Source organism: Setaria viridis, chromosome 4 (assembly GCF_005286985.2).
Source record: "Setaria viridis chromosome 4, Setaria_viridis_v4.0, whole genome shotgun sequence".
NCBI lineage: Eukaryota > Viridiplantae > Streptophyta > Magnoliopsida > Poales > Poaceae > Setaria > Setaria viridis.
This window is the reverse complement of record NC_048266.2, coordinates 20,501,956-20,574,044: the sequence shown is the minus strand read 5'-3', so window position 1 is coordinate 20,574,044 and position 72,089 is coordinate 20,501,956. Positions and strand designations below refer to the sequence as shown.

Here is a 72,089-nt window from a genome sequence, read left to right as displayed (position 1 = left end):
CCTACACACCTTTACTTTCTCGTACTTAACATATATGCTATGCACATGTTAGGATTAAATTGATGGGTCCCAATTAAGGTTCGCCTAGATTGATTCACCTTTGCCTTGACCAACCGGTTTACTTTATGTTGGGTAGCTCATGCTTAGTGCTTACTTGGTACATGGTGGTTTAACTTTACCCAATGCTTAATCTTGCTTTACTTATGTTATACCTTTCATTTAAGACAAGATCATTATTTGTTAATCGGAACATGGAGAACCACCCAGGAAAATAGTGCTACCACAAGACTAAATGGCTCTGGTCTTGGCTGATTAATTAGAAACCTTAGTCTGGGGTAACCTTACTCGGGATGAGGCAAGAGGGGGGACTGAGTCGTTGCATTTACCTGGGATGGGTGGTGCACGCCAGACACCGAAACCTTAGCGGGTTACCACTGACTAAGGAATCTTTGTAAAGGCCTCGTAGCGTCCCTATGCAATCACACCTCGGAAGTGTGGTATGGTGCCTTGCAAACACCGCGTGGTTGGGTCCAAAGTTCTTATGAACTTTTACGCGACTTGTGGGTAAAGATGTGCCACCTCTGCAGAGTGTTAAACTGATCGATCAGCCGTGCTCACGGTTAAGAGCGGCCTGGACCCTCACATGATAATATTATCGAAAGATGGATTAAACTTGTTATCATTTCATGCATTTGTTGCTTTATTTATGTTCATGTTTAATTTCGGGTGGTATGAACTTATACGTAGTTAATTGCTAATAAAATTTGACCAACTTAATTAAAAGCGAATGCTAGTTATGCCTTAGCCAATCCTTGAGTTCGCCTTACACTACACTATTCCCCATGACTTGTTGAGTACCAACCATAAGTGTACTCACCCTTGCAAAACCGCTGTTCAGACCAAGCTAGTTGGGAAGAGGAGTACTTCCCCGACTTCGAGGAGTTCTAGGCGTACGTTTCTTCAGTCAGCTGCCTGTGGAGTCGTCGTCATCTTTGGAGTTCCGCTGCGTAATAATTAGACTTTGTGGTTTATGTGAGACTTTCGGTCATGTAATAATGGTTAATACTCTCTTTATTCGATTGAACACTGTCTTTGATATTCACTATTGTCGTACATGTGTGTAACTTGATCCTGGCGCACATGTATTTAATGCACTCGATTTGGTCCTTTAAATCGGGTGTGACAGTTACTTGGGCGACCTTGGCAATATGATACTGATAGCTTGCATCATGGTCGTTCAAATCACTATTCTTTCATGTTTAAGGGTCAGAAAATAATTATACATCCAATGACACCTGAACAAATTCTTAAAGATGATCTTGCTAGAGCTGCTAAAACTGCTAAACAACTTGAACCATCAACCTCTGTTAATTCTGAAATCAAGTTGAATGCTCCTGTTTTGCTTGCTACACGTGCTGATTTTGATGAGTTACGCAATGCTCCTTTGCCATGCTATGCCCTTATATGCTCTAGTGTGCTCGTTTCACTTGATGATGCACCATCTTTGGATATTCCCCCTGCGGTTGCTAACATTTTGCAGGAGTACGCTGATGTCTTTCCAAAAGATTTGCCACCGGGACTCCCACCACTTCGTGGCATTGAGCACCAGATCAACCTCATTCCCGGCGCACAGCTTCCGAACCGCGCACCGTACCGTACAAATCCGGATGAGACGAAGGAAATCCAGCGCTAGGTACAGGCGTTGCTTGACAAGGGTTATATTCGTGAGTCTCTTAGCTCTTGCTCCGTTCCCGTGTTACTTGTTCCAAAGAAAGATGGCTCATGGCGTATGTGTGTAGACTGTCGTGCTATTAATAACATTAACATTCGCTACCGATACCATATACCATGCCTTGATGATATGCTCGATGATCTTAGTGGTGCCATTATTTTCACTAAGATTGATTTGCGTGGTGCCTACCAGATTTGCATGAAATTAGGTGATGAATGGAAAACGGCTTTTAAAATGAAATTTGGGTTATATGAATGGTTGGTTATGCCGTTTGGTTTGACAAATGCTCCCAGCACATTTATGCGTTTGATGAATTAAGTTCTGAGGCCCTTCATAGGATTGTTTGTAGTTGTCTATTTTGATGATATCCTCATTTACAGCAAGTTTATGGAAGAGCATTTAGATCATTTGCGTGCTGTTTTTGATGCGTTGCGTGCGGCCCATTTATTTGCTAACCTCAAAAAATGCATGTTTTGCACACAACGTGTCTTGTTTCTTGGCTATGTTGTTACTCCACAGGGCATTGAGGTGGATAGCAGCAAGATCGATGCCATTCGGGCGTGGCCTCCACCGACGACGGTCACACAAATTCGAAGCTTTCTTGGCCTTGCCGGTTTCTACCGCAGGTTTGTTCGTGATTTTAGCTCCATTGCAGCGCCTCTACATGAGCTTACAAAGAAGGATGTTCCCTTTGCTTGGAGTGATTTGCAAGAGGTTGCGTTCAGCACCTTGAAAGATAAGTTAACCAATGCTCCTCTCTTGCAGTTGCCTGATTTTACTAAGGTGTTTGAGCTTGAATGCGATGCTAGCGGTATTGGGCTAGGTGCTGTTTTGTTACAAGAAGGAAAACCGGTTGCTTACTTTAGCGAGAAATTAAGTGGTGCTAGCTTGAATTATTCTACTTATGATAAGGAGCTTTATGCTTTAGTGCGCACTTTGCATACTTGGCAGCACTACCTTTGGCATCGCGAGTTTATAATTCATTCTGATCATGAGGCTTTAAAACATATTCGTACCCAAATAAACCTGAACCGTCGTCATGCTAAATGGGTAGAATTCATTGAGTCTTTCCCTTACATTATTAAACACAAGAGCGGGAAGGAAAATGTCATTGCTGATGCTTTGTCTCGTCGCTATACCATGCTGTCACAGTTAGATTTTAAAATCTTTGGCTTACAAACTGTGAAGGATCAATATGTGGACGATGCTGATTTTAAAGCTACTTTCGCCCATTGTATTCATGGCAAACCATGGGGCAAATTTCACATACAGGACGGGTTCCTATTTCACGCTAACAAGTTGTGTGTTCTAGCTAGCTCGGTTCGTCGTTTGTTGTTACAGGAAGCGCATGGAGGCAGTCTCATGGGGCACTTTGGCATCTACAAGACGCATGAAGTGCTGGCTGCCCACTTCTTTTGGCCCCGGATGCGCGCTGATGTTGAGCGCCTTGTTGCACGCTGCACTACTTGCCAAAAAGCTAAGTCACGATTGAACAACCATGGTTTGTACATGCCTTTGCCTGTTCCTACTTCCCCTTGGCTTGATATTTCTATGGACTTTGTTTTGGGATTGCCTAGAACTAAGAAGGGAAGGGACAGTATTTTTGTGGTTGTTGATCGTTTCTCCAAAATGGCTCATTTTATACCTTGTCATAAGACTGATGATGCTAGCAATGTTGCTGAATTGTTCTTTTGCGAGATTATTCGTTTGCATGGTATTCCAAATACAATAGTCTCTGATCGTGATGCTAAGTTTCTCAGTCATTTTTGGAGATCACTGTGGAATAAAATGGGAACTAAATTGCTGTTTAGCACCACTTGTCACCCTCAGACTGATGGACAAACTGAGGTGGTTAATCGAACCTTGTCCACCATGCTTAGGGCTGTTTTAGATAAACACTTGAAACGTTGGGAAGATTGCTTGCCTCATGTTGAGTTTGCTTGTAATCATGCAACACATTCTTCTACAAAGATGTGTCCCTTTCAGGTTGTTTATGGTTATATTCCTCGGGCGCCTATTGATTTGTTTGCGCTTGATGCCGAGGGCGTTCCACACATAGATGCCGCTGCACATGTTGATCAAATGATTAGCTTGCATGAGCAAACTCAACAAAACATTGCTGCTGCTAATGCTAAATATCAGGTTGCGGGTAGTAAAGGGAGAAAACATGTTACTTTTGAACCGGGTGATCTGGTTTGGTTGCATTTGAGAAAGGATCGTTTTCCTACATTATGTCGTTCTAAATTGATGCCACGTGCTGCTGGTCCTTTTAAAGTGCTAACCAAGATTAATGATAATGCTTATATCCTTGACCTGCCTGCGGAGTTTGGTGTTTCCACGAGTTTTAATGTTGCAGATTTGAAACCGTATGCAGGCGAAGATGAGGAGTTGCCGTCGAGGACGACTTCAGTTCAAGAAGGGGAGGATGATGAGGACACCACGAGTACATCTACACCAGCAGCACCTCAGGCGCCTCCAGTTGCTCCTCCACCTCAGGCGCCTACAGTTGATCATCCAGTTGGGCCAATCACTCCGACCCGTGCGAGAGAATTAAACTTCATCATGTTGTTAAGGAACGAAGGCCCAGCGGAATAAGAAGATGGCCCAATAGGCCAGCCCAGGTGGGGCGCCTAGGGTTGGGAGCCGCGGCCCTCCCCCTGGTCGCACGCGCCCCCCCTCCTGCCGTGGCGCCTCCTCCGGACTCCAGGGGCTACGCCCCCTATATTTAGTCGGAGTCCCTTTTGTTTACGACTTGAGTTTTGTTTTACATCTAGCTTTAGCTACTCTCGAACACGCGCAAATACGCGTTGTCCTTGTGTGATTCAGAACTCCACCTTCGAGTGATATTTAGATTGCTCGCTTCTTTTTCTTGTTCGTTCTTCAATTGCGGACAGGAATTGATCTTCGTGATTAGGCTGATCTTGCGCTGGCAAGGTTGGTAACCACAGGAAGTTGGTTCAGCGATTGCATTGGCGCTTCGGGTTCGCTCGTCGTAGTCAGATCATGAGGGTCTACTTCCACCAAGTCGAATTTATCTCCACTCACCGAAAGATCAGGCACTCCGACTCTATCAATTGGCCAGGGAGCTGATGACGTCATTGTATACCGTATTAGTTATCACCGGGGATTGATCGATGAAAGCTTGGTAGACCGACTGTTGAACCATCTCGGACATCTTGCCTAAGTCTTCGGCGATTGTAATCTGGCGGGGAGTTGGAAAAGGAGCTTTCCTGACAGTTTCCCCGCTCCTGATACGACTGAAGGATTGTAAGCATGTCTTTCGGTACTGTGCTATTTGCTTCTCCAATTCTTCCTTCTAGTCGTCCTTGAGGTCTGCTTCCATCACCTCGATGACGTTATCTTCAGAGATTTCGGCAGCTTTAGACATGGTAGTGGTTATGCTAGTCCTACCGGGCGTGCCAAAAGTGTGTTGGCGCTAGAAATCAGCCGATTGAATTTCTAGCGTCGGACACACGACCTGGGAGAATCTGCTTAACTCCTGTTCGGGTGATCGCCCTGGTGTGGTTCGTGCGGTGTGCCAGCCAATCTGACCTGTTGATTGGGAAGGAAAGAAACGTGTCAGATCCCAGAGGTTGCGATCGGCTAAGGTTCCGATCTCGAGGAAGCTGATCAGGGAATCAGCCGATTTACTGTAATAAAGAAATCAGCTATAATACAGTTGATTACCAAGTAACGTTGGTGAAGAAAACTGCTAGAGTAAACTAAACAACGCTACAGTAGCAACACTAGGAACAGATCTAATCGGCTATGCAAAAAGCAGTAGATTAAGCAATAAAATACAAGTAAGCCGAAAGCTCTAATTCCAAGCTGGATAACTAGTCATAAAACTAGAAAAACAGGCAAAACCTAGAATTCTAGTAAATATCGATAACTGATGAATAAATCTAAACGAAACGACAGCGATGCACCCGAAGTTAAAGCTTAGATATTACTTGATAAACGGAACTTACAGAATCGGCTGGAGATCAAGTCGATGCAGCCCTGCCAACCTGTACGAACTCGTGAAAGTAAGAAAAGTATTGGTGAAGTCGCGTGCTTGAAAGTAAAGTGCGAGGAAATAGTAGATTGTTGTATTTATTTGATGATGATTACATATCTTTAAAGATGGCTATTTATAGCCTGTTACAACCAATCTCTTAACCGACTAGGACTCTATCTCTAAGTTTAAACGAAAACAAATATTTACAAGCATAACTCGTATCGGAGTTGGTCGTTGCGCTCCTATGGGCCGATCTCCTTTTTACGTTCATAATCCTCTTTAAGCCCATATTGACCCAACTGCTCCAGCCTCTCAATCGGCCGATCTCCACCAATTCCAGCCACTGAAATACTGCAGCACCAATCGGCCGATCTCCAACTGTAGCACCAATCGGCCGATTCCCAATCGTGACCTTCTTGCCTTGCCGCATCAGCCAATTCTCTCCCTTCTTGACGCCGATTCCATATGTGTCAAAATCTGGCGTCAACACCACTATTAAAGTTTCACTCTCAGAATCACTGTAGGTTTTGAGATAAAAATGGTTAAGTACATGCTACCTTTGGGTAATAAAATAATTTTAATTATTTTTGTACTAATCCAATGGATCCCAAATTTTTACAGTAACTCAGTGATGACATGATTGAGATATTGCTAAATTCTCAGTGTCATATGTTGTTGTTTGAATATGGAAACAAATTTTGAAAGATGAACCAGGTTAAATGAATAAAGAAAACGTTAAGTCCTAGTAAGCTTAAATGGTAAGTTATGGAAGAGGTACAGAAAAATATTCAGAAACAAATAACTTTGAAAATGAACCCTGAACAATCCTAAAGGTGACCCCCCAACCATCCTTGTGAGATCTAAGTTGTAAGAACCTTAAATGTGTACACAATCACCATCAAAGTCAACCCCGAGTTTTATACACAACACACCTTACTTCATGAAGATAATGAAAGTCTAGAACCTTGTTTAGGTGAATGTGATCGAAATGCAGCTTACACTTCAACAATAATTCATGTCTTGCATCCTTCATGTGGAGGCATGGAAATTTTGAACTATCTGCATATGCATGTCGTGTAGAAGTTAATATCGCCAACGGAACCTACAAGCTCCACCCTACGTCAGAAGAGGAACCCGCCGTAGAGCTACATCCTTGTGAGATCTAAGTTGTAAGAACCTTAAATGTGTACACAATCACCATCAAAGTCAACCCCGAGTTTTATACACAACACACCTTACTTCATGAAGATAATGAAAGTCTAGAACCTTGTTTAGGTGAATGTGATCGAAATGCAGCTTACACTTCAACAATAACTCATGTCTTGCATCCTTCATGTGGAGGCATGGAAATTTTGAACTATCTGCATATGCATGTTGTGTAGAAGTTAATATCACCAACGGAACCTACAAGCTCCACCCTACGTCGGAAGAGGAACCCACCGCAGAGCTACATCACGCAGAAGCTGAGCTCGAGCCAGATCAAGATCCCGAAGACCATCTAACTTTCTCTGAACCTGAAGGCAAGCCCCGGTGCATGCTTCCCTATTTTGAATTTTGCAATATGTTGGTGCTTATGATTATGCATTTATGTTTATAGGAGTTGATTGAAACCCTAGATGCATGAAACTTAGTACCTTGATCTGAACACTAGTTGCTAAAGTCGAGTAGTTGCTGTGCTAAATAGGACTCGATAAAAGTCGAGTGATTGTCTGTCGCTCGCGAGTTATAGGAGTTATTTTTTTACTCATACTACAACTATAAGGATGACGGACGGGACCGAGAATGGTTCCAATGTGGTGGTTTGTCCCGTCTGTCTAGTAATGAACTTGCTAAGGTCAAAACATGTCAGCGTTCATGATCAAGTGTTTGAAAGTACTAATCTCATACCTAGTATGGGATTGGGAAGCCTAGTACCTGATTGAACTAGGCATGCCTTATATTACTGCTGTCCTTGGAACGTCGTTCCCAAGGTGCATCATGTGGGTGCAAGTGCGGTCACAGTACGGTAGAGACTGGGACTATGGAGTATTGCATGCCAAAGGAAGTTTGGACCTGACACGTGCCTAGGGATCGATGGGGACGACTGACAAGTGAAGCGACCCTTCGTGGTGCGCGGATGTCGTGGGATTAGGTTCGCCATGCATGGTTAATAAATTTGAATCGATTCGTCTGCCTCTCACAGTTTGGGACTACTTGATCGCTATGCTGCACTGAGTAAAGATGGAACATGATGATGTTGTTAATCTTGATGCTTGTCCTTTAATTGTTTGGAAATTATGCTTGCTTAGTATAAGTTGCTAATTTAGAGTGGTTAATGAACTTAGAACCTGAACTTAGAACCAACTTTAGTCACTTTTGGCAAAAACAAACCCACAGCCAAAAAACCTTGCATGTCTAGGAGTTGGTGAAGTAGTTATCACCTGTCGGGTCAGTCTTGCTGAGTATTAGTTGCTCAGTCTTGCTTGTGGCATAACTTTTTAGGTAATGTCGATAGTTTGGCTGCTAGCGTCACTTGGTCTACCTAGCTCCCTCCGGGTTGGACAGACGAGTGGGATCCCTCCTCGGACGGCGGGGACATGGGTCATTGATGTCATGATCGGCTTCGTCATGATATCGTGTATCGACGTTTAGCTTCTGCATGTTTTACTTCTTGTTGTTTACTTACCCACTCACTTTCGTGTGAGCAATGCTTCTCGATCCTGAGTAAGTGGTTTATCGGATGAAATCCGACGGACGACCAAGTTGGCTTGATGAAATGGCATGATCGCGTGTCAAGCGACTTATGTGCATTTTAGTCAGGTTAATTTGGGCGGTTCCGCCACACGCGCGGTGGGCGGGGGAATGGGATGGAGAGCACAGCGGGGGTGGTGGCGGGAACGTGAGCAAAAACATCATGCAGGGCTTGATGGGCTTGTCGTTGTCTCATCGCCAGACTCGGGGGAGAGGGGGAGCGGGAAGGGAAACTCAACTCATGGTGGGCTGGGGAGCACCAACATGCCGTGGTGATTGGAAGCCGGAAGGGGACGTCAATGCACGATATTGGGGGCGGTGGGCACAACGGGCAGGTAGAATCATTGCGGGTGAGGAAAGAATTAGCGATTTGGTAGAAACACTTCCTAACGTTGATTTTTATGGGTCTGTACCCTATCCTCCTCCTCAAATACATGACAAGTGGATCCAGCGTGAGGGGTAAGGTGGCCCCAATTTGGGTGAAAAAGATTTTCAATTATTTTCAATCTTTATATTATAGATAGATTTATAGTATAGATAGAAGTATAGATAGATAGATATAATTTACATGGATTATAATCTCAAACAAATAGAGCCTAAGTCTAAAATCAGATATTGGAAATAATTTTTGAGATGCTCTTAGGGTGTGTTTGGTAGAGCTCCTAGAGCTGATTCTATGTTGAATCCATTAGGAGCTCTGCCAAACAGTTTTTTCAGAGAGAAGTGAGGGTGCGTTTGGCAGAGCTCCCAGAGCTGATTCTCGGTTGAATCCAACAGGAGTTTTGCCAAACAACTTTTTAGAGAGAAGTGATTCTCTGCTAATTCTGTGAAGTGATTCTCTGAAATAAATTAAGAGGCTGGGAGCTGAAAAAAGTAACTTCTCCTGATTCTGTGAAGTGATTCTCCATCATAATTTTAAGAGTTTATGCTAAAGAATAAAAGAGAATCACTTACAGCCACAAAATCACTTCTCTTAGAGAATCAGCTCCCATATAGAATCAGAATCAGATGGAGCTCTACCAACAGACCCTGATTCTCTGTTGATTCTGTGAAGTGATTCTCTGAAATGAACTAAGAGGTTGGGAGCTGAAAAAAAGTAGCTTCTCCTAATTACATGAAGTGATTCTCCATCCTGATTTTAGGAGTTTATGTTAGAGAATGAAAGAGAATCACTTTTGGTCATAAAATCACTTATCTCAGAGAATCAGCTTCCACATAGAATTAGAATCAGATGGGGCTCTACCAAATAGGCCTTTAAAAGGCAAGCAAAATTTTGCTTCTGGGCGCAGCGTGTTTGCAATATGCAGTCACGTGTGACGGTGTGACATCGCTATGTGTGAGTGGTTTCTACCCAGAAGAAGTCCACGTTACACCCCCCCAAACTATACCCGGTGTCTAAAACTCAACCCGATCTTTGAAACCGTCTAAATGACACCCTCAATCTCTACAAACTGGACATCACTACCCCCCACCCTATACCAGTCTGGTTTTTATCCTTGTTGGCATCCACGGCACAGCAACTCCAGGCCTCCATGGCAGGAGTGACGACGGCAGCTGGAAATAACTACTCCTCAAAGTGTGGAGTATTGGCAGCGCATCCCATGCGCTCGAGGGGCTGTGGCGCTCAATTCCTGTGCAGGCTGCATGCCCTCTGTGCGACTCTAGCCTGCTAGTGCGCTGCGCAAGCTTGAGGCGGCCATGGTGCCGCCCCTGTACAACTCGCTCACTCCTATGGCATCCTGGATCTAATGGCTCGTGCAGCACGGAGGGCCGACAAGATGCGTGGCAGCTGGATAAGGTAGTAGGCAATTGCTATTAGCATGTCTACTTCTGTAGTCTGCCGCACGGCTGGCCATGGCACCCGCCTCATGGCCATTGTGGCGGAACCGCCCAACTTAAACTGGCTTAAGTGTGCCTAATTGCTGTCAAAACAACAATTATGCATAACACACTTAAAACAGTGTAAGTCCGGTAGTCCGTCAAGGGTTCTGTTCACAGAACTCCTTGAAAACCTCCACGGTCTGTTCTATAGCCATACATCAGGATCGCTTCCACGATGGGATAGCATCAACAAACATTACGTTTTTACATATATAACAGAGGCACGATTTATTACAAACCATAGATTGAAGAAACTTAACATTGCAAGTTAAACCATTGCTAAGAGTTTAAAATATAAAACAGTCCGGGGTAAGTAATTAAACATCTAAGTTTATTCTAGGGTATCATGAGACTCATAAAATACCCTAGTTCTTCGGTGCTTCCTCCTCGCTGGGTCCCTGCTGGGTTTCTGAAAACAATAACAAAGGATCCCCTGAGTACGAAGTACTCAGCAAGTCTGACCCGTCTAACCAATATAATTAAAGTTGACACCCTGTATGATAGCTTTATGGTGTACTGGCTGACTCACATTATGCAAAAAGAGCTTACTATAAGTGAAACCTTAGTTTTATCTTTTTATTTCAGATTGAGTTTGTTACCTAATTAGTCTATATGATGAAAAAAATATTTTAGCAACCAGATGGAACTAAGTCATACAACATATTTATTTGAAAGCAACGGTTCCCTTCTCTTTGTTACACTACGATGCTTAAGCAATGATCAAGTGCATTCATATCTGAGAATTGCGGCGATCCGGACCGATTTACATCCTGCAGGAGGCCATGTACAACTGTCCGGATTGCACATAACGACCTTTCGATTAGATGTACCCGACGATCGGAAATATGACTACTCGAACCTAGGGCCGCACCCCCACATGGAATCCCACGTCTGGCGATCTCCACTGTGAGTTTCAGGCTACACCCTGCCCTTCCACTGCACGCCAAGCACGGGTACGAAATATTTCCGATCAGAGAGCCAGCTAACCTACCGGGCTTGCTGGTTCCTATATAGCAGTAAGCAACCAGGTAGTATCACTTGATCACGGGTTAAAATAACGATCGGTCCTTAATCAAATTAATCGAGTAGATGGAACTACGGAACTCAAGACTCCTTTCTTGATTCCCTCTAACCTTCCGTCCACTTTCTTTCAAAATAGGTCATTTCTCTAGTATACCAATGTATGACAATGTTACCTTAGGTTGTTGCGTACCATAGGTACTCAGGAATGGTAAAAGTAGCGCGACTATGCTTGGTTAAGCATGGGTTACTTACTAATTATTGAACAAGTGGCAAAGATGTCCTTAATGACAAGGTTGGATTGTGCATAAAAGTAAGGTTTCAATCAACTCCTAGACCTAATGCATTCATAAGGAAATAACCAATAGTTGGACACATGAAATAATAACTCCAAAATAGATAGGCATAGATGCACTGGGGCTTGCCTGAATCTGTAAAAATGTTAGCGTTGCCCAACGGTCCAGCTTCACAAGGGATCAACTCAACAATTTCCTCAAACTCCGGAGGTTCTTCAGAAATTTCCAGAAATTCCGCTTCGGGAGCTTCAGTGCCCACGATATAGCGTATGCATGAGTCAGAGATGCAGCTTTTTAAGTATAGGACTTTACAACTTCTTTCATGATAAAGTTGCAAGCCAACCAAACTCTACCCATAACGTTTAACTTACGATTTTAAACTCCCTTATTTAAACCCATTTTAGCCTTTTCCTTTTATTTTTGAAAAGCATTTGAAATAATTTCTAATGTAAAAGAAAATGCAGAACTACAGATTAACATTTATTTGGAATTAATTAAAACATTAATCAGAATTTTATTTATTTATAAAGTTTAAGCATTTATTTAAATATTTTAATGAAAAGTATTAAGTAAATACTTAAATCTTTATCTTTTTAAAAGCAAGCCTTTTCTTTTTATTTTTTGAAAGTATTAAACATATTTTCTAACCTTATCTCCTAATTACTATAAATTATGGTTAATTTGTAATTAGAAAAGTATTAATTCATATTTTATGTATTTTGGAATTATTAAGTATTTATTTAATATCCTTAATTAAAGGCACTTAAATAAATACCAAAAATGTTTATATAAGCAATAAGTTTTAACAATTTTAATGTGTAAAGGAGATTAAAACAAACCTAAACAAATTTATTTCACTATTTTTGGGTACCTATACAATTTATAGTGAATTAAATAGTTTGGCTGTTATTTAAATCAATTTTTAAAACTGGAAAACAAACCTTATCCGAAAAACCCTTGAAAACTTTTTCTACCGGGCCTCTCCTACCCAACCTCACTAACTCGTGGGCCCCTTGGACCGGCCCCTCTCTTTCTTTTTTTCCTACCCGGCGCCCCCCCTACGGCTGACGGGCGGGCCCCCTTGGTCAGGGGCTTCTTCTTCCCCTGGCCAAGGTTGGGCGCACGCCGGCGGGGACAAACGGGGCGGGCCCAGCCAACGGCGACTCTCCGACGGCTGAGCCGGTCGGGGCGGCGGCACCCAGGCCAGGCGCACCCGCGCCCACCGGCAGCTCGCCGGGAGGCGGCCCGAGCCGGCCCCTCCAGGGGCGGCCGCGGCTCGACCATCGGCCGGCCCTAGCGACGCACGGAGGCGGCACAAGGACGGCCGGCGGCGCACCCTACGGCGTCTACACGACCCACAAAGCCTCTAAACCCGACCAGAAGAGTGGAAGAAGGGGCGGCGTGGAGGCTCACCGGAGGAGTAGGTGGTGGCGGCCGGCGGACAGAAAAGTGCGGCGGCTCGGGGCTTGCCGGTGGAACGCTAGAAAACGGAGGTGTATGGGGTGTTGGTTAGGTGCTAGCGAAGCTTCAGGGGGAAGGAATTGCGGCGAGGAGCGGCGGGGCAGTGGAATTGGCCGGCGGCGGCGCTACTGTCCGGCTCTGCTTGCTCGAGTGAAAACGGCGGCAGGTGAACGGATGAGGCGGGAGCGGTATATATACAAATTTTTACCGCGTGCATGACGGCCAGCTCGACGGCTCATGGGTGTGCGTGGCGCGGATGAAATTGTCGTGCTGGCCGGCGGACAGAAGTGCCAGCGGCGACACGTCTCTTGCCGTTCTTCTCTTCTTTATCTTCCCCCACCCGTCATGTTCAGACCTTATTTTCTCCAACTTTTCGATCTCAACTCGCAAAGCTCCTTTAAGTGAACTTGTAGAGTAGTCCAAGTACTCCGTTTGATAGATTGGCCTCCAACCGAAATAAGCACCCTAAGATCGAGATTTTGAAGCTCAAAGTTTCTGTCAGCATGTACTGTTACTGAACTTTATTGATTCAGTTTCGACAGTCCTAAAACATGGTCATTTACCCTTCTTTGGAACCAATTTCAGTAGCCCAAATGTATTCCATATAGTCCAACCACTACCCATTCGTGCTCTACAACCAGCAAGGATTCCATTTTGCACAAGAAACCACATAACCTTTGCACTGGATTTTTCTGAAATTCACTCCAAACATTGCTAGTCAACACTGTTTTCAGACTTAGGATTTGCAGCTCAATAGCTAGGCCGAAATGGTCAGAGTGCTGACTTTGAGCCTTGATTTGAATTTGATTCTTTCACTATTCCTGAGCAACAACACCCTATTAAATATGTCCAAGGATCAGACTTCACTGCTGTTTAGTTGCCTTTGTACACTTACTTGAAAAATTAGGCAGAATTCTATTTCCAAAATGGATACTCATCATGTTTTTTTGAATTTCCTGTTTTCGGATAGTGAATAGTACTTACTTGGTTTTGATTTTTTAATTGCATTTCTTAAGGAGTTTGGGACTTAATTTAATGCCCAAATTCATTCCCTTAAGTTCTCAACTTTCCCAGGCCTTCACTTCATATTTTTGGTAAATTTTTCCGAATTTAAATCTCCAAATTGCAAAATTTGGTCAAATTCGGTTCGAATTCGATTTTTGCTCAAATTACCTTCCTTTAATCCAAATTTCACCCTTACTGCTTGATGTCATACTTAAGTTGTCATTAACACTGGGTGTTACAGTCTCTCCCCCTTAAAAGAATCTCGTCCCGAGATTCCCAAGTGCTAAAGTCTCGGCTGGAGAGTGGAAAGGAAACTGCGTCGTACCACATCTTTCATAATTCTTCATAAAAAGAGTTGGGGTGGTTGTTGGTCGCTGACTGTTCACTTCATTTCAAACCTTCCTAAACAACTCGGGATATTTAGATTCCAAAATCTCTGCTTGTTCCCACGTGGCCTCGTCTTGGGTGTGATTTTCCCATTGCACCTTATAAAATTTGATACTCTTGGTACGAGTATCTCTAGTCTTCTGATCCAAAATTTTCATGGGCCTTTCTTCATAAGTTAGATCTGGTTCTAGTTCTACTTCCAGATCTTCCTATATTTCTTCTTCGAGGACCCTCAAGCATTTCTTGAGTTTGATACATGAAATACATCATGTATGGAAGCAAGTTGGTCCGGTAATGAAAGTTTATACGCAACTGGCCCTTTTCGTTCCAGAATTTCATAAGGACCAATATATCTTGGAGTTAACTTTCCTTTGACTCCAAATCGGTGTATTCCCTTCATCGGAGATACTTTGAGATATACAAAGTCTCCAACACCAAACTCCAAAGATGTTCTTCTTTTATCCGAATAACTTTTCTATCGGAACTGAGCTATTTCAAGATTCTTACGAATTTTCTGAACCTTTTCTTCAGCTTCGATGACTAGGTCTGGTCCCAAATGTGCTCTTTCTCCTGGTTCCGACCAATTTAAAGGTGTTCTACACCTATGACCATATAATGCTTCATAAGGTGCCATTTGTATACTAGCTTGGTAGCTATTGTTGTAGGAGAATTCTGCCAGAGGTAAACATTCATCCCATTTCTTCGCGAAGGTAAGAGCACATGCTTGAAGCATATCTTCTAAGATTTGGTTCACCCTTTCTGTCTGGCCATCAGTCTGTGGATGGTAAGCGGAGCTCTTAATAAGGGTAGTTCCCATTGTCTCATGCAATTGTTCCCAGAGTCTAGAGACAAACTGGGAACCTCGATCAGAGACAATTGTCTTGGGTACTCCATGTAAACATACTACCCGCGACATATAGAGTTCCACGTAAGCCGGCATACGATAAGTGGTCTTAACAGGAATAAAATGAGCCGACTTAGTGAGTCGATCCACGATAACCCATATGGAATCATACCCCTTTGAGGTAGTAGGCAATCCTACTATAAAATCCATGGAAATATCTTCCCACTTCCATTTAGGAATGGTTAAGGGTTGCAATAAGCCAGCTGATTTCTGATGTGTGGCCTTCACCCTTTGGCATGTATCACATTCAGATACATACTTGGCTATTTCCCTCTTCATTCTTGTCCACCAAAATTGTTGCTTCAAGTCTTGATACATCTTAGTACTCTCAGGGTGGATAGAAAATCTTGACAAATGAGCTTCGTCTAGGATCTTCTTTCTCAGGTCCATCTTCTTGGGTACTACTATTTGGTTTTTGAAATAGAGCACCCCTTTTTCATTCTGGGTGAAACAAGTAACATCACCTTGGCTTACTCGTTCCCGAAGTATTTTCATTCCTTTGTCTTTTCTCTGGGCTTGTTCTATTTCTTCCTTTAAGGTATCATACAAGATAAGATTATGCAGGGTGCCTTGCATTATCATTCCTAAATTCAGATCTTCTAACTCTTCACACAACGTCTTAACATTTGGTTGAATCATAATGATAGTGAATCTCCAGATTAGCTTTTCTGCTTAGGGCATCAGCTTTTCTCCAGATTAACGTCTTAAGAACACAATGCAGTGACATTGAGTTTTTCTGCTTAGGGCATCAGCTACCACATTAGCTTTACCCGGATGATAGTGAATCTCCAGCTTATAGTCTTTGATCAGTTCCAGCCATCTCCTTTGCCTCATATTCAGATCTGACTGGGTAAATATGTACTTCAAACTCTTATGATCAGTAAAAATATGACAATCACTACCCAACAGATAATGTCTCCATATCTTCAATGCATGAACCACAGCAGCCAGTTCTAAATCATGGGTAGGATAATGCTCTTCATGACGCTTCAATTGTCGTGAAGCATAAGCAATGACTTTTCCTTCTTGCATAAGAACACATCATGTCCCAATTCCTGAGGCATCACAATAAACATCAAAAGGTTTCTCTAAATTGGGTTGGGCTAACACCGGCGCTGTGGTTAACAGCCTTTTCAACAATTGGAAAGATTCTTCACATTCAGAGGTCCACTTAAATTTCACTTCTTTCTTTAGTAATTCGGTAATTGGTTTAGAGATCTTAGAGAGGTTTGGAATAAATCTTCGGTAATATCCGGCCATTCCAAGAAAACTTCTTACTTCATGAACAGTTGTTGGCGATTTCCAATCCATTATGTCCTTGACCTTTCCAGGATCCACTTCAATCCCTTTTTCGGAAAAAACATGCCCAAGGAATGAAACCTTCTTTAGCCAAAACTCACACTTACTAAACTTGGCATATAATCAGTGCTCCCGGAGTCTATCCAAGACAACACGCAGATGCCACACATGTTCTTCTTCACTTTTTGAAAACACTAGGATATCATCAATAAAGACTACCACAAATTTATCCAGTTCTGGCATGAATATTGAGTTCATGAGATACATGAAGTGGGCTGGGGCGTTTGTTAAACCGAAGGACATGACCAAATATTCATATAACCCATACCTGGTTGAGAATGCTATTTTAGGAATGTCCTCAGGTTTAATCTTGATCTGATGATATCCAGACCGAAGGTCAATCTTAGAAAAGATTTTGGCTCCAGCTAATTGGTCAAATAACAAGTCAATCCGTGGAAACGGATACTTGTTCTTAACAGTTACAGCATTCAAAGGACGGTAGTCCACACATAGTCTTAGAGTATTATCTTTCTTCTTGACAAAAAGTGCAGGGCAGCCCCAGGGTGAAGTACTAGGCCGAATAAAACCCTTGTCCAACAATTCTTGCAATTGAGCTTTCAATTCTGCTAGTTCTTTAGGTGGCATCCGGTATGGCCTCCTAGATATAGGAGCAGTGCTAGGTTCTAATTCAATGGTGAATTCTACCGCTCTATCAGGCGACAAACCTGGAAGATCCTCAGGAAACACATCTGCATACTCATTAACTACAGGGATGGAGTCTAGAGTCACGGCTCTGGTCTTATTAACCATTTGGTCCAAACATGGACGAGGGGATAATTGGAGGTTGAAAGGATGTCCTTGTGAGTCTTTTAAGCTAATGGTTCGACTGAACACATCAATCTGAACCTTATGTTGTTTCATCCAATTAACTCCCAAAATAATATATATTCCTGTCCTTCCAAAATTAAAGGAGTTGCACCCACTTTCCATCCCTCTAAATTTAAGACCACATCACGAGCAACTTGATTGGTATTTTGCGTGGCTCCAGTGGCTTGTATAGTATAATTAGTGTTGACTGTGTATGCTTCCATTTGGTGCCGCTTCACAAAGTTCTTACTTATAAAAGTATGCGAAGCGCCAGAATCAAATAAAACCATGGCAGGATGATCGTTGATAGAGAACATACCTGCTAGGATAGGCTCACCCTCCGCAATTTCCTCAACATTCATGTAATGGACCCTTCCAGTCTGGGTGTTCACAAACTTCTTCCGATTAAATTTCTGACCCACACCTTGGGCCGAAGTCTGAGCCTTTACATTTGTGTTTCCTCCGGCCTTGGGAAAATGGCAATCATGGGCAAAGTGCCCTGGCCTACCACAATTAAAGCAAACCGGTTGATTTCCCATAGGAGTGGGGTTACAGAACCCGGAAGCTGGTGCACTCACTGGGCGAGGTGTATTCATGGGGCTCCTGGCAATCCAAGGTTGGGGTGGCCTCTGCTGGAATGAAGGCCAGTATGTTGGTCGAGGAGGACCTCGATAGATTACCTTCATCCTTTGGGAAGCACCTTCAGAAGTCCCGGGAGGAATATTCTTCATCCTTTGGGAAGCACCTTCAGATGTCCCGGGAGGAATATTCTTCCTCTTTAGAAATTCTTCTTTCTTCATAGTCTCGTCCAGGATTCTCATTTTCTCTTCGGCGGTAATCGCCACACTTACCACAGCACTATAATCAGCGAAGGTGCAGGTAGATAACTTCTCCTGCATCCTCGCATTAAGCCCTCGAAGATAGCAATCTCTCTTCTTAGATTCCGTATTCACATGCTCTGGGGCATATTGGGCCAAATGGTCAAACTCATGAGTGTACTCCAGTACGCTTCGACCTCCCTGTTGAAGCCTTAGAAATTGCTCTAGCTTCATCCGTAAAACTCCCTCAAGTATGAACTGGATACGGAAAGCATTCTTGAAATCTCCCCAAGTAATCTCCCTTCCTATGGGTTGCCTTGCCAAATAACTGGTCCACCAAGTTCCGGCAGGACCTTGCAGTTGGACTCCAGCAAACTCCGCCTTCTGTACTTCCGTGCAATGCGGGATCACATGAAACTTTTGCTCCAGTGTCTGGAGCCATTCATTCGCTTGCAGTGGGTGTTCAGCTTTTTGAAAGATAGGGGGACGAGTTTCCAAGAACTGGGTGTAAGTCACACCCTGCTCTGGATCCCTTCGACTACCTATATTCCCTGTGTTCTGAGCAATCCTCTGAAGTAGCCGGGCTTGCTCAGCCCTAGAATTCACCAGGCTAGCAATAGCATCGGCCAGCGTTGGAGCTCGTGGTGCAATTTCATCATTGACCCCCATCCCGGAAGCATTGGGTCCCTTAGGATCCGACATTCTGCCAAGAAGTTGTACAAAAATCCATTAAACTTTTGCTCCCATCCACTTATATGTCATATCTTCAAAATTCTATGTGCATACATTAGAACAACATTTGAAACTAAATTCCTCGAACTTCAGCATAAACCACCAAAATTTCAGGTATATTTGGAATGATGTCCTCCCATAGTATTATAGTGAAGTTGGTTGCATCAAAGGATTCTAGGTCTATTCATCTTTCTTGGTACTTTCTTCTTTGGTCCCATATTTGCACCGGTCCTGACCACGTTTAACTTTCTAACGCACGGAACAGGTTCTAGGTCTAACGACACTCACCAAACCCAAAAGTTTTTAAAACATGCGATGCAATTATGATGCAACGATTCCTACGTGCTTTCAGACTCATATACACACTCGTAGGAAAATTGGTGGCACCGTAATCTCTCCTTAATAATATGCTACCGAATACTAGCGACACGCAGCAAACCGTTAGCATCTACAAAACAATCAACCCATTAATACTATTGCCACCTAAGACTCACATTTTCTTTATTTAAAATAGAGTCTCAATTTTTAAATAGTAATATCTGTTGATTATCCCAACCTATAGCTCTGATACCAGCTGTGGCGGAACCGCCCAACTTAAACTGACTTAAGTGTGCCTAATTGCTGTCAAAACAACAATTATGCATAACACACTTAAAACAGTGTAAGTCCGGTAGTCCGTCAAGGGTTCTGTTCACAGAACTCCTTGAAAACCTCCACGGTGTGTTCCACAGCCATACATCAGGATCACTTCCACGATGGGATAGCATCAACAAACATTACGTTTTTACATATATAACAGAGGCACGATTTATTACAAACCATAGATTGAAGAAACTTAACAGTGCAAGTTAAACCATTGCTAAGAGTTTAAAATATAAAACAGTCCGGGGTAAGTAATTAAACATCTAAGTTTATTCTAGGGTATCATGAGACTCATAAAATACCTTAGTTCTTCGGTGCTTCCTCCTCGCTGGGTCCCTGCTGCGTTTCTGAAAACAACAACAAAGGATCCCCTGAGTACGAAGTACTCAGCAAGTCTGACCCGTCTAACCAATATAATTAAAGTTGACACCCTGTATGATAGCTTTATGGTGTACTGGCTGACTCACATTTTGCAAAAAGAGCTTACTATAAGTGAAACCTTAGTTTTATCTTTTTATTTCAGATTGAGTTTGTTACCTGATCAGTCTATATGATGAAAAAAATATTTTAGCAACCAGATGGAACTAAGTCATACAACATATTTATTCGAAAGCAACGGTTCCCTTCTCTTTGTTACACTACGATGCTTAAGCAATGATCAAGTGCATTCATATCCGAGAATTGCGGCGATCCGGACCGAATTACATCCTGCAAGAGATACCCGACCACCAGCCATGTACAACTGTCCGGGTTGCACATAACGACCTTTCGATTAGATGTACCCCACGATCGGAAATATGACTACTCGAACCCAAGGCTGCACCCCCATATGGAATCCCACGTCTGGCGATCTCCACTGTGAGTTTCAGGCTACGCCCTGCCCTTCCACTGCACGCCAAGCACGGGTACGAAATATTTCCGATCAGAGAGCCAGCTAACCTACCGGGCTTGCTGGTTCCCATATAGCAGTAAGCAACCAGGTAGTATCACTTGATCACGGGTTAAAATAACGATCGGTCCTTAATCAAATTAATCGAGTAGACGGAACTAGGGAACTCAAGACTCCTTTCTTGATTCCCTCTAACCTTCCGTCCACTTTCTTTCAAAATAGGTCATTTCACTAGTATACCTATGTATGACAATGTTACCTTAGGTTGTTGCGTACCATAGGTACTCAGGAATGGTAAAAGTAGCACGACTATGCTTGGTTAAGCAGGGGTTACTTACTAATTATTGAACAAGTGGCAAAGATGTCCTTAATGACAAGGTTGGATTGTGCATAAAAGTAAGGTTTCAATCAACTCCTAGACGTAATGCATTCATAAGGAAATAACCAATAGTTGGACACATGAAATAATAACTCCAAAATAGATAGGCATAGATGCACCGGGGCTTGCCTGAATCTGTAAAAATGTTAGCGTTGCCCAACAGTCCGGCTTCACAAGGGATCAACTCAACAATTTCCTCAAACTCCGGAGGTTCTTCAGAAATTTCCAGAAATTCCGCTTCGGGAGCTTCAGTGCCCACGATATAGCGTATGCATGAGTCAGAGATGCAGCTTTTTAAGTATAGGACTTTACAACTTCTTTCATGATAAAGTTGCAAGCCAACCAAACTCTACCCATAACGTTTAACTTACGATTTTAAACTCCCTTATTTAAACCCATTTTAGACTTTTCCTTTTATTTTTGAAAAGCATTTGAAATAATTTCTAATGTAAAAGAAAATGCAGAACTATAGATTAACATTTATTTGGAATTAATTAAAACATTAATCAAAATTTTATTTTTTTTATAAAGTTTAAGCATTTATTTAAATATTTTAATGAAAAGTATTAAGTAAATACTTAAATCTTTATCTTTTTAAAAGCAAGCCTTTTCTTTTTATTTTTTGAAAGTATTAAACATATTTTCTAACCTTATCTCCTAATTACTATAAATTATGGTTAATTTGTAATTAGAAAAGTATTAATTCATATTTTATGTATTTTGGAATTATTAAGTATTTATTTAATATCCTTAATTAAAGGCACTTAAATAAATACCAAAAATGTTTATATAAGCAATAAGTTTTAACAATTTTAATGTGTAAAGGAGATTAAAACAAACCTAAAGAAATTTATTTCACTATTTTTGGGTACCTATACAATTTATAGTGAATTAAATAGTTTGGCTGTTATTTAAATCAATTTTAAAACTGGAAAACAAACCTTATCCGAAAAACCCTTGAAAACTTTTTCTACCGGGCCTCTCCTACCCAACCTCACTAACTCGTGGGCCCCTTGGATCGGCCCCTCTCTTTCTTTTTTTCCTACCCGGCGCCCCCCCCCTACGGCTGACGGGCGGGCCCCCTTGGTCAGGGGCTTCTTCTTCCCCTGGCCAAGGTTGGGCGCACGTCGGCGGGGACAAACGGGGCGGGCCCGGCCAACGTCGGCTCTCCAGCGGCTGAGCCGACCGGGGCGGCGGCACCCAGGCCAGGCGCACCCGCGCCCACCGGCAGCTCGTCGGGAGGCGGCCCGAGCCGGCCCCTCCAGGGGCGGCCGTGGCTCGGCCATCGGCCGGCCCTAGCGACGCACAGAGGCGGCACAAGGACGGCCGGCAGCGCACCCTACGGCATCTACACGACCCACGAAGCCTCTAAACCCGACCAGAAGAGTGGAAGAAGGGGCGGCGTGGAGGCTTACCGGAGGAGTAGGTGGTGGCGGCCGGCGGACAGAAAAGTGCGGCGGCTCGGGGCTTATCGGTGGAACGCTAGAAAACGGAGGTGTATGGGGTGTTGGTTAGGTGCTAGCGAAGCTTCAGGGGGAAGGAATTACGGCGAGGAGCGGCGGGGCAGTGGAATTGGCCGGCGGCGGCACTACTGTCTGGCTCTGCTTGCTCAAGTGAAAACGGCGGCAGGTGAACGGATGAGGCGGGAGCGGTATATATACAAATTTTTACCGCGTGCATGACGGCCAGCTCGACGGCTCATGGGTGTGCGTGGCGCGGATGAAATTGTCGTGCTGGCCGGCGGACAGAAGTGCCAGCGGCGGCACATCTCTTGCCGTTCTTCTCTTCTTTATCTTCCCCCACCCGTCATGTTCAGACCTCATTTTCTCCAACTTTTCGATCTCAACTCGCAAAGCTCCTTTAAGTGAACTTGTAGAGTAGTCCAAGTACTCCGTTTAATAGATTGGCCTCCAACCGAAATAAGCACCCTAAGATCGAGATTTTGAAGCTCAAAGTTTCTGTCAGCATGTACTGTTACTGAACTTTATTGATTCAGTTTCGACAGTCCTAAAACATGGTCATTTACCCTTCTTTGGAACCAATTTCAGTAGCCCAAATGTATTCCATATAGTCCAACCACTACCCATTCGTGCTCTACAACCAGCAAGGATTCCATTTTGCACAAGAAACCACATAACCTTTGCACTGGATTTTTCTGAAATTCACTCCAAACATTGCTAGTCAACACTGTTTTCAGACTTAGGATTTGCAGCTCAATAGCTAGGCCGAAATGGTCAGAGTGCTGACTTTGAGCCTTGATTTGAATTTGATTCTTTCACTATTCTTTAGCAACAACACACTATTAAACATGTCCAAGGATCATACTTCACTGCTGTTTAGTTGCCTTTGTCCACTTACTTGAAAAATTAGGCAGAATTCTATTTCCAAAATGGATACTCATCATGTTTTTTTGAATTTCCTGTCTTCGAATAGTGAATAGTACTTACTTGGTTTTGATTTTTTAATTGCATTTCTTAAGGAGTTTGGGACTTAGTTTAATGCCCAAATTCATTCCCTTAAGTTCTAAACTTTCCCAGGCCTCCACTTCATATTTTTGGTAAATTTTTCCGAATTTAAATCTCCAAATTGCAAAATTTGGTCAAATTCGGCTCGAATTCGATTTTTGCTCAAATTACCTTCCTTTAATCCAAATTTCACCCTTACTGCTTGATGTCATACTTAAGTTGTCATTAACACTGGGTGTTACAGCCATGGCCGACACTCCCTGTACGGAACAGGGGAGAAAGGAAGCCTCTCACTAATTGTCGGTGTTTTAGTTAGTTGGGCTCGTCGAGATCAAGAACTCGACGGTAAACGCAAACACATGATTTAGACAGGTTCGGGCCGCTAGATTGCGTAATATCCTATGTCCTATGTGTTGGTTGGATTGAATAATTTTGGAGGGGTCCATACCTCACCTTATATTGCTAGGGGCAGAGTTACTGGTCGGTTAGTTCCAAGAATACTAGTCAGATATGACTAGAGGAGTTCTACTCTTATTGCAACGAGTACTTTTCTAATCCTCGACTAGTTCCTATCTTTCCATGTAGACTACGCCGTCCTACCCCATGGTCTTCATGTCAGATGAGTCTCGGTGTCCAGTCCCATATTTAGGATTGTCTAAACCTTCTGGTTGGTCCATAGATATATGTACGGCAAGCCTCCGAGTACTTTTTAGTCAAATGTAGCAGTTCCAAATATTTTTGCAGACTTCACCGACTAGTTTTGGTGCTCTTCGAGTACTTCATCTTGTTGAATCTTCAAAGGTACTCAAGAACTGTCTGTTGGAGGTATGCCCTAGAGGCAATCATAGAGATGATGATATTCCATTTGTATCCATGATTTGTATATTGTGTTCATTGAATATCCATTAAAGACTACTTGAATTGATTTGCAATTATGTGAATTGTATGTGAAACTCTTTACTTGTATGGTTATTCTAAAAGTTGTCCCTAGTCGGAGTTCATGTGAGGACACACATGAATATTAGACTAGCACATGTATTAGTTGATGACTATGTTTCACAAGTCATGGACATGGAGATGTTGAACTAATAATGTGGACACATGTGGAGACATGTGCTAGGACTGACCCAACACGAGAAGTAGTTCTCTCTTTAAACAACATATACGCTTTGTCCTTAAACCTGAGATTGTCGCATGTATTCTAGATGTGGATCGACCTACTTAGGGGCTATCAAACGCTACGCCGTAACAGGGTAGTTATAAAGGTAGCTTTCGGGTTTGTCAAGAAGCATGCTATGAGACATGGTCAATCAAGATGGGATTTGCCCCTCTCTGATTGAGAGTGATATCTCTGGGCCCCTCGAGTGATCGGATCCGAAAATGCATGGTCATGCTACGTACGGTTAAGAGTTAACCTACAAAGCGATTCCGGATCACAGGATCGAGAAAGAGCGGTCGGCTTGAAGCTAGACCAAATATCGTGAGGCAAAGGGAATAGCATGTATATTATGTTGTGATGGTTCGTCTGATATGATCTTCGTGTGCGTATAGGAGTTGGCACGTCTTGCTAGAGGCCGCTACCGACTATTGGGCCGAGTAGGAGTACTCGGGCCATGTCTATACGTATCCGAACCCATAGGGTCACACACTTAAGAGGCTGGAAGCCCAATTCGGATCTGATCCGAGTTGGATTAGGTTTAGAAGTACTAATGGGCCTCGGACCCAGAGGCCCGTTAGGAACCTCTATAAATAGAGGGGTGGGGGCGCCCTAGGGTTGATAGCTTTTGGCGAAACACACCTGCCGCGCCTCCCACGCCCTCACCTGTTGCAACTCGCGGATCTAGCAGTCCGGTTTGTGACGCTTCCTCCCTGCACGTGTGGATATCTTGGAGGTGTTGCGCCTGCAGCACTTGGACGAGCCACGACGAGCCGACGACGAGCCGCAGCACCGGAGGTGATCTTGCTACACGTGGACGAGCTGCTGAGGAGCTGCTGGACGTGACGTGATCGACTACGTACGACTACGTTGATCGACTATGTACGACTACGTGATCGTCCTCACTGCATCGACGCATATCTACATCTTCCGCACCAGTAGTGCGTCGAGTGGTAATCCCGTGATCCTTATACGGCAGTTATTCCTGGTTTTACGCGGTAGAAATTTTGATTTGCGCTAGTGTAGCCTACCTCGTATCCCTACACTGTCATGCGGCTAGAATGTGCTTAACCCTCATTTAACTCAGTCTCACATCCTTCAATCTAAAATTTTATATGGTAGTGCGACGAAAGTCGCACTCCATATGGAGTAGCCCCCGAGCCTTAGGTTGAATCGAAGAATCAGGCTGAGGGTCAATCTGTAATTTGCATCACTTTTACCTTAAAACTTGGAGAAAATTTTTTTTATCAAAGGACACAGGGCACACAACCCCCGAGCCTTTAGGCGACTAGTTTGGTGGGTATAAGGATCAACCTTTGGTCAACGTAACCATCTCTAGAAGGAGATCTTATCTCCTCCTGAAATAAAGGTAACCGCCAATCAGGTGTCCGAAATTTTGGGGATCCTTTAAATCAAAAATCCCTTTATTTGCACCGTTGTTACCGCGCCACTGTGATAAATAACTGAGGAAGTTATCCCTTCTGTTTTACCTTTGCTAGTTGCCTTTTTAACTTCCACACTTTAGCCCTAGCGCCGCTTGTCGGTGATTTATACCGGCCGTCTACCAAGGGGTACCCGAGATAACAGAATGTGTAGCGGGGGATCGCTGGACCTGGAACTTGAAGGTAAAAGCGAGGACATGAGACACGGATTTAGACAGGTTCGCGCCGCCGGAGTAGCGTAATACCTTACGTCCTGTTTAGGGGTGTTTATATATTGCGCCCTGTGCTTGGGTGTTGAGGTGTGACCTGCCGAGCTAGGTACCCCTGCCCTTCTTTATATACTCCAGGGGGCAGAGTACTAGTCGGATTACAAGGAGGACTCCTAGTAGGATTACACGGGATGAGTCCTAGTAGGATTACAGGGGAATCCTAGTAGGAGTCTAACTTCTTCCTTCCTAAATCCTACCTCGGGTACCTTTCTAAATCGTGTCCCTATGTCACCATCGACGCCTTGAATTCGATGACACCCACCAACCAAAACCCTACCTCGGGTACTTTCTTTATAGGTTGCTGGGTTAAAACACCGACACAGGGAGCTTAATAGCTTGTTGGAGTTGTGCAGACTTGTTATTACAAGCCACGATTTGGGCGATTTTGCCCAGGGAGCTGAATAGCTCATTTAGGATTACTGCGAACTTGCTTCTACAAGTTGTGATAAAGTACAAATAAATAGTCGAATTACAACAAAAATATGACTGCTTTGTTAAGTTGTAATTCTACAACTAGGGCCAATGATTTGCATGAATATGCAAATCTAAATTAGGGATAAAATTAACAGAGTTGCTCGATGATCCACGAGTTGTCTATGTCTTCACCTAAGGGGTGTTGTAATCGATATGATCCAGGTTCGGTGACCTTGGAGATCGTAAAAGGCCCCTCCCATGGTGAGTTGAGCTTGTGTAGCCCTTTTGTGTCCTGGATACGGTGAAGGACCATGTCACCTATGTTGAATGATCATTCTTTGACATTTCGGTCATGGTAGCGGCGAAGGCCTTCGAAGTATCTTGCGGACTGGACGAGTGCTGCGCAGCAAGCTTCTTCGAGGCTATCAATGTCTAGACGCCTTGTTTCTTCTGTTGTGCCTTCCTCGTACTGCTCGACTGTTGGAGATTTCCACATGACGTCGGTAGGTAGGACAGCTTCGGATCTGTAGACCAGGAACTTGGGTGATTGCCCTTTAGCCTTGCATGACTGGGTACGGAACTCCCAGAGGACATTGGGTAGTTCTTTGAGCCACTTGCCTCCTTTCGTGTTTCCGATATCGTGCAAACTTTTCTTGAGACCATTAAGCACCATACCGTTGACGTGCTCAACTTGGCTATTGGCCCACAGATGAGGGATAGAGACGTACCGGACGTTGATCCTGCTGTTCTCGCAGTATTCCCAGAACCCATGGTTGTTGAAGTTTGGACCCAAATTTGTGATTATGCGATTGGGGAAGCCGTAACGATGAACAAATTCATCGAGAAAGTTGAGTACTCTGTCTACTTTGGGGCAGGTAACTGGCTTCACCTTGATCCACTTAGTAAACTTGTCAATGGCTACCAGAACTCTGTTGAATCCTCCAAGCGTGGTTGGTAGTGGGCCAATCATGTCTAGCCCCCAGCATGCGAAGGGTCAAAAGGGCGGTATGGTGATCAGCTTGTAGGCAGGGACGTGCTGCTGTTTGGTGAAAAATTGGTACCCTTGGCATCGGCAAACTAGTTCCTCGGCATCAGCAAGAGCTATAGGCCAATAGAACCCTGATCTAAAAGCTTTGCTCACGATTGTTCGCGAGGACGTGTGATTGCCACAAATGCCTTTGTGGATCTCCTCCAGTATGGTCTTGTCATCTTGCTATGAGACGCACTTCATGAGTACTCCTGACTATGCACCTCTTCTGTAAAGCTTGTCTCTGACTAGAACATAGTTCTTGCTATGTCGTAAGGCTTGCTCTGCCTCTGTTTTGTCTGAGGGTAACTTGTGCTCTTTGATGTAGTCGATGAAGGAAACTCTCCAGTCTACGTCGATCATCATGACCTCCCGATTTGGTGTGGTACGACCTCGATGAGTGGTTGCTGATGGTGTTGGCTCCGTTATGGATGGCTTGTGCAGCTCATGGATGAAAACCCCTGCTAGAACTTGAGCATGAGTAGATCCAAGTTTAAATAGGACGTTGGCAACATTGTTGTTACGAACTACATAGTGGAACTCCAAACCAAAGAATTTGTTCTCTAGCTTGCGTACATCTAGACAATACGCATCCATGTTTTCCTTATGGCGGTCCCACTCGTCGTTGACTTGATTAATCACCACTGGTGAGTCACCGTAGACTATCAATCACTTTATTTCTAGCAAGACTGCCAGGCAAAGCCCTTGCACAAGCTCCTCGTATTCAACTTCATTGTTGGACACTTCCTAGAAGATTTGCAGAACATACTTGAGTTGTTCGCCCTTGGGAGGTATCAAGAGTACGCCTGCACCGACACCCTCGAGCTTGAGTGATCCATCGAAATACATGACCCAGTGCTTTGGACGCTCTGCAACCATTGGTAGTTGATTCTCCCGCCACTGGGCCATGAAATCGACTAGGGCTTGGGACTTGGTTGCATTCCTTGATTTGAATTCATGGGATAATGCTCCAAGTTCTACAGCCCACTTAGATATTCTTCCTGTTGCATCCTGATTCTAGAGAATTTCTCCCAAGGGAAGGTCGGTGACAACAGAGATCTTGCGCTCTTGTAAGTAATGTCGTAACTTGCGCAAGGTGAGCAGTATCGCGTACAGCAGCTTCTGGACCGGTGGATATCTAGTCTTCGAATCTGACAGCACCTTGCTTACAAAGTAGACGGGCCTTTGTACTTTGAATACATGGCTTAGTTCCGGTCTTTCAACCACAATTGCCATGCTGACAATGTGAGTAGTTGCGGCGATGTAGAGCAGCAAGTCTTCATTGCGGTTTGGCTCCGTGAGGATCGATGGCTTTGATAGGAAGTCCTTTAATTGTTGTAGGGCTTGATCTGCCTCGTCGGTCCACTGAAAATTGTCTTGCCTCTTGAGTAGTTTGAACAAGGGTAGACCCTGTTCTCCAAACCTTGAGATGAATCTGTTGAGGGCTATCATGCATCCAGTTAGCTTCTGGACGTCCGTGATGCCAGATGGGGCATGCATGTCATTTTTGGTGGAGATCTTCTTGGGGTTAGCTTCAATGCCTCGGCGACTAATGATGAACCCGAATAGTTTCGCGGAGGGCACGCCGAAGACGCACTTTGTCGGGTTGAGTTTTCACTGGAACTCTCGCAAACTTGCGAAAGTTTCTTCTAGATCCGTAATCAGGTCGGCGGGATTTCTGGTCTTTACGACCACGTCGTCCACGTACGCCTCCACGTTGTTGTGTAGCTGCTTCTTGAAGCACTCCTGGATTGCCTGCTGATAAGTAGCGCCTGCGTTCTTCAACCCGAAAGACATTGTTGGTATCAGAAAGCTCCGTATGGGGTGATGAACACGGTCTTGATTTGGTCTTCCTCCTTGAGAGCTATTTGGTGATACCCCGAGTAGCAATTGAGGAAATAGAGAAGGGCGCATCCAGCTGTGTAGTCGATGACTTGATCGATCCTAGGGAGCCCGAAGGGATCCTTTGGACAGTACTTGTTGAGTTCTGTGTAGTTGACACAAATCCTCCACTCGTTGTTGTTTTACTTTCGCATCAGGACGAGATTGACAAGCCACTCTAGATGATAGACTTCTATTATGAAGCCCGCCTTGAGTAGTTTGGCCAACTCTTTCTTGATGGCTTTCCTTCTTGTTGTCTTTTTGGTGTAGCTTTTGGATTCACATTGAGTGAGTGCTCGATCAACTCCTTGGGCACCCCCAGCATGTCCGCTGGTTTCTATGCGAAGATGTCTCGGTTGGCTCAGAGGAAGCTAACGAGCGTGCTTTGCTATTTAGGATCCAGCCTTGTGCTAATCAGGGCTGTTTTCGAGCTATCACCAGTCTCAATGTCAATGGCTTTGATGTGTACTTCACTTGTTGGCTTGACCTTGGTTGCCCTCGACTTCTTTTCTGGTATCTCAAGCTCTATCGCGGACAACTTTTGGATGTGGCAAAGACTTGCATCATCGAGTTTGGTACTTGGGTAGTTGCTACTAGCTCCACGGCTTCTGTGTCGCAATCATACGACATCTTCAAGTCTCCGCGCAGGGAGAGTATTCCCTTGGATCCCGGCATCTTGAGTACTAAGTACACGTAGTGCGGGATGGTCATGAATTTGGCCAATGTTGGTCTTCTGATGATGGCGTGATACGATGTTTCAAGTCCGCTACCTTGAATCGGATGTATTATGTCCGATAGTAATCTTTGGTCCCATAGGTAACTGGCAAAACCACTTGTCCGAGGGGTACAGCCGCGTTGCTCGGGATGATCCCATAGAACGGAGAGTTCGTTAGGATGAGCATATCGGTGACGTCGAGGGCCATCTTCTTCAGTGTCTTGGCGAACAGGACGTTGAGACCGCTACCGCCGTCGATGAGTACTTTAGTAAGTCTTGAGCCAGCGACAACCGGGTCCAGGATGGGGGATATCGTCCTGAGTCTGAGAAACTAGTCCATTGGTCCTTCCTGAAGAAGATAATTGGCACCTTGTACCATTTGAGAAACGTTGGTGTCACAGATTCAATGGATATTATCTCTCGAAGAGTGAGTTTCATGGACCGATTAGTAGTAGTACCGAGGGTTCCGCCAAAGATGACATTGACGGTGTTGGATGGGTTCTGGAACTTGCCATTGTCATCATCGTCTTCGTCTTCCTTAGCCTTGCCCTTGTCTTTGGTTCCAGATGGCTCTAGCAGGTCCTTCACGACTCTTCATAGACTAAAGCAATCTATCGTAGAGTGCTTGTGGTATGGGTGCCATGGGCACTGTTTCTTCAGGAGCTCATTGAGCGAGGGCTTGCCTTGATTCTTGTCGTTGCCTTTCTTGGATGACTACGAAATTGCCGCGACAGTAATGTCTAGCTTGCGCTTGCGGTTGTGATCCCAAGTAGTTATTTCGGTTGTCATTGTTGGGGCGATTGTTGCGGTTCTTGTCGTTGCGTTAGCCATTGTTCTGATTGTTGTTGCTCTGGCCCTTGTTGCGATTGGACTCAAAACTTTCGATCTCCCCGTCTTCTTCATCTGCCCATATCTGTACCATGATCTTGAGAAATTTGACATCAACGGGGTGTCTTCTACCGAAGTCCTGGAACATTCGGCGATCGTTGAGGCCATTCTAGAAGCAGTCAATAACGTCGCGCTCTGTGATATCCACAATTGTGGCCTTCTTATCAAAGAAGCGACGTAAGTAGCTCCACAGGGTCTCGCCTTCTTGTTGTTTAACTTGAGACAAGTCGATCCTATGGCCAGAACGTTGCATTGCCCCTGCGTAGTTGCTGGTGAATGCTACCTTGAGGTCCTTCCATGAGTCGATGGAGTTCTTATCCAACTATTCGAGCCTTGTGAGTGGCGTCGCCTCCATGCAGATAGGGAAGTAGATGACTTTGGTGTTGTCGTTTCCCCCAGCTGCTTGTACTGATAGTGAGTTGCATCGGAGCCATTGGACTGGGTCCTGCTTACCATCGTACTTGGTGATACCCGAGGGTTTGAACTTTTTGGGTAGAGTTGTCCTCCTCACATGTCTTGAGAAGGCGGGGAACCTATCGGTATTGTTGACGCCAGATTTCGTCACTAGTAGAATCGACGCCAAGAAGAGGGGGAATCGGAGAAGCACAGTTGGGAATCGGCCAAATGGTGCTACAGTGTAAGATCGGCCGGTGACTTCTGTCTCGCTTTGGGTCGAATATACTAGAGTCCCAATCGGTAATCTTTTGCCGATAAGGAATCGGCCGATTAGGAGGATGGGCTAATTGGGCCTGTATGGGCTTGGAAAGGGATAGAAGGATAGGGTGAAAGTCAACCCACGAAGCGTGGAGTAACCAACCTAGCACGATTTGTGCTTGTAGATATTCGTTTTCTGTTTGAATTAGGGATAGAATTCTAGTCGGTTAAGAAGTTATCTGTACGGGGCTATAAATAGCTACCTTTGTAAATCTGTAATCATCAACCAATCAATACAACAAGCTACTTTTTCTTCGTACTTACTTTCAAGCGGGCGACTTCGCCATTACTTTTCTCTTCTCACGAGTTCGTGCGGGTTGGCAGGGCTGCATCATCTTGATCTCCGGCCGATTCTGTAAGTTCCGTTTATCGAGTAATATCTAAGCTTTAACTTCGGGCGTATCGCTGTTGTTTCGTTTAGATTTATTCACTAGTTATCGGTATTTGCTAGATCCATAGGTTTTACCTGTTTTTCTAGCCTTTATCACCAGTTATCCAGCTAGGAATCGGTAGTTTCGGCTTTTTCTATATTCTGCTATTACATTCATCTATTGCCGATTAGATCTATTCCTAGTGTTGTTATCATAGCTTTGTATCGATTACTTTAATAAATCCCTGTCTACAAGGCTATAGAAATCAGGCTGTCTTATAGCCGATTTCATTATTACAGTAAATCGGCCAATTCGCTGATAAGCTTTCCCGAGATCGGAAATTTAGCCGATCGCAATTTCCGGACTTGACACGTGTTCTTCCTTGCCAATCAACAGGTCAGATTGGCTGGCACGCCGCGCGAACCGCACCAGGGCATTCACCCGAACAGGAGCTAAGCAGATTCTCCCGGGTCGTGTGTCGGACGCTGGGATTCGGTTGACCGATTTCTAGCGCCAACAGGTATCATCTCCTGGGTGTTCGACTTCTTAATTGCGCTCGTGGTGCCATCCGTTGATGATGGTACGGGCGTCGTGGATGGCGTTGATCTTGTTGCGTAGGTCTTCTACTAGGTGTTTAGGCTCTGAGTTAGCCCCACCGTGGCCACGTTCTCCCGAGGATCCTGCCCGACTACCTTCAGCTCCAGCTTGGATTGGTCTGGCGCCTCCGAGTTGACTTGATCTGGACGGAGGGCCTCTATGGCTGCTGCCATGTTGACTTCATTAGCATAAGAAGTGTTGGACTAACTGTGTCAGATTCTGCTGATCGAGTTGTTCGTACGCGAGTTCCGCCAGTTCAGCTAATTGTCTAGTTTACTTGTTCAGAGATATTGTGCGGATGATGAGATCAATAGATGCGATGGTAGCCAAGGGAGTATGATGGTGACACGTTTGAACTGCTTCAAAGGCATTATCCAGGTTCTGGATTGGTAGGTCCGCTGCAAGGTGGTGGCGGCGCTTTGCTCTTGTGGTGTTTCTTGCTTGTCGTCAAGTTCTTTGAGCTTTGGTCTCTTCTCTGACAATGTTGGCGGTGAGTTCATTCTACCAGACATCATCCAAGTGATGCTCAGATCACAGGTTTCTATCCTGTTGCTCTTCTTCTTCGTCCTCATGTCTAGTAATGAAGGTGAAGAGTTCTCGCTCTGGAGAGTGATTTCCCAAGCTTGAAGTGATGATCTCCGTGGTGCTGCCTTCCTCGTAAATGGGTGACAAAAGAGTTCCCTCCTGATACAGGAGAGTGTCGAGGTAGGCGATGAGGCGCAAATCATCATCTTTGGCAAGAGCGGGTGGCTTCATGTTGGGCCAGTAGACAAATCATCCTTGGGGAGTTGATGTGATTACCAAGCCCTGTTGCGGACTTGATAATGGAGTCTCCTCGTCCGAATCCGAGTAGTAGGCGAGATTCTTAATCGTATCCATATCGGATTGTGATCTAGACAGGGCAGCTTGATAAATACTGGTCGTGTTGTGGAGTCCGAACGGGAATTAACTCAGGTAGTAATCCGACTAGCATGATGGTTTATGTGCTGGCTCGTGAAAGTCAATCGAACTAGCGGAAGAAGTCGAGTTGAACTCGGACTCGTCCTCCCAGCCTCTAACTAGGTCAGAAATTGAAATTCGCCGAAACTCTCGACGAGATTCTTCAAAACTTGGTGATGGAGCTTCATGGTTTGCTGTTTCTTCTCCGGGGTCGACGCGATGTAGCGGTAGAAATTTCCAGTGCCATCTGCGATGCAAACCCAGGAGTCGAAGACGAACGTCGCGCCTGCTTGGAACGCGACGATTGACTTGATGATGACTTGTGCCATCGAGTTCGCTAGTGGATTCTTGGCGAGTTCCCCTACCTGGCGCTCTAGCTGTCGGTGTTTAAACATAACAACCTACCGAGGGAGGCGCTAGAGGTAGTGTTTTGGTTAGTGGGGCTTGTTGAGATCAGGAACTCAAAGGTAAACGCAGACACACGATTTAGACAGGTTCGGACCGCTAGAATGGGTAATACCCTACGTCCTGTGCGTTGGTTGGATTGAATTGTTTTGGAGGGGGTCACTGCCTCACTTTATATTGCCGGGGGCAGGGTTACAGGTCGGTTGGTTCCAAGAATACTAGTCGGATATGACTAGAGGAGTTTTACTCTTATTACAACGAGTACTTTTCTAATCCTCAACTAGTTCTTATCTTTCCATGTAGATTACGCCGTCCTGCACCATGGTCTCCATATCAGATGAGTTTCGGTGTCCAGCCCCATATTTAGAATTGTCTAAACCTTTTGGTGGGCCCATAGATGTATGTACAACACCAATGCCATAGGCCAAAGAGGAGGTTGACTAGGATGAGCTCCTACTCCTCGCAGTCACCATCTTCTTGCCAGATCTCAATCAGTCCATTGGTGCTAACCTTGCATCGATGAGAGAGAGAATAGAGAACCACCGGTGGAGATAGAGATGGGTTTGGCTAGCTGGGGGAGAGAGAACCACGATGGAGAGAAATGTGTTTGGCTTGCTGGGGGCAACGAAACGCTAGTTTTAAATTTTTAATTGCCCGCCTCGCTGACATGGAGGGATGGTTTTAGATGTCTGGAAATCGGAATTATCCGAATTCGTATCCGCTAAAAACATTAATATGTTCGTATTCGTTTTCAATGTGGATGTCAAATGGATGTATCCATATTCGATTTTCAGTGTTTTTCTCTATCCGGTTCTAGATTCGTATTCGACAAAAATGTAAAATATCCAACATTATCTGTATCAGCAAAAAACTTACTTATATTACTAAATACTAATTACAAATGTTGTTAATTTTAATATTTCTAATAAAATAATTACTTACACCATTTAAGGTATTAAAAAATTATCTATACGACAAATGACTAATTATGTTAACCTAATATTACTAGTGATATATAATGATAAAGTTTAATTAATTTTAATATGACTAATGATATTAATTTTAAATACATTATATTATTTATTAAATGAATAAATCATATTTAAATGTATTAATGAACTTATTTTTATTATTAAATGATATATTTTTGAAATACTTATTTTTATATTTATTTTGATATATTTAATTATTTATTAATAAAATGTTATTTTTAATAAGATATCTATTATGTCCTACATTCATAATTTACTAACATGATTTTTCAAAATTAAAACCATCAATAAAGCAAATTTGATACTCATTATGATATTATGATGATATGTTATAAATCAAGCAAGTACTGAATACGAATCTGAATTTGAACTATTCATTTTGTATTCATATTTGAATTCGAATTAAAATGTGATAAATAGTGCTATCCGAATTCGATTTTATATTCGAATCCAACCCTACAAACATGGAACGTTAAAACCAGATTGGTACGGAGTTTGGGGGTTATGATGTTTGGTTTGAAGAAATCGAGGGTGTCATTTAGACAGTTTTACAGAGCGGGGTTATTTTTTGACTCCGGGTATAGTTTGAGGTGTAAGTGGACTTCTTCCTTTCTACCCAGACTAGGGTTCTATGTAACAGAACAAGAACAAAGGCCACCAAAAGTCCAAAACCCCACGTCGTACCGCGCCGCCGCCCACTGCCGCGGCCGCCGAGGAATTCCTAGGCGGCGATAGCCATGGCCCGGCGTTATGCCTCCTATCTCCTCTCCTCCTTCCGCCCTTTCTCCCTCCTCCTCCAGCCGCCCCTCGCTGATGCCCCTTCGCCGGCGGCCGCGGCCGCGCTGTCGTCGGCTCGGCGGGCGCTGTCGTCGGCGTCGGCCCTGCGGGCGCGGGACGAGAAGGACGCGGCGCGGTGGCGGGAGTCGATGGACCGGATGCGGAACATCGGCATCTCCGCGCACATCGACTCCGGGAAGACGACGCTGACAGAGCGGGTCCTCTACTACACCGGCCGGATCCACGAGATCCACGAGGTGCGCGGGCGCGACGGTGTTGGCGCCAAGATGGATTCCATGGACCTCGAGCGCGAAAAGGGGATCACCATCCAGTCCGCTGCCACCTACTGCACCTGGAAGGGGTACCAGGTCTGTTTTTTTTCCATCCTCTTTTTATTTCTGCTTGATCCATTTCCTTTTGATTATGGATCCTATTACGGAGATTCCATTGTTAGTTGTAGGAAAAGTTGCGAAAAGCAGGGAGGTTGGGTTGGTTGCTAGGTTGACTTGTTTAGTTTTCTAACCTTATATATATGAAAGAAACATGTATGAAGGAAAATTGTGAATTTAAGACAAAACGTGATTTCATTTATGGAAAAGAAAAGTAGAGGGCAAAGGATGAAAGTGTGTGCGACCGTACCATGGCGAAATGGGAATCGAGGATTGTTAAGGCTACGGCCATACTACAGAAAAAAAAACTGTGGTGCGTAGGGTAGGAATAGAGAAACAATTGATTGCAAATTACTTTAGGGTCTGTTTGGTTGGACTGTGAGCTGTGGAAAAGCTGCTGTGGGCTGTGAGCTGTGGAAAAGCTGGGCTGTGAGCTGTGGAAAAGCTGCTATGAGCTGTGAGCTGTGGAAAAGCTGCTATGAGCTGTTAGTTGTGAGAAAACACAAAGCCGTTTGGTTGAAATAGCTGTGAAACTGTAGGTTTGGTAAGAAAGGTCTGTAATGCTCTTGGAAGGTCTGAGGGACTGTTGCTATGCAAATTGATCGTAAAACACTGTGTTGTTCACTGAATCACATGTAAATTACCATTTTAGAAAGGGATTTTTTTTAAGTTTTGCATCCACCATTACCATATGGTCCACATGAATAAAGAGATAACATTTGACAAAATATATATGGTTCATATAATAATGCCCACCATTAACATATGGTCCACATAATTATCTCCCTCTCGCACTAACCAAAGCATCAGCTATTCTACTACGAATTGTATTCATCGTATCCTCATTCTCCCCATCTGGACTCTCATCTCCTTGTGTTTGGGTTGTGCCACGTCTCTTGTAGTAGGTAGTCCTCATCAGCATCACATCTATCGAACACTTTATCATGCAAATTGCTCTCACGAATAAAATTACGCAATGCCATACGAGCAAGAATGATATGCTTCTGAGTACTAGTGGAGAAACTTAGCATGTCCTTCAAAATGCGCCGCTTTTGCTTCAAGACTCCGAAAACCCGCTCAATGACATGTCGCAAGGATGAATGCAAAAAATTGAAAAATCTCGTTCTTCCCTTAAGGAGGATGCCCAGAATGAAGCTGGAATTCCGGTATATGGTATGTGCTTCCTTTGAAAGGAGCAAGATATCCTAATCGGTTTGGATAACTAGAGTTCACCAGATAATATTCCTACAAAACCAAATCAAAGCAGCAAAGAAAAACAACAATAGAACTATTACTAACTCTTAACGAACAATGTATACCTTTGGGAGCAATAGGAAATGAAGGGAAGTTTGCTAATGCATGATTGAGGATCCGTGTGTCATGTGCAGAACCTGACCAACCAACAACCGCAAAGATAAACCTCATATCAAAGTCACAAACAACTAGCACGTTCTGAGATGTATATCCATGTCGACATGTGTAGTTAACCGCTTCCTCTACTGGAATGGCAACTTTAACATGTTGACCATCTATAGCTCCAATAGCGCCTTTGAAATAAGGTCAGAAACGGTCCTCTTTCACCCTTTCATGCTCAGTATAGAAAGTTGGATCTCTTGGCTTGATATTGTCCTTTGCTAACTTGCGCAAACAATTCAATACTTCATGAAACTTGGCGTGAACTGTCCATAGTGACTGTGTAAAACGATTTTTAGCTTGTGAAAATGATTGGGGTCCTCCGACGATCCACAAAAACATCGCCAATGACTCAATTGATGAAACATTGTTAGTTGAGGTCAAACCGTAATTCGAGATGAGCAAATCATGAAGTGCCATGAAAATATCAGTGCTCATTTGAAACATCTTATAAAAGTACCTCGGATGACCAAAGCACCTCATAACCCATTGAAGTCCAGTTTCTGATGTTTCCCTTTGTTAAACTACCGTTTTGTGTACATGTTTCCCATTTGACCAATGACAACGGCCTGCTGGGAAAGTTCAGCTAGAAGCAGTAGTCCCTTGTGCCCCCTTTTGGCCAATTCTTCCATGTTGGCATCCATCTACAGACACAAGTATGGACAACACATAAACAAATATATGGACAGCACATAAACAAATATATGGACATCACATAAACACATGGATGGGCAGCACCTTATAACAAATATATGGACAGCACATAAACACATGGATGGACAGCACATAAACAAATATATGGACAGCACATAAACACATAACCAATGGTTCTCAAATAGTCTCAACAAATGGTCTCTCGGATAACAGGCAACTTATGGTTCTCAACAAAGGGAAATAAACAAATATTGGTTCACAACACAACACTAGATAAATTAGGGAACAGTTCTACTGACGCTTGAGCAACTCCTTTTCATGCTCCCTCTCAAGCAAATCGAACCTTCCTTCATTTGTTTCCAGGGAACTAAAGACCTCCCTAAATTCAGGTTTCACGATCAGGAAGGTGGCTGTGTGCATTAGAGTAGATTTTTGTTGCACTCCATAATCTTTCACCATCTTTATGGCCTCTGAAATGCTTGGGACTGGATTGGTTGGAGAAGCAGATGAAGCTTCAACACTTGAGGATATCATATCTGCTTCAGTTTCTATCTTCAAACATGTGTTCTTGTACAGTTGAAAGAATGGGCTCTTCTCATCCTTCTCTTCAATGGAACTAGAGTGTTCCTTGCGTTTCTTTTTCCCTAGCTTTGATTTCTTCAAAGCAGCTAGCTTCACATCATCAATGTCTTGAGTTTTTTGTCACTCACATCGTCATCACTTGAATCATCAGAGGATACATCTCTAGGGCAGGATGCACTAGCGCCACTGACATTTATCTTATCAAACAATATATGCAGATCATCAAGGTGCTTCCGACCTTGTTTTCTGAACCTCGCATGGTTCCATTTGATACCTTTCTCAGGATTATTGCACCTCTGAAATTAAATGAAACAAAAGGATTAATTAGCAAGTAACACAGTATGAAAACATTAAAAATGATTAATGAATAATGATAGTAAAGTGCTTACAGCTAGGTGTTCATCCCACCATTCATTAGAGCACTCAAAACAGTTTGCTTTGCCTCATTCCATCCAAGCCCAGTTGCACTATTCTTCAACTCCATGAACCATGTATATTCCTTTTTCATATTGTCCCACTTGTCCTTCAATTGTTTCTTTGTTAGCTTCTGACCAATTTTTTCTTCATGCTTAGATATAACATTTTTCCAACCAGTCCTATTGAAAAATCCCAACGGCCTATTCCCAGCTTCTATCTCTGTCCTTTGCAGATACCAATGAAATGCCTCACATTGGCATCACACCAATCTGCCTTATGAGCCATTCTTGAATCAAGCACAAAAAAATATTTCATTCAATTTAGTATAAATCATGCAACAAGTAATTTGTCATTCATTTTTGTTTAGTAATCAAGCATGCTAAACATCTATGTACCAATCTGACTTCATCACATACTGATGTTCTCACTCTCCATAGACACTCGGGCACAACAACCACTAGTTGCTACACAAATGGAACAATTGCAACACAAATCGAATGATTGCTACATGAATCGAATGATTACTACTCAAATCCAATCGATTTTGGTCACTAAGAGGAAGGGAGGAATCGATTTGGGTAACTTACAGATCTCTTGGGAGGAGGGCGGAGGGAGGATGCAGGGGTGCTGGCGTGAGGGGGTCGGTGCTGCCGGACACCGCGTGGAGGAAAATCGAGAGCCGCCGGCCAGGGCGCCGCCGGGCAATACCGTCGCCGCCGGCCGCACCTGCTACACGCGTGCGCCTGTGAGGAGGATCGAGGGAGGCGGACACGGGCGCAGGCGCCCTGGGAGAAGGAGGGCGGAGGGATGCCGGAGGGGGCAGCTGCCGCCGTCGGCAAGGGGCGCTGCTGGCCAAACCCTAGTCGTGGCCCAGAGCCGCCGCGGAGGGTAACGAGGTGAGAGACGAGCGAGCCAGAGGGAGGGGGTGACAGGAGAAAAGAAAATCGAACCAGTACGCTCATAACAGATGGCAAGGTGGGTAATTTCGTGGAAGTGTTGCCCCTCACAGCCGGTAAAAGTGGCGGGGAGGGGGGGGAGTGGCTGTGAGATTTGTATAGAGGAAAAAGCAGCTTTTCTTTGAAGTCAAGTGTATGGGATTACCCCTTTGGTTGGCTTTCAGCTTTTCTTGAAAGCCAAAGCACTTTGCAAGCCCAACCAAAGGGACCCTTAATATCTGGGTATGATCCACTCAGTGGAGCTGCCAGCCACCAGAGGAGAATCTAGCAATTGTCTTTTTGTGCATTTTTACACAGTAGTTTTGGAGAGGATGTCAATATCCCTTAAGTATTTCATGACATTCATGGCTCTGTTAGCAGGATAATGGTCGTTTACTGTGCCGTATTGTACAGGTGTGCTTTTCATGATTTCATCCACACGTTTTTCATAATTTCATAGAAAGTATTTGACTGATTGGATTGGTGAACTGATTAGTAATTACTTATTTTAAGTTGCATTAATGTCTTGGGGCCAGGGTCTGGCTGAGGCAGTTCCATGAAGAATGATTACAGTTCTGGATCATCCAAATGGTTCCTTTCTTTTTTAACCCACATTACATTGTTCTTGTTATAAGGATTTGAAAACTCACCTTATAATTTGGATGCAGGTTAATATTATTGATACTCCAGGTCACGTGGATTTCACCATTGAGGTTGAAAGGGCACTCCGTGTTCTTGATGGTGCTATACTTGTGCTATGTAGTGTTGGTGGTGTACAAAGTCAGTCGATCACTGTCGATCGGCAAATGAGAAGATATGAAATTCCAAGGGTTGCGTTCATTAACAAGTTGGACCGTATGGGAGCTGATCCATGGAAGGTTCTTAACCAGGTGAACATGAATCCGATTTTACAGATTGTGCTTTAATTCTGCTGAAAAATCATTCCTCTCTCAAGTTCATTAAATTCTGTCTTATTCCATGCATTCAATATGTTTTGGAATTTTGCACTGAGAAGACAAGCATAAGAAATTGCCATGATAGTGTCATATCATTAGCTAAACTATGATGACATCACAGCAATGGAGAACATTGTATTATAATGAACACTCCTTTTGCATCTGAAGAAGTCCTTCTCAAGGCGTTAGTAATCAGCAAACAGCATAGCGCATAGGTTAGCTCAGGAGGCAAAGCGAACGGGCCTCTAGCTGAGTTGGTTAGAGGGCTCTAGTAGCACCTCCTCAGGTCCTGGGTTCGACTCCCCGTGGGAGCGAATTTTAGGCTGGGGTTAAAAAAATCCCTCATCTGTCTCATGCCAAAGCACATGGTCAAGAGCTGGCCTGACTCACACAGGTTACGGTTCCCTATGTAAGGGTGGGGCAGGGGTTTGGGGATTTTCTCGGTCTGCGTGAGAGACCTTCTTTCACTAACGCTCGGGGGGCGGCTAGCCCCTCGCAGGCTGAGTTTTAGCTCAGGAGGCAAAAAAAAAGTATTTGATGACTGATGTGTTTTCTTTTGCTCCCATCCAGAGCACCATCATTAGTGTCCAATTAGAGAGACGCTCATTGCACTAGTGAACATTAGCATTTCACCCCTTTTCCATTGAATGTTTATAGTTACCTCTAGTTCTGGCTAGTTTACATTTGCTTCTCCGTCCCTGTACTTAATGTGTGCTCAATGAAGTTACAAAAAGACCATGGCCCTCCTTAGTCCAGTCTGAACAATTGCCTTTCTCCTGTGTGATCATTTTTTACTTTAAGAAGTACATTGTTTTTTCTTTGAAATCTCATATTAATTGAAGGAATGAATATGCTTCGAACAACTAAATAAAATAACTTTCTTGAACTTTTTTCTGTTTTTTTTCACATTTCCTACTTGTAGGACATTAGGGGAAAAGTGCATGTAAAGGGCACAGATACATATTCATGCACCAGAAGTATTCATAGTTACTACGCAAATAAAGCTTTTGGAAAAGTAAAATACTGGCAGAATTCTCCCTGATTTCTTTTTCTTTTTTGTTCTTACCACTTCCTTCTTATACTTATAAAATCACTCTTAATAGATGACGGATGAGAAATGTATTTGTGTGGTTTAACAGTTGGTGGTGCAATACGAACCTTCTGTTTTTAAAGTCAACTACCGCATAGTCTTCCTCTCCGAACGTAGGCTACATTATTGGTAATTGATAAAATACGATATTTCCCCCCTCAAGGGAAGGTACCATATTTTATGGAATGACTTCTGGCAGGCACCCCCCCCCCCCCTCAAAAAAAAAAGGAGCCTGTTGTCACATGTTTTCATTGACATATGTTGTTGTTAGATGAACACGCAAATTGTTTTTGGGAAAAAAATTCAGATTATTATTTCTTCTATTGTAGATAGCCTTATTAGTATCTTGCAGTTTTGTTACCAAAAGGTAAATAAGGCTTATATTCTGATGCTATGGTTCTAGTGTTGTGTTCCATCCTATCCCCATTTTCTTTAATTTTTTTTTGTTACTTTAGTATGTTTACTTCTAGTGATGTTGGAACCAGTTTCTCCAGCTGATTATTGCTTTATTCTTTCTGTGTAAATGTGTAAAGGCACGTTCCAAGCTCCGGCACCACAATGCTGCTGTACAAGTACCCATAGGATTAGAAGAGGAGTTTGAGGGCCTTGTCGATCTTGTAGACATGAAGGCTTATAAGTTCGAGGGTTCTAGTGGGTGAGTTCTATTCTCTAGAGATTTTCCATACTCAGTTCTATTTGTTTTTGGAATTTTGGATGACACATCTATTTCTAATGTGCAGCCAGAATGTTACTGCATATGATGTCCCATCGAACATGGCAGATTTAGTCACTGAGAAGCGACGTGAACTTATTGAAGTTGTTTCCGAAGTAGACGATCAGCTTGCTGAAGCTTTTCTCAATGATGAGCCAATAACAGCTCATCAGCTTAAGGTTTACATGTTATAGTCTACTATCTCCATTATTGTTATTCTTCCTTTTCATGACTATCGTGCAGTTATATAATTTACATGGAAATTGTTCATATTGAATATATATAAGCTTAAAAGTAGCCTAACTACCTTTTGAATTTCAGACCTGTTGTTTATGGCACGATCTTGTTTCTCAAATTTGTTGGCATAAGCTCATGATCAAAATTTACCTGCAATTTATACAGAAAAACCAAGTGAGAAATGATTATATAAATGTTTACACTAATCGTCTAATTAAATGGAAATGTTCTCATAGATGTTAAAGCGATTGTTGAAAGGACGTGATCTCGTTGGGCCTCATTGGTTAGGGATATAAATCCAAACATTTTGATCCTATGCTATGACAAATGATTTACAGAATTATGTGCTCTGAAGGAAAAAAAAGGATGTCCTGCTCCTGCAAATCTGTAGCCCTTGTTCATTGGTGATATGCATAATGCTTTTTGAAGTCTTGGGTCCTATACTACGGAAATATTTTTTATGCATTTGGCAATTGAAACATTTAGAATTTGTAAAAGTCTATATGTCCAAGGTATGCTTATGATGTTTTTCTTATTGGTATTTGAGTTCACAACATGATTTGTTATTTATGACATGATGTTTATAGTCAAAATCTACATCTGATTGCATCTTTCCTATTTCTGACCATATCAGGTTTCAGGAAATGCATGATATTGATAAATTGATGACCTATTAGTTCTTCCCAAATTGTTGTCATGCTACTTGATGTTATTATTTTCTTGATCAGGCGGCTATTCGAAGAGCAACAGTGGCACGGAAGTTCATACCAGTTTACATGGGAAGTGCATTCAAAAATAAGGTTCGTAGCTGCAATTTTTGTTCATTCCCTGAAAGTTTTTGTTTATTTTTTCTGTTTCTTCTGCAACTGGTTCTAAAAGACCCATATCACCTTGTTTGATAGTGAAAATGGTTGCTAAAATTCATATGCTATTTTTAGAGTAAAAGTAGCAAATTAAAAATTGAAATCATGCACTGATCTTTTATTTCTAGAATATACACATCTTAATTAACCATACACAAACAAACCTGTTTTGTAACTCATTATATGTTGCAGTATAAATATGTTTGTGCTATCTACCATCTTTGGATATCTTAGGTCCTTGCAATCCAAGATCTTTTGTAGACCTACAATCAAGCACAATGCTACAATCATGCGAATGACAAACATGAAAAAGACTAATATTTAGGAGCTAAGCATTTGAGTAGGCAGTTATGGTTTGAAACAGATTTTTGTTGAAGCCCAATAGCTCTATGTTGTAGTGCTGTGTATTAACATTGCTATCATACAAGCCATTTGTTGATGCCATTCAAGGTTGACTCTGATATAGTAATTGCATTGGATGAAGCATTTGCTTTGCTCTGTTTTTCATCCTCCGAGCACCAATGTTGTTGGAATTAGCTAATTTAGTGCAGACTTATTGATGTTTTAGGACTGTTATAAGTTAAGAACGATACCCATAGGCCATAACTGGTGGTCTTGGCTGATTATCAAACTTAGGTGAAGATAAGACCTTGAAGTCTATAATGTTATGCTTTAGGATGAGAACTTGTATACAAGTAGCCGATGCAATGTTGTCAGTTATATTGTTAATTCTAATAGTGAAATGGTTCATAGGATGATTGCTCGGTGTTTTGGAGCTTACACTGTCTGTTTTTATTGATTTATAGGGTGTTCAACCACTTCTTGATGGCGTGATGGACTATCTACCATGCCCATTGGAGGTTGACAACTACGCCCTTGATCAAAACAAATCGGAAGAGAAGGTACTAAGGGATTTCAACAACTGTAGTATAACTATAGGACAAATCTTTTCTTTGCACTTTACAACACTTCCATCTTGTACCACTCACTAATGGTAATTATTAGAGGTGGTAATGTGTGTAATGATAATAAAGTTGGGAATCTTATTTATAACTGTGGAGCATTTCTACTGTGGCCCTCCGTTATATTTAGTGACAAATTTCGTACTATAATTTTTTACATTGAGTTGCACCTTTTGTTTTGGTCTTAGGTATTATTGGCTGGAACTCCAGCTGAGCCACTTGTCGCATTAGCATTTAAGCTAGAGGAAGGTCGTTTTGGTCAGCTGACATATCTAAGGTGATTCTTGTTCTTCTAATTACTGATCTATTGTCTCTGTAGTTGAAGACAATTCTCTGTAGTTGAAGACAATTCTGTGACATTTTATTCCTAAATTACTTTATTCTTACTGTTTTTCTTTCCAGAATCTATGATGGTGTGATACGGAAGGGTGATTTCATATACAATGTCAATACAGGGAAGAAAATCAAAGTGAGGCTTAATTCCAACTTCCAAGTTCCAGCAAGGCAATTGAGCCATTGCTTTCTATTGATCTTTGAGCAAGGACCTTTAAGGTTTTAACACCTGAATATAACAACACTTTCAACTTGAGGACCATAAAAATTATTGGTTGAATATGCTACAAGAAAAGTGGCTTACTGTATAAAAAAAGAGGGCATTTCAAATTATAGGTTTTGGAGCCCTCAAAATTCTACTCTATAGACAAATACACGTTATTACAGCAAATAACTGCTATCAGTGGCAGTTGAGTCGAAATGACAGCCATTTCATGACATCACTCTTTTTTTTGAGGTTGTAGTAATAATAGTTTAAAAAATTGATAGTATGCTTCTATTTTAGGAAACCAAAAATAGGTTATTTCAAAATAATGGAAAAATGGTACTCCATTTTCCCCTTCTAATTTTAAATTTGAAAATATTAGGAACCCATTTGTTGCAACCATGTACAGCATATTTTCATTTGGGAAACTATAAAATTGTTTATTTTAGAGCATTTATAATTGAAATAAACTGTATGTCACCTCAAGGTTATAATTAAATATCTTGTAAATGAGAGTTTGAAAATTTAAATATTACTTTATATTAGTTTTTTTTCCTTTTAAGCTCCAATCTAGCATTTGAAGTTTGTGTTTCTTGATGTTTTATTTTTTATTAGTCAAACCTTGCTGTATGATGTTTTCAGCAAATACCGTAACCGTTCATTTTTACAACTTTTCAATTGAAAATTCAGTATGAATATATGCGTTCCTAATTTTTGGAAGAAAAATATTGAATTCAAAGTTGAACATTTCAAGCTATCTTTAATTTGCAGTAAGTAAACATTTATGCATCCAAAATTCGTTCTTATTTGTTTGTATTTTATATTTTACATTACAACTTAAAAGTACACCCCTATTTGTATTTTATATTTGAGAATACCAATCTTTAGGTAATCTTGTTTTCATTTGTGTCCAGTGTTTTGTAGAACACTAAATTCTGTGTGAGTTGATATTTTTTTAAAAAAGTGCTGCGCTTCGTATGACCCTAAAATGTGTGGAGTTATCATTTTTTTGGGGGTTAATGCGTGGAATTACTGTTCAATTGCACTGATGAAAACAAGAAGCTGTATCAGTAAAACACATTGGATGCCTGAATTTTGGATCATTACACGTATCTTTTGTTTTTCCTGAACTTTTGGTTGGTGGATGGGGGCATTGCTATTAATTACTCATAAGAGGGTGCCTTATCTGAATCCTTGTAATTTTTTGTTACATGTTTCTAGGTTCCTCGCTTGGTAAGGATGCATTCCAATGAGATGGAGGTATGCTGCATCAAATTTTTTATGCTTGCTGTTCAATAGTATGTTTCAATCAGATGAAGATTATGTTGGAGATAATCTTGTTATGGAAGTGTTAGTGTTAACATGCATGTGTAGGTGCATGATTAGTATATTGCGCTAGTGATCAATTGATGATTCAAGCACTGTCTAGCTGCTTAAATTAGTAGTGGTTTGATACATGAGAGAGCTGCATGAAGTAGGCAGAGGAGATGTCAACTTGCTGTGGTGGACATGTTGGGAAGTGAAACTACTCCATTTGTAATACCCCAGCCCAATATACCATAGTAGTTGAAGTTGTTGGCCCATGTGGCCCAAATTGTGGTTGTGGTTGGTGGGTTTAGTACCACCTTGGAAGTCTGGGGGGTGAGGGCCAGCTTATAATCATTGCCGTTCCAAAGTAGCACCTCCAGGTTAACCCTTTTACACGAAGCAAGGACGAAAGTGCAAGAGAGGTGCTATGCGTATGCAGGTCCGTTCCACGTGAGGAGCTGGGCCGTAAGCAGATTTGGGAGCAGGGTGTTACAGATGTATTCAGAGCATGAACGCTCGCTGCATGTGCGCGTGTGCGTGTGGCTAGGCCCGCGGCACGGCCGTGTATCGAGTGGTGGTTTGGGAGTCTGTTGCGTATGTGGTGAGTTGCCGAGGGCGTCAGCCCTTAAGGTGGGGTGAATGTAATACCCCAGCTTAATATACCATAGTAGTTGAAGTTGTTGGACCATGCCCAAATTGTGGTTGTAGTTGGTTAGTTTAGTACCACCTTGGAAGTTTAGGGGGGTGAGGGCCAGCTTATAATCATTGTCGTTCCAAACGTAGCACCTCTACACGAAGCGAGGATGAAAGCGTAAGAGGTGCTATGCGTATGCAGGCCCGTTCCACGTGAGGAGCTGGGCCGTAAGTAGATTTTGTAGTGGGGTGTTACACAATCAGGTTCATAGATATTATTATGCATCTAGACATACACTACATCTAAATGCATAGCAAAAACTATGCACCTAGAAAAGCCAAAACAACCTACAATTTGGGACGGAGGGAGTAGGAATTAGGCAGCCTCTAGTTTCTAGTGTCAGCTAGTGCAAATCTATTACTAGAGATCGTCAACTTAGTTTACTACTGGAAGGATCTAGAAGATGCTATGTATGCATGGAAGAAAAGTTAAAGAATAAAATTGGTTTTTTACTTCTAACTGTAAAGTAGTTTACTTAGTTAGCAAGTAAGGCAGCATGAGCTGCCACCATGTTACTAGATGTGTCTGTGCATGTCAGTTTGTGGCTCCTATTAAAGGAGATGTACTCATCTCCTAAGAAGGTAGCATATATGGCTGTGATTGGTAGGCTGCATAGAGGCTATCTAGGCTTGTGTAATGCAGCCCGTCAGTGTTTGGTAGCCTGCATAGGAGGGATAGCCAGGCTTGGGCTGTGCAAAGGGCCCTGTACGGCCTGCATAATGGGAAACCAAAATCACCCGCGTTTCCGGTTGTGCAGGCTTGGTAGAGCTCCGTGAGGCCACGTTCGTGGGCCCATCCTGGCCACCTGCCGGCCCATCCTGTGCACGCAAAGACTGGAAGCGCGCTAGGGTTAACGCTCTCCTCCAAGACAGCATCGCCGGCCGATGCCCGGCGGGGCTCGCGGGACTCTTCGTTGAGGAGATCGGCAGCCTCAGTTGGATGGTGGAGAACTGCATCCATGATGTCCGTTACCGTAATTGAGCACCTCCAGGGGTAGGGGCAGGACGGGCCGGCGACACTGCAGCTGTTGAAGTCCGTCATCGCGAACACGTCTGCCGAGGCGCACGCGATGAAGTCTAGCGCTGCGAGCTTCAACGAGCGACAACAATGAGAGGTTAACTTTTCGATCGGGCACCGGGAGCAAATCAAAGTAATAATCAAATCAAGAAGTGATATGATGCTGGTTAGGACGGATTTAATCTTTGTTCTTTACCCGCGAAGAGAAATTCTTTTTTTCTCGAACACGCAGGCGAAGAGAAATTCTTCAACGGAGCGAGCTCATCGGCAGTGAGGATGTCCTCGTTGGTGACCAGATTCGGGTACAACCGCGTCAGGCGAGGTACCTGCTCGGCCCACCGGTGGCGTGGCTCCCGGCAAAGGCCGGGTCGAGCTGGACCATGTTCTTCCCAAACAGCTGCTTGTCCATCTCGGTCTGCATCGCACTCACCTTGTGCAGCCGCTGGACGGGACCTCGGCACGCTGGTCTACAACGGCCTCGGTGGCAGGCACGGGGGATTCGTTGGAGGCACCGGCACCAGCGCCGCCGGGGCAGGCTGAAGGGGTAAGGTTAACCGGGCTGTGCAACTGGTGAGACGATCCAACATATGCAGCCCACCAAACACCATGAGATAGGCTTCAGCTGTGCAGCCCAGCATGATGTGCACCCTACCAATCACAATCTTGCACGAGCCAAAACTCCTTATGCACTCTACCAATCACGGGCCAAAATGGTGGGAGAAGCCTAGCTTGGGCCGGCCATGAGCTACTCTTAGCCAGGCTACCACCTATGCACCCTACCAATCACTACCTATGTGTGTGTGCTTGGGTGCAGGAAGCTAATAGTGTAAGCTAGTGTGATACATGTGAGCTAGCAGTGCTTGATCAAGTGAGTTGTCTAAGCTTGTAGTGTGTAGTTATAAGATCAATATAGTACAAAGATAGAGTTACTTGCTACTTTTTATGTCTCATATACTTCTGTGTTCAAGATAGAGAGAGCTAAGGAAGGAACAGAGTAATTTTTTTTATTAACATATGAATATAGGGGTTAGTGTTTATGTTATTTTCATTCAATATAGGATATTCAAGAAGCACATGCTGGCCAAATTGTTGCTGTTTTTGGTGTTGATTGTGCATCAGGTACGTAGACGGACAATGCAAATGATATTAGTTCTGTTTGCTTTTGTTGTTCTGCATCTGACTTTCTACTTTTCTTTGTCAATAGGCGATACATTTACAGATGGAACAGTGAAATATACTATGACTTCAATGAATGTCCCTGAGCCTGTGATGTCCTTGGCAGTTTCGCCTATATCTAAAGATTCTGGAGGACAAGTATACCATTTCTTTAATCAAAAGAGTACTATTGCTATAATTGGATTGATATCTTCGATGTCCTAAATGAAACTACACGTTTGACTTTCAGTTTTCTAAAGCTCTTAATCGCTTCCAAAAGGAGGATCCTACTTTCCGTGTGGGTTTGGATCCGGAGAGTGGCCAGGTTTGTCATATAATGCATTTCATTTTCAGTTTGTATTTTTGTGAAGTTTGTAATACATAAAATTTTCTTGTAGACAATTATTTCAGGGATGGGTGAGTTGCATTTGGATATATATGTTGAACGTATTAAGAGAGAGTACAAGGTATGTAAATGTTTATTTCAGAGGCACGCATACTTTGCCCCTTGGATATTTGGATGGAAAAGCTTCATATATGGATGGGTGTTTGATAACTTTGGTTGAAGATTGCTAGTTGAATCCATGTTACTTGAATGCTTGAGTATATCCTTGTTCTTGACAAACAGGCAAACCTTTAAGTTAGTTTGTCCATAACATGGCCATTTTACCCTTGATTTTCCTATTAAGGAGGAAGACACATTCACTAAACTGGGAATGCATTTGTATCTACCACATTAGCACAACCTAGCTAATTGAGAAAACTCATTTGTAACTAAGGAGGTACCTGTATTTTGCCACCAGCACTCATGAAAGATCATTTGTAGAAAGTTTAGGCACATAATCGAACAGCTACCTTTGTACTTGCTCCAAGAAGATATAGTAGACAGCTGGGTTTGCTTTCATAGTTTTCTTACATTTCTAAGTTCAGATTTGTTCCCATGTTGACTTGTTAAACATCAATTGTTTCCTCGATTCTTGACACAAATGGCTTGTATTTTTCATGGCTAGAAGTCATTAAAAATGAGGTATTATGCTATTTCTCATCAAGCCATAGGATTTTTGAAAAATTGCTCAAAATTGGATGAGTTGGTGGCATTTGAGATCATCAAGTCATCCTGATGGCTACAAGTCTATTTGGTTATCCCACAAAATCAGAAGATCTTATTGATGGATCAACGCACTTCAGGACCACTTTGTATAATCATCATCTATTTTGTGGTCGCAACTGGTTGTCATAGTCATCTTTAAAGTTTGGAGGCTGAGTGAAAACTTAATCAAACCCTGGAAACTCCACAATAAAACCACCTAAGATATAGCTGGTTGGGAATTTTACTGTGTTAATAACTTGGCATTTGTACAGATCTTGGTGCTACTAGCACTGGATGTTAATAATTCATACAAACTCTTGTCTGCTGGCGTTATTGAGCTTCTGCTGTTATACTTGTATGACTAGAAATCTCCGAGTGCATCACATTCCTGTCATGAATGTTGGAATCTTGAAACTTACATAGGTGGATGCGAAGGTAGGGAAACCTCGTGTAAACTTCAGGGAAACCATCACCCAGCGCGCTGAATTTGATTACTTGCACAAAAAGCAATCTGGTGGTCAAGGTCAATATGGTCGAGTTTGTGGGTGAGTTCATACTACTCAACGTCATTGGCAGTCTGCTTCAATCACTTGCTTTTATCTTCAGTTTTTTTACATCAAAATGGTAATGCTTTCTTATTAATATATATCATGTTGGGGTAACTGTAGGAAAATCTGACCATCAATATTTTTCACATAGATCAACTGGGAACATGAAAATCATGCATGTCGATTTGTCTTGAAATGCACTTTTGTGATCCTGTAACTTTATTGGATGTCATATATTTCCATAGAAAATAGTAGTTGAGGCTAAAGTCAGTGTCGCTTTGCAAAATGCGAAGTATTTGTTGTTGGAAATCACTCCATATCCTAAGTGTCTATCATAGACGCACTCTAGTTTTTCTCTATGGTGGACTCACACAGAAGCACAAGACAGCACTTTCTCAAAAAAAAAAAAGCACAAGACAGCACAAGTAGTTTTTGGTTGATGAGGCCACACCAGCCTTCATCATTTTCTCAGATATATATAGCTAGTACAGGGCTGCACACCTGCCATGATATCCTCTTAATTAATGCAGTCAATGCCCATATGATCTTCATATTATTCTCTTTAACTAGAAGCTGGAATCTAGCTAGCACTAATAGCAATGAACCTAGACACTAGCTGAACCTTACACACACAGAATTATTTCCAACATTTGTGACTGGAGGGAGCGATCTGAATATGCATTAATTGTATCCTCATAATACATAATATGCTTTGTATTTATGTGCGCAGAGGGCTACCTGACCTCATGCTATATCTTCTGAGATCTTTTGTCCAAATAAATATGTTGCATATGTTATTGAGTTCATTTGGTAATGTCATGGAAAATTGGCAAACAACAATATGCAGGTACATTGAACCTCTTCCATCAGGTTCTGATGGTAAATTTGAATTTGACAACATGATTATTGGACAAGCAATTCCTTCAAACTTTATACCAGCAATAGAGAAGGGTTTCAGGGAAGCTTGCAATTCGTGAGTCCATGTCTTCCTTACTTTTTTAAGCATTTTCTTGTGTCCTCGCAGAATGATAACATTTCCATGCTATATACTGTAGGGGTTCATTGATTGGGCATCCTGTTGAAAATATTAGAATCGTACTGACTGATGGGGCTTCACATCAAGTGGATTCCAGTGAACTTGCTTTTAAGCTAGCTGCTATCTATGCTTTTAGACAGGTGATCCATATCTTGGACACAGACAACACAGATTCTAGTGAACTCCTGGGACATGAATGTCAAGTGTTCTATAATATTTGTTTTTCTTTTGCAAAAGAAAAGTGTTCTATAATATTTGTTTTTCTTTTTCAGTGTTACACTGCTGCCAAACCTGTAATATTAGAACCTGTGATGAAGGTGGAACTGAAATTTCCGACGGAGTTCCAGGGCACAGTAACTGGTGACATGAACAAGTGAGTGCTTTGTTCCAACAAGCTATGCATCTATGGCAAATCATGGCCATCACATCATTCATTAGTATTCTTTTTATTCTTAAGAAACACATCTATTTCTCTACAGTTTCGCTAGGGGTAATTTGCTTCTTTACCACTAAACAAATCACACTTAACTAGAGTACCATTGGCTGTTGTGATAAGAAGTTGGGCCTAATCACACTTAAGGATGGATGAAAAGCTTGTGACTCGTTAGTTCGCTCGGCTCGGCGTTGGCTCGGCTCAGCTTGTTGTCTTTTGCTAGCGAGCTGCCTTGGCAAAATTAATGAGCTGGCTTGGGCTGCTCGTGAGCCAAATGAGCTAAGGATAAACAGCAGGCTAGCAGCTGAGCAGCCACCAGGCTGCACCAAGTCCAAGCTGGCCCAACAAGGATAAAAACCCATGAATAATCCAAGCTGACCCTGTTGGTCCTCTCAGACAAAGAAAAAGAAAGATGACTCCGTCGGCCGTCTCTCCAATCTCATTCTCTTTCATGTCAGGGTTGGGGTCTCCACGCCACCACTGCCCCACTCCATTGCCCCCCTACTGCCTTGCCTCCCCACTCCATCCCCCCTCCTTTGCATCTCCAAGCCGCAGTCCAACACAGCGTGGCACGGGATCCAGCTGCCTCCGCCCTCCAAATCTCTGTCTCCACCAGTCACCTCACCACCCGCCTGGCCTCGTCCTCCGACATTGCAAGCCACCACCACACACCATGGATAGGGATGGCAATGTGGCCCAGATCCCTTGTTTCCCTGGTAGGGAATTCCCTGTTGCCATCCATGGCCCATGGCGGACAAGAGCGCGAGTGCGAGCAACTGCCCCCATGTTCTGAGTAAGAGCACACACACGACCAAGAGCATGACTCTGTCATCCTCGTTGACAGCACCAGGCCACAGCAAAGCATTGTGGTTGACATCCCCTTGTGCTGCCGAGAATGCTAGCTCATTATCTAAATGAGCTGGAGCAAATCGAGCCGAACAAAGCTGGCACATTATCCAGCCTTAGTCCCACTTGTCAATACGGCAATCCTCAGTTGTATTTGTCGGACTCTTACTGCGATTATCCCTGGTATTATTTTTTCTTCTATTGTGTTCTTCAATGAATGCTATGCCAATTATTGTTTTATTCATGTGAGAACAGGAGAAAAGGGATCATTGTTGGAAATGAGCAGGAAGGTGATGACACAATTGTAGTTTGCCATGTACGTGAATGCCTGATTCCTTCCTGATTTCTGGTCTCACATTTTCTTCTTTTTGAAAATCAGTTGTTTTTCCTTGCTTTTCATCTTATCACTAATCAATACTCCCTCCGTCCCAAATTACTATTTGTTTTTGCTTATCTTTTGCTATGTATCTAGACATAGTATCTAGGTGCATATCAAAAGCTATGTACCTAGAAAAGCCAAAATGAATAGTAATTTGGGATGGAGGGAGTAGTTTGGAATAATATTTTCCTGCAAACTTTATTATTAATTTTATATTTAGCAAATAATTGTTTTTATGCTTAGTCTATTTGCTGGTTCTTATGAAGAATCTCTGTCCACTTTTGAAATGTCATGCTTTGTAGACCATATCGATGTACTAAACCAAATGTATTTTGAACCAAGTGAATAGTTATCAAGGAGTTGATCTTTGCTCTGTATGTTCTGTTTCAATTGTGTCTGGGATAAGAACTGAGAAAGCACTCCATGATACCCTATGGGTTTGTTATGGTCCTAAATGTAAATGTGGTCATGTACAATTTTGCACTTTAGGTTTCGTTGTGAGACCTGTATTATTTTGATCTTAGTCAGGACAGTGTGTGACAGGCTGACATCTGGACAGGGGGGAACATACCTTTCGTAATTCTATGCTGACCACTTCTGCAAACTTATATTGTCCCGCTCTCTTTCAGGTTCCTTTAAACAATATGTTTGGATATGCAACAGCGATTCGATCAGTGACTCAGGTCAGTATTCTTTTTCTTCATGTTCTACCCGATTTTTATGTTCTTATTAGTGATTACACTCTCAGTTCCAAAATGTTTGTTGTAAGGAAAACTTCTCTAACTTTGACCAAGTTTATAAAAAAAGCACCAACATCTACAGCATAAAATTAGTTTCATTAAATCCACCATGAACACCATGACATGTCTTGATAGTGCATTTATTTAGTATTGCAGATGTTAATATATTTTTCCTTAAACTTGGTTGAAGTTACAGTAGTTTATGTCAAAACTGAAAACCTACATTTTGGAGCGGAAGGAGTATATTGGTAAACTTATTTTGATATTGTTATTTAGTTGTGCAGTGTCTGCTGAACTCAGCACATACATCTAATCTGTCAACTATAATCTACAAGCTTGCTACCTCAAATGGATAACACACACACCTGCGTTTCAGGAAAAATATATAATCTACTGCATCGAAATAGTTAAAAACAATAAGAGATTATTTCATGAGATATACCACACATGCCCAAAATTTTGAATTAAATTCCTCCATGCAGTCTGTTTCAAGGATTGATAAAAATGATGTTTAGTACTGATGCATCATGTCGTATATTTATCTCTTTTGCACTACAAAGCTATTACAATTTTGTTAGCATTATGGGTGGAAGTTGCAGGACAAAAAACATACCTGGATCAATTCAATCATGTTAGATATGTGTTTGCCAAACTGTCAAGCATGCTGAAAGAGACAAATTAAGTTACAGTATACTGTTCCAGTTCTCTTAGGTGCTTGGATGAAGAAGCATGAGTAAAAAGTGCTCCCACATATGACATTCTTATTAGTGATTCCTTTTATCAGTACATAAGTCATAAACCTCTTTGAGCACGGCAGTCCCCCACCGAGAAAGGTTCAGGTGCTCGCGCGGGTTGAATAATTGCGGATCTAACTGAACCTGCACCTGTTACTGTTCATGCATTGGTTTCTTTTTTTTCTTGCACAAATTTTTGTTCATCCTCAACTTTTGCATGATGATAGAAGATGACAAGAAGTATCCATTTAAATTTTTAGATAAATTTTTTATGCACATTTCGAGGTGCATCTGCTAGTTGGGAGCACGGTAGCACCCCAACACACGGGAGCACCTGAACCTTTCTCGTCCCCCACAAGCTTGTTTTATGGAGAAGCGGACTATGGCTCTACACAATTTCCACCAAGATAACATTATCACTTTTAGAATTTGGTGGATACAAGATAAATTTATTAATTGTAGTTTCTGACTTGCACTTGTGGAGCAAAGAGTCTGGATTATTACACCTGACAAGTGCCACCATAAGAAATAGTAAGAATTCCATTTAACAAAATGGAAACCATACCTTACATTCAACGATGACAACAAAGTCCTTTAGTCCCAAGCAAGTTGCGGTTAGTCCAGAGATGACACCCAGCAGTAGCCTCTATCTCTTGAGAAAACAGGATACTATCAGGAATTGAATCATCATATCATGCAACTAACGATGGCCAAAACACTGTTCTTTTGCTCATGCTTTCGATTTGCTCCCTCCGTTTCAAATTATAGCTCGTTTTGGCTTTTCTAAATTCATAGTATTTACTGTGTATCTAGACATAAGCATATATCTAGATGCATAGCTAAAACTATGCACGTAGAAAAGTCAAAACGATCTATAAATTGGGACGGAGGGAGTAAGATCATTAAGGCAGCCATCCTCCCACAACCCAAATTTTTTTTCACTCAATATCACTAAAAATGGCACTGGTTTTGTAGCTTTTGCCTCGAGAGTCATGTTGAGGGCTTTGTTTGATGAGTATAGATTTGTTTATTGGGTAGAAATTGAACTGATTTCCTTTTCATACTGCTTTGAAACATATTTCTATTCAGAATAGCTTGCAGGGTGCCAGGTTCTTTGCATTTCCTGGAATTTGCCTGTCATTCCCACCCATTGTCTAACACATGCGACTTCCATATCCTTAAGATGACCTTTCAACCCCTGCACTAGCATGATAGTGTTTGTAAATACTGGAGAAATATGTTTGGTTTTCCTATTTAGTTTATTTGTTTTCTTGCATGTCCTGCAGGGGAAAGGAGAATTTACAATGGAGTATCTAGAGCACAATATTGTCTCGCAAGATGTACAGATGCAATTAGTGAATTCATACAAGGCGGCCAAGGGCACAGAGTGATTTGATTCTACTGGATTGCAAAGGAACAAATTTTGTTTACAGTTTATGTTAACTCGAATTCTGGGGTCCTTTGGACATCACTAATAGTAGGCAATGATTCATACTGCATGGTTTGAAGCAAAAATACAAGTATGCTGCAATAATCTGCAATCCCTCTATACAATTGTACAAACATATTAGCAAATGTTGGAATTTGCTCATATTTTGTTTGTAATGATTACCATGTAGTGCACTCTTTTTCGAGGCAGAGAAAACAAAATCTAGTGCTGAACACCTTTGAGTTGTCATGCTACCATTAGTTTTCACAGATGGTCTTGTACAAAATATTGTTTTGGTTATATAGTGGTGTAGCCTAGTAGCCTTATAATTTTCCTCATTTTTAGTTTCTTTTAAAAGGATTTTTTTATATATTATGTTGATCGAGTTATAGTTCAGGGATTGGGGATTTATGATGTTATATGTTATCAAATGGTGAACTTGTGGACTCGTGGACTATGTTTAGATGGTTGCTGCTTCTCGGCTTGACGTTCAAGGTCATAATGTCTGCTATCACCTTGATCGACTCCAGGTTTCAGGCTTAGGTCCTGTTTTGTTGGCGACCACAATTTGTCAAACCAGCTTTTGGCCTTTTTGGTAGGTGCAGAATTAGGTGGTTGCACTGCAGACTTTTGAGCAACATTGCAGCTGCATGGGTTTTTCAATATTTAGGCTAGGAGGATTTCTTCCAAAATAGTTTCACTGGTGAAGTTAAAGCCGGTGAAGTCAAAAATAGTGGCTTCACCTAGCTTCCAATTCATTTTAATATCGGTTTACAAAATGGCTTAACGCTACAGTGTCTCGTTTTGGGCAAAACAGCTGCCGAAGCTAAGATAAATCCTACCAAATGGGTCTTATTTAAATGCTTTTCTGGACAATAGAGGGTGAAGTTTTACCATGATCGCGCCTGCACTTATGTAGATATTGCCACCGATTGCAGGCCTCTCTCCACCCCTCCGCTTATGTAGATATCAACTCATCCTTATAAACATCTACGCACGGTATGAAATCTTGAAAAATGCGAGTAACTATGTTGGGTCTAAGTGAAAGCAATAAAGATTGCGTAGAATATTATATTATGAAATATTATGGCCAAAACGGCTTCGGCTTCGGCTTCTTCGGTGGAGTGGCTTTTTTAGTGAAGTTGAAGCTATTTTGCAAAACGTTTGGTAAAACGGCTTCTCAATGGCAATATATGTAATTTTATGATCACTTAATGCTTGGAGAGAGAGGAGAAGCCGGTGAAGCCACTTTTTTCGGCTTCTCCTCTCTAGTGTAAGCCGTTTTGCGGCTTCTCCCCGGCTTTGGTGGTGAAGCTGTTTTGAAATTAGCCCTTTGGTAGGGCTTCACCAAAAGCCGGTGGAGAAGCACTTTGAGAAGCCCTACCAAACGGGCCTATATTAGATTGATTGATTGGGAGACATATTTTATAATATATAGGGGTGAGATCTTAGAGCTTACAGAAACAAAGGCGGCTAAGATCTCTATCTCTAATCAACCAACCAGGCGCGGACCTCGCATCCCGCCGGTTTGTTTTTCACCCCGCCTCCTCGGTTTATTTTATCCGAACGTGGGTCATTTGCATCCGCCGGTTTCCCATTTCCCGTTTCTCCTTCCGTTCTCGCCTCCCACTCGCCACCCGCCGCCGCCCGCGCCGGCGCCACTCGCCATCCGCCGCCGGCGCCGCCGCCACTCGCTTTTCCCTGATTCGGCGATTCTGTGATTCCGTCTCATGCCCACCCTCAATTTATCTGAGGCGACGGCGGCAAGATTCGCCGGGTGCTGCATGGCGGCAGCCGGCAGGAGCTAGTTCTACAATGCTAGATCCACCCCAGGAGCTCATCGGTTCTCTCCCTGCTCCGGCCCGGAGTACCTCTAGGTGGCGGCACGATGTGGACGGCGGGGCCTCCTGGTGGCGGCGCCATGGGTCTGGTGGCATCCGGAGCTCCCTAGGTCCTGTGCGTTGTTCCATGCAGGTCCACTCGTGCGGATCCGGTGAGGGCAGGTACAGTAGCTCCCTGCTACGATCTCCTCATCGGGCGTTTTTTCATTGGTGAGATCCCTAAATTGCTCATTCTCTTACCCTGTTCCTCTCTGTCGCAGCTAGGTCTTACATGGACCAAGATTGTCCAATTAGCTGCCCGTATCCTCTACAAATCACAACCCCATGCTCCAAATTGCTCAGTTCCTCCTATTTCCCCCTCCGTCCTCGAATTCCCGCAGCACATACTTGCAAAAACATGAGATAATTCCTGATTAATATGATCTGTAATTAACTTTTGTTATTTGAAATACATTGTAGTATTGTACTCTGTTTTGTATAAATCCCATGTCCTTGACAGCTCTGGCAATGGCAACTGTGAGCACGGAATTGTGATCTTGACGTACTCAAAACACTGGATGCTCTGCTCATGCTCATGTACTTTGAACTGATTATATTCTATCGATTTTCCCTTAACTATCATTTTTAGTTGACAGTTTAATAAAAGAGGTCAAGTACGATACCCCCTGATTGAGTTCAGATCTTCCTAGTAGGAACAAAAATTGTTCTTGTATTTTTATGACTCCTTGCCCCTTCCGACTTCTGAACCATATTGTTTTATAGATTTTGTTTGTGACTACTACCTCTAATTAAATTCACCTTTGACCGTGGGAATGCTGGTAGGATGTACTTAATTGTTAACCAATAAAAAATCTGGTATGATATAACTATTTGTTAATGGCAATGCTGTTTTTTTTCTGGTTATGCTATACGGAGAAGCTGGATTAATTCCCTCAGCAGTTGAGATTATATGGTGCACGGTGCTGATGATAATTCATGCACCTGTTCATGTGTCTTTAGGATTGCCAATCATTTTTCGCAAATTCCAAATTTGATGCACTAATCAGAAAGAAGGCTAACGGAGGCTGAGAAAAGCTTGATTCCTAACTGAAGGCGCTTATCATTTCTTCCCAATAGTCATTGTATGAATTTCAGGGTCCTCTCATATGAATCCAACCAAATCCTTCATTTCTTAGCTTGAATCAGCTTCATAAATATAGATTGCTCCCTTGATAACGTGCATCGTGGGTGGGTGCGCCAAAGCTTGTATTGTTACCCAGATGATGGGATTCTTGTTTCTATGACCTGCAAGTGTCAATTGAGCTGGACCAGGTATTTTGTTTGAAACCTTTATTTCTCTGGGTTCGGCTGATTGATAAAAATTTGATGTTCTATAATATACTGCAATTGATACAACCTAGATGTGCTGCCTAGTCCCTTTTTGTACACCTGTGTACATCCTAGCTAAGTAGCTACTCCAACTGTAATGCTCCGATGAAATCTCCCAGTAATATACAAATTACATGTATACATCTATTTCAGTAGTGGAGGCTTCCTAGCTTTTGCATCTAAATGGACTGGATTGGTAGTATGTGCATGGTCAGATTATGAGTGGAAATCGAGATGTGGTTGATTTTGATATGCGTTTTGTGCAACTGAAACTAATTAGGATTTATCAATTTTTTTGCACATGTTAAATCAAAGATATACATCTAATTGAGCTCAATTCCAGGGTTCAGTGCTATGGAGAAGCACTGATCAATCCCATCCTTAATGTTTATGTACATCCAGCAGTTGTTGCCATGAGTTTTTCCCCCTGTCATGACCAGAAGAATCTGGTTGGGTTGATTGCCTAAGCTTGTATGAATTAATATATTTGGATCAATATACTTTGCAAATAATTTTAAATATTCAGAAGCTTCGATCTTCTAACCATTGTGGTTCATGATACTAGTTTGCCTGATCAATATGCCTTGTTTATCTTACAGGTAACAATCTAGAGCGAGTGGAGTCTTACTGAAGAATTTCAAGCACAAGCAGTAGCATGCGCTGTCAAACTCTGCATCTAACAGAAGCACTTTCTGCTTTGTGGCGTTGAGGCAACACAAGTGATCACGATTATTGCAAAACTTTATAAGGGGTTGGTCCTGGCCTCAAAATAGTGATAATACTCTCTGCGATCCATTGTCTATCTTGTATGAAAGAATCAGAAGCTTGTTCTCCTCAGGGTGTCTTGCGCGGTGCAGCGTTTGCAAGTGCAAGGCTTGCTGGTTCTTTTTACACATTGTAATGTTCATTGCATGCTCTAATTGTTCTACATTTGTAATTTCTTGGTGAAGTTTGGTTACTGATCCAATGTTTGATTAACTCTTGGGCCCAAACACTGTACTACTTCTGATTAGATATCTGTATCTTAACTTTGACCAAAAAAAATATCCGGCAGTTTTGCCATTAAAGGTTCATAAATCATCTTGCAAAAATCGTACTATATAACAAGGACGGTTTATTATAAAATATATGTTCCCCTTGTCACATGCCACTTCCACTCAAAATGCAACGACTCAGTTTTTAATCCTGAGTGAGCAATTTGCTTTTATTACCGATGCCTCCTATTCCCTTGTGCACCAAGTTTATTTTGGATAGGGCTGCAAAAAGCGACTAACCAGCTCGGATTCTCCACCTGCAAAACCGAATCTGCAGCAACCAACCCCATTCGGTGGAAAAAAAAAAACAAAACCCAGAAACCGAACGGGGGTGGATGTGGGGCTCGGAGCCCGAGCAAAAAATGGATCGGGAGCACCGGAGCAGGCTTGGCACGCGGAGGGAGTCGGGTACGGAACAATCTATTCCGTATCTAGTACGGAATAGCGGAGGCATATATAGCTCGGAGCCCGAGCAAAAAACGGATCGGGAGCACCGGAGCAGGCTTGGCACGCGGAGGGAGTCGGGTACGGAAGCGGAGGCTTGTTCCGTACCTGACTCCCTCCGCGTGCCAAGCCTGCTCCGGTGCTCCCGATCCGTTTTTTGCTCGGGCTCTGAGCCCCACATCCACCCCCGTTCGGTTTCTGGGTTTTGTTTTTTTTTTCCACCGACATAGCTCGCTAATACACCCCCACAGTCGAATCGTCGATGGATCGAACGTTTGGACCGACCTAAACTTCGTGAGGACGGAAGTAGTCTCTTGGTGAAGATGTCGGCGAATTGGGATGTCGTCGCATCCTTCACACATAGCTCGCTAATACACCCCCACAGTCGAATCGTCGATGGATCGAACGTTTGGACTGACCTAAACTTCGTGAGGACGGAAGTAGCCTCTTGGTGAAGATGTCAGTGAATTGGGATGTCGTCGCATCCTTCACACATAGCTCGCTAATACACCCCCACAGTCGAATCGTCGATGGGTCGAACGTTTGGACTGACCTAAACTTCGTGAGGACGGAAGTAGCCTCTTGGTGAAGATGTCGGCGAATTGGGATGTCGTCGCAACATGAAGGATGCGGATGTCACCGAGAGCAACATGCTCATGAACGAAGTGAATATCAATTTCCACATGCTTGGTGCGCTGATGTTGGACGGGATTCGAGGACATGTAGACCGTGCTAATATTGTCACAATACACTAGGGTAGCTTGCCGTAGGGGAGTATGCAACTTGGTTAGGAGCTGACGCAGCCAGGTCACTTCATCAGCTGTAATGAGATTTTCACAAGGAAACATAGCATAGCCCAAGCTGGACTTGCGAGTGTCAGGATAACCGGCCCAATTAGCATCACAGTAAACCATCAAGTCAGTCTGAGAGAAAGGTCAAACAATCAGGCCCAGATGCAAGGTGCCACGGTAAAGAATGCGCTTTAGAGCAGCAAGGTATGGTTCCCATGATCCAAATATTTTTCAAAAAGGACGCTTCCTATCATGCTAGTCAAAACCTATCTTATCCCAAATATAGTATACAAGGATCATAAGACAAGACAAGCATTAGTATGTTGAATTCATGCCTCCTATCAACTTTTTGGATGAATGACGCAGAACACATTCTAGTCAACAAAGGTAGAGAGGCATCAATTAAATATCCAAAACCCATTACTACCACTAAGCCATACAGAATGGTGAATCTCATAATCTTTGTATACAAGTGTACACACTAGCATGAAAAAGCCCTAGATGCATAAGGTAAAGATATAGAGTTTGAGAAATTTCATACCTTAGCCCTAGATCAAGGATCCTTCACTTAGAAGAATGATAGCATCATAATCTTGAATGGAATATTTCTTTTAAGCTCAAATACTACCCCCAATAAGCTCTCAAGTTGAATTGATGGCCTTTATGTTTGTAGTAGATACATAGTGCAATGTCACTTCTCAAAGCCATTATGTGGTTAAGCATATGCCATAAACTTTTGCTACACACATGAGAGATTGACAATGGAGCTAGTAGCTAGGACACAAAATATGAGGCAAGCTCCCTCTTAATATGGGCATGAAGGATTTAAATATTCAAACATGCACTTTTAGTTCATTAAAAAGGACTAGAGGAGCTTGATCCATATTTGGGTCAACATGGTAAAATCATGCCAAAGAATGAAATTTGTCAGAAATAGATTACAACAACATTAACAAATTGTGCACAATATCTATAGAGAGAGCAACAAATTATTTTGTTATCTTGCACTTGTACTTGTAACATCCCTAGTATTAGCCAGACAAATCAAGAGTAATCATAGTGGTTAAGAAAACAAATCACAACTAAACTCAAATAGCCACTTGTCCAATTCAAATGCATTTCAATTGATCTAAGTGTTGAAAACACCACTAAAAGGGACTTTCTTTGAGCAGGTTTTAAAAATAAATTTTATATTAAAATTTAACTTTTGTCCAATATATAAGTTGTAGAACTTTTTAAAACAAGCAACTTTTGTTATTTGAGCTTTCCCTGATTTGGAGTGGAAGGCACTCAAAAATTGAACCAAATTTTGGCCAAAGTGGGGCAAATTCAAAACCAGCCAAGCCGACATTCCACCGAATTTCCGACCGGTTTATCTCAAAATCTGTTGAGAATTTGACCCATAGGCTTTTGTAGAAGTTGACTGTATGGTTTCGACTACAACTTTTATATTTGGAATTTTTGAAGTTTGAATTCAAAATTTGAAGCAAAATCCCTCCAAACATGCTGCTTGTGCATGCCACCGCGAACGCACATGCAAGCGTTCAGGAGCTGATTGCGCACGGTGTGTCGCGGCGCACCACATCGTGACGGTCCCTTGGCGCAGCGCCGCCAGCCAATGCTCGCCGGCGACAAGACCAGACGTCCCCGGCGTCGCCCAACCGGCGCGTGCGCCATCTCCCCTCCCGACCGCCGCATCTGCCCCGACCAATGTGCCAGCGCACGCCCAAGCCCGCTGGCAGAAGCCCGCCACCACGTTGCCGCCTGCCAGTGGCCATCACCGCCCGGCCAATGCCACCGGTGATGAGACTTGATGAGCACTCCATCTCAGCCACTCCGCACGCGCGGCAAACCAGCTCCTCCACGCGAAGATCTTGCCCAGCCAGTAGCAGCCGCTCACCCACACGCGCTCGCCACCGCGACCAACCACCGCACTGGCACGCCTGCCCGCCAGTCGCCGGCCGCGCTCGTGCTACTCCAATCACCACTAGAGCTTCCCACAGCATCCTTATCCTCCCCTCGCCCCGCAGCCGCTATAAAAGGAGGCTAAGCCTCATCGCCGACGCTGCCCCGCCACTTCCTCCGCACCGAAGTGTCGCCGAAGCACCCCACCATCGAGCTCCCCCTCCAAGACCTTGCTAGAGCCCCCAGCCCCTTCCCTAGCACCACACGTGCCTCACTCGAGCCTCCAGAGCAGCTCCCCAGCTTCCTCCGCCGTCGTCATCGCCGGAGAAGAAGCCGCTTCGCCGCGCACGAGACCTCGCCGTCAAGCGCCGCCGCCACACCTCCCTAGCCCGCGACTTCCACAGTCGCAGACCCTAAGTGAGCCCCTCATCGCGCCCAATCCCTCACCTCACACCCCCGTTGCCGGAGCTCGCCGGAATCGCACCACAGCGCCGCCGGCCGAGCCTAGGGACCACATTGCAACCCCCGTTTTCTTTTTAGGGTCCTTAGAGCAAAGAGTAGGTGTATAGTTGTATGATTTCAAAAGGTCTAGGGGCTTACTTGCGAAACACATATAACCTTTTCTGTTTTTAAATGTATAAAATGAGTAAAACTTTAAAAATGTATAGGAAAATATAGAAAAATGCTAAAAAATGTGGAATCAATTTTGTTAGACTCCTGATGCACATGTCTGACTAGTAAAAATACTTACTTCTATGAGATATGTGTTTTACCTTGCTTAAATAACTACATGTGGTTTAATGTACTTTTTATGTGATAAATAGTTTTCATGCTCGCCAAATCCGGGAAAATTTACAGTGGCCTCTGTTAGTGTTGGTAACCCCTCTGTAAAATTTGTGGACCCAGAATGATGATGAAACTCTAGTTAAAAATCATTCTTCATGGTTTGCAATTTAATACCGTTTGGTTTTTAGTAAATTTTGTAAAGGTCAAATGCATCCCAAATTTTTACAGTAGATCACAGGTGTGCTGATGAAGCTTTTGTAAAAATTTTAGAACAATATCTTATCAGATTCTTCCAGAAATAGTTATTAAAGTTTAATAGCTAGATAAATGAGTAATAATAATTGTTAATTAGAAAGGGTAGAATAGTAAATGCTTAAATACTAAGTTGGTTGGTTTAAAATTCAGTAATAGGATAACTTTCCAAGTGAATGTTGAGGAACCCCAAAATGACTCCCACCTTTCTTTGTGAAGTCTAAGTTGTTAAACCCTCATATGTGTACACAATCACCATCAAAGTAAAGCCCAAGCTTTAATCACGACACACCTTACTAAGACATAAAAGTTTAAAATCTTGTCTAGGTGAATGTGGTCAAAATGCACCCTAAGCTTTTAGAATATTAACAAAATGCAACCTACACCTTGAAAACTTGTAATTGACATCTCGTGTAGAAGCTAATCTCGCTGACGGTACGTACGAGTTAGTTCCGGAAGCTGAAGAGGAACACTCGGGCGCTGCGGTGAACTTGATTGAGGCCACACAAGACCTGACCCAAGCTTCGGAAGAGCCACAGGCTAGCGTAGTACAAGAAGGCAAGCCCTGGAGCATAACCCTAGTTTCCAAATTATGCAATATTTATCTTACTTATGTTTGTGCATTAAGTTCATAGGAGTTGCTTGAAACCTTAGTTGCATGCTCCTAGTACCCCTGACTTGAATACTAGCATGATAACTCGAGTAGTTGCTATGCTAAATAGGGACACAGTAAAAGTCGATTGATTTCCTGTCACTCGCGAGCTATAGGAGTTGCTTGTTTACTTATGTTGGAATCATAAGGTTGATGGGTAGGGCTTGGTAATATGTTTTGGAATTGGTGGGTGTCCTGTCTGTATAGAGGAAAAGCTGCTAAGGTCGAGACGTGTGGGAGTCTTGGTAAAGTTTTTGAACGTACTAAACACATGCTGAGAGTATGGGGAATCAGTAAGACTAGTACCTGATTGAACTGGCGTGGACCTTTACCCAGCTCTCTCTGGAACTGGGTTCCTAGGCGGCCTCATGTGGGTACAAGTGCAGTCACGGTACGACGTCGTTCCTGAACCGTGGGGCATTGTATCCAAGGGAAGTGGGCTCTAGAAAAATGTCACGAATTGACGGGAACCGTTGATTGTGAACCTGTCGTGGCAGTAGCATATGTCGTGTGTTTAGGTCCACCTTGCAAGGTTAAGAAATTCGATTCAAATCGTCTGCTTCTCATAGTTTAGGACTGCTTGACTAACTTTCCTGCATTGAGTAAGAAGATGAACAAGGATGAGGCTTAATATTGATGCTTGATTAAATTGCTTGTTCTACCATGCTTGCTTAGAATAGGTGCTCATCTATAATGGTTAATCAACTAGAACTTGATGCTAGAACTTGAAAACAAGGATCCACCTTAGAAGCTTTTGGTAAAAACAAACCCCTCAGCCAAAAAACCTTGCATGTCTAGGAGTTAGTGGATTAGATACCACCTGATGGGTAAGTCTTGTGGAGTATTAGTATACTCAACCTTGTTTGTGGCTATATTTTCAGGTAATATGGATATGAATGACTTGGTTTCCAGTGTAACTTGGCTGTCCCAGATTTCCTCCGGGATGGACAGTTGAGTGGGACCTATCCTTGGTCGGCGAGAATCGTGGTGATTGATATCATGGAAGGTTTCACCATGGTATTATGTATCGACGTTAGAACTATCATTATTTTCTGCTGCTGTTGAACTCTAAACCACTCATTTTTGCTTTTGAACTCTTGGTTTGTAATAACTTAATTTGGGACCTGTAATATGTTATCTGGATTGTTGTAATCTCTGGACTCATCTTCGTGCGAGCTTGGTATGCTTGTTTCGATCAAAAACACGTGGTTGTATCGGGTGAAACCCGATAGACTACCATCTTAATTCGTTTACAGTGTCTATTCGCATTTGAGGCGATTTTGAGCATATTTTAGCTGGGTTAATTTGGGTGGTTCTACCACAGCTAGTATCAGAGCGAAAAGCATACCTCAGAGAGAGCAACAAGCCCTAAACACCTTTTTCAATAAAACTTGCAAGAAATTTGTGTTGGGAAATGTTGGGATACGAGGTAGGCTACACTAGCGCAAATCAAAATTTCTACCGCGTAAAACCAGGAAGAACTGCTGTATAAGGATCACGGGATTACCACTCGACGCACTACTGGTGCGGAAGATGTAGATTTGCGTCGATGCAGTGAAGACGATCAACATAGTCGTACGTAGTCGATCAATGTAGTCGTACGTAGTCGATCACGTCAACGTCCATCAGCTCCTCAGCAGCTCGTCCACGTGCAGCAAGATCGCCCTCGTGCCGCGGCTCGTCGTCGGCTCGTCGTGGCTCGTCGGCGGCTCGTCGTGGCTCGTCGGCGGCTCGTCCAAGTGCTGCAGGTGCAACATCTCCAAGGTATCCACACGTGCAGGGAGGAAGCATCGCAAGCCGGACTGCTAGATCCGCGAGTTGCAACAGGCGAGGGCGTGGGAGGCGCGGCAGATGTGTTTCGCCAAAAAGGTGTAAACCCTAGGGCGCCCCCACCCCTCTATTTATTGAGGTTCCTAACAGGCCTCTTGGTCCGAGGCCCATTAGTACTTCTAAACCTAATCCAACTCGGATCAGATCCGAATTGGGCTTCCAGCCCCTTAAGTGTGTGACCCTATGGGTTCGGATACGTATAGACATGGCCCGAGTACTCCTACTCGGCCTAATAGTCGGTAGCGGCCTCTAGCAAGACGTGCCAACTCCTATACGCACACGAAGATCATATCAGACAAACCATCACAACATAATATACATGCTATTCCCTTTGCCTCACGATATTTGGTCTAGCTTCAAGCCGACCGCTCTTTCTCGATCCTGTGATTCGGAATCCCTTTGTAGGTTAACTCTTAACCGTACGTAGCATGGCCATGCATTTTCGGATCTGATCACTCGAGGGGCCCAGAGATATCACTCTCAATCAGAGAGGGGAAAATCCCATCTTGATTGATCATGTCTCATAGCATGCTTCTTGACAAACCCGAAAGCTACCTTTATAACTACCCTGTTACGGCGTAGCGTTTGATAGCCCCTAAGTAGGCTGATCCACATCTAGAATACATGCGACAATCTCAGGTCTAAGGACAAAGCGTATATGTTGTTTAAAGAGAGAACTACTTCTCGTGTTGGGTCAGTCCTAGCACATGTCTCCACATGTGTCCACATTATTAGTTCAACATCTCCATGTCCATGACTTGTGAAACATAGTCATCAACTAATACATGTGCTAGTCTAATATTCATGTGTGTCCTCACATGAACTCCGACTAGGGACAACTTTAGAATAACCATACAAGTAAAGAGTTTCACATACAATTCACATAATTGCAAATCAATTCAAGTAGCCTTTAATGGATATTCAATGAACACAATATACAAATCATGGATACAAATGGAATATCATCATCTCTATGATTGCCTCTAGGGCATACCTCCAACAGTCTCCCACTTGCACTAGAGTCAATCTAGAAGGTACCTAATACCCATAGCTCTTACATGCGCATCATGCTTAGCCTGCGGGAGTGGTTTTGTCAACGGATCAGAAATGTTCAGATCCGTGTGTATTTTGCATATCTTGATCTCACCCCGGTTAACGAAGTCTCGAATGAGATGAAATCGCCGCATTACGTGTTTGTTCTTCTGGTGGTTCCTTGGCTCCTTTGCTTGCGCAATTGCCCCATTATTCTCATAGTAGAGATTCAATGGGCTGGACGCATTCGGGAACACACCAAGCTCAATGAGGAAATTCCTTATCCAAACACCTTCCTTCGCGGCTTCCGAAGCCGCGATGTACTCGGCTTCTGTCGTAGAATCGGCCACCGTCTCCTGCTTGGAACTCTTCCAACTAGCAGCACCACCATTTAGCGTGAACACAAATCCTGATTGTGACTTTGAATCATCTCTGTCGGTTTGGAAACTAGCATCGGTGTAACTTGTTACAACGAGCTCCTCCTCACCTCCATAGACGAGGAACATATCTTTAGTCCTTCTCAAGTACTTAAGAATATTTTTCACCGCTGTCCAGTGACTCTTACCTGGATCAGATTGGTGTCTGCTTGTCATACTTAGCGCATATGAAACATCTGGGCGAGTACTTATCATTGCATACATGATAGATCCAATAGCCGAGGCATATGGCACTCTACTCATGCGATCCCGCTCATCAGCAGTCGAAGGACACTGAGTCTTGCTGAGATGTATGCCATGTGACATAGGCAAGAACCCTTTCTTTGCCTCTTCCATGCTGAACCGCTTCAACACTTTGTCAATGTAAGTATCTTGGCTTAAACCTATAAGCCTTCTTGATCTATCTCTATAGATCTTAATGCCCAGAATATATGCCGCTTCCCCTAAGTCCTTCATCGAAAAACTATTTTTCAGTGAAGTCTTTACAGACTCAAGCATAGGAATGTTATTTCCAATCAATAATATGTCATCCACATATAAGATTAGAAATACTACAGAGCTCCCACTAACCTTCTTGTAAACACAAGACTCTTCTTCGTTCTTGGTGAAGTCAAACCCTTTGACCACTTCATCAAAACGAATGTTCCAACTCCTAGATGCTTGCTTCAATCCATAAATGGATCTCTGAAGCTTGCATACCTTTCCAGCATTTTTCGGATCGACAAAACCCTCGGGCTGTATCATATACACGTCCTCAGCTAGGTTTCCATTCAGGAAAGCTGTCTTGACATCCATCTGCCATATCTCATAATCGAAATATGCAACTATAGCTAGAATAATCCGAATGGACTTAAGCATCACTACGGGCGAGAAGGTCTCGTCGTAGTCAACTCCTTGAACTTGTCGAAAACCTTTTGTGACAAGTCGTGCTTTATAGATGTGAACATTTCCATCCATGTCCTTTTTCTTCTTATAGATCCACTTGCACTCTATGGCTTTAACACCATCAGGCGGGTCAACCAAGTTCCAAACTTGATTGTCTCCCATGGACTCTATTTCGGATTGCATGGCACTCTGCCATTTTTCAAAGTCTGGGTCCATCATTGCTTCTGCATATGTCGCAGGCTCATCATTGTGCAACAATAATATTTCCCGCATTTCGCGGAGCCTTGCTGACCTTCGTGGTTGTGGCGGTGCTTCTCTTGCCATGGGTATCTCAACTTGTTCTGCTACGTTAGCATCACTCATTGATTCTTGCCCAATCGGCTCATCTTGAACTTCTTTAAGATGCACTGTCTTTCCACTCTTTTCTCCTTTGAGAAACTCTTTCTCTAGGAAAACCCCGTTCCGAGCGACAAACACTTTGCCTTCTGATCGGTTGTAGAAATAATATCCCAAAGTTTCCTTTGGATATCCCACGAAAATGCACTTATCCGACTTGGGTGTGATCTTGTCCGACTGAAGTCGCTTGACAAACACTTCACATCCCCAAATCTTTAGAAAAGACAAACTAGGAACCTTTCCAGTCCATATCTCATATGGTGTCTTAACTATGGACTTAGATGGTACCCTATTAAGTGTGAAAGCTGCTATTTCTAGAGCGTATCCCCAAAATGACAACGGTAGGTCCGACTGGCTCATCATTGATCGAACCATGTCTAACAAAGTTCGATTACGTCGCTCGGATACACCATTTCTCTGAGATGTTCCAGGCGGCGTAAGTTGTGGAACAATTCCGCAACTCTTTAGATGATTGCTAAACTCGTGGCTCAAATATTCGCCTCCACGATCAGATCGTAAGGTCTTAATTTTCTTGCCACGCTGATTTTCAACTTCATTCTGAAATTCCTCGAACTTTTCAAAGGTTTCAGACTTGTGCCTCATCAAGTAGACATAGCCATATCTACTAAAATCATCAGTGAAAGTTATGAAGTATTGGAATCCTCCTCTAGCCGTCATGCTCATTGGTCCGCATACATCACTATGTACGAGTTCCAACAAGTCTACTGCTCTCTCAGGAAATCCTGCGAAAGGGGTCTTGGTCATCTTGCCTAGCAAGCAAGCCTCACATGTCTCGTATGATTCAAAATCAAACGAAGTTAGAAGTCCATCAGAATGCAGCTTCTTCATGCGCTTTTCACTTATATGACCCAAACGACAATGCCACAAGTAGGTAGGACTCAAATCATTAGGCCGAGGCCTTTTAGCACTTACGTTACAGACAGGTGAACCATGAAGATTTAAAACAAATAATCCATTCACAATGGGTGCAAAAGCCATAAACATATCATTCTTAGAGATCACACAACCATTGTTTTCACTCGCAAATGAATAACCATCCTTCATCAAGCATGAAGGAGACAAAATGTTTCGACTTAAACTAGGAACGAAATAACAATTATTCAACTCCATAATAAATCCTGACAGGAGGTGGAGTTGCATCGTCCCGACGGTCAACGCAGCAAC

At 43.0% G+C, this 72,089-nt stretch overlaps 2 protein-coding genes across 2 annotated transcripts; one reads left to right on the top strand and one right to left on the bottom strand.

The window, feature by feature from the left end:
- Positions 1 to 35,948: 35,948 nt before the first annotated feature.
- LOC117852088 (elongation factor G, mitochondrial) lies at positions 35,949 to 57,589 on the top strand. Its single transcript, XM_034734021.2, has 20 exons — positions 35,949 to 36,462; positions 41,153 to 41,374; positions 43,064 to 43,185; positions 43,271 to 43,421; positions 44,208 to 44,279; positions 45,149 to 45,244; positions 45,493 to 45,581; positions 45,707 to 45,773; positions 47,064 to 47,102; positions 49,920 to 49,980; positions 50,066 to 50,175; positions 50,267 to 50,341; positions 50,415 to 50,483; positions 51,530 to 51,651; positions 52,502 to 52,627; positions 52,710 to 52,830; positions 52,963 to 53,063; positions 54,225 to 54,285; positions 54,978 to 55,031; positions 57,109 to 57,589. Exons 1-20 carry the CDS (start codon positions 36,055 to 36,057, stop codon positions 57,211 to 57,213), a joined length of 2,271 nt encoding a protein of 756 aa, XP_034589912.1. The 5' UTR covers positions 35,949 to 36,054; the 3' UTR covers positions 57,214 to 57,589.
- LOC140222464 (uncharacterized) lies at positions 38,795 to 39,984 on the bottom strand. The gene is given in 4 exon segments (XM_072293123.1): positions 38,795 to 39,263; positions 39,266 to 39,428; positions 39,575 to 39,768; positions 39,966 to 39,984. Coding segments are annotated over 4 exon segments (798 nt in total). The 3' UTR covers positions 38,795 to 38,841.
- Positions 57,590 to 72,089: the final 14,500 nt, after the last annotated feature.

Bases quoted from the DNA above. Each gene is read 5' to 3' on its own strand.
- LOC117852088 (XM_034734021.2), top strand. From the start codon at position 36,055: ATGGCCCGGCGTTATGCCTCCTATCTCCTCTCCTCCTTCCGCCCTTTC. The intron at 44,280-45,148 runs GTTCGTAGCTGC...ATTGATTTATAG, and splicing joins GAAGTGCATTCAAAAATAAG to GGTGTTCAACCACTTCTTGA. The intron at 52,831-52,962 runs GTGATCCATATC...TTTCTTTTTCAG, and splicing joins CTATCTATGCTTTTAGACAG to TGTTACACTGCTGCCAAACC.